At 34.2% G+C, this 72,089-nt stretch overlaps 6 protein-coding genes across 10 annotated transcripts; 4 read left to right on the top strand and 2 right to left on the bottom strand.

Annotated features, from left to right (window-relative positions):
- Positions 1–21,462: 21,462 nt before the first annotated feature.
- LOC140821333 (LEAF RUST 10 DISEASE-RESISTANCE LOCUS RECEPTOR-LIKE PROTEIN KINASE-like 2.4) lies at positions 21,463–29,970 on the bottom strand. Its single transcript, XM_073181808.1, has 3 exons — positions 29,184–29,970; positions 22,720–22,752; positions 21,463–22,634 (listed from the first exon to the last, which is right to left on the bottom strand). Exons 1-3 carry the CDS (start codon positions 29,851–29,853, stop codon positions 21,496–21,498), a joined length of 1,842 nt encoding a protein of 613 aa, XP_073037909.1. The 5' UTR covers positions 29,854–29,970; the 3' UTR covers positions 21,463–21,495.
- A 3,854-nt stretch (positions 29,971–33,824) lies between these two features.
- Positions 33,825–40,411, top strand: LOC140821330 (LEAF RUST 10 DISEASE-RESISTANCE LOCUS RECEPTOR-LIKE PROTEIN KINASE-like 1.2). 4 transcript variants are annotated; one of them, XM_073181801.1, is made up of 4 exons: positions 33,825–34,891; positions 38,864–38,899; positions 38,980–39,228; positions 39,329–40,411. In XM_073181801.1, the coding sequence occupies exons 1-4, from the start codon at positions 34,138–34,140 to the stop codon at positions 40,282–40,284; spliced, it is 1,995 nt and encodes a 664-aa protein (XP_073037902.1). In that variant the 5' UTR covers positions 33,825–34,137; the 3' UTR covers positions 40,285–40,411. The 4 variants fall into 4 exon arrangements, with proteins under 4 accessions (XP_073037902.1, XP_073037901.1, XP_073037904.1 ...); XM_073181800.1 differs by having other exon boundaries at positions 38,852–38,899; XM_073181803.1 differs by lacking the exon at positions 33,825–34,891 and adding an exon at positions 37,942–38,677.
- Positions 40,412–41,275: 864 nt separating this feature from the next.
- Positions 41,276–43,333, top strand: LOC140821341 (uncharacterized). Of its 2 annotated transcripts, none has more exons than XM_073181816.1 (4): positions 41,276–41,372; positions 42,557–42,700; positions 42,858–42,931; positions 43,013–43,333. In XM_073181816.1, exons 1-4 carry the CDS (start codon positions 41,301–41,303, stop codon positions 43,152–43,154), a joined length of 432 nt encoding a protein of 143 aa, XP_073037917.1. In that variant the 5' UTR covers positions 41,276–41,300; the 3' UTR covers positions 43,155–43,333. The 2 variants fall into 2 exon arrangements, with proteins under 2 accessions (XP_073037917.1, XP_073037918.1); XM_073181817.1 differs by having other exon boundaries at positions 41,291–41,372; positions 42,550–42,700.
- Positions 43,334–43,496: 163 nt separating this feature from the next.
- Positions 43,497–45,645, bottom strand: LOC140821340 (uncharacterized protein C24B11.05-like). The gene is made up of 8 exons (XM_073181815.1): positions 45,577–45,645; positions 45,376–45,436; positions 45,231–45,296; positions 45,019–45,116; positions 44,637–44,762; positions 44,049–44,285; positions 43,899–43,964; positions 43,497–43,805 (listed from the first exon to the last, which is right to left on the bottom strand). Exons 2-8 carry the CDS (start codon positions 45,425–45,427, stop codon positions 43,653–43,655), a joined length of 798 nt encoding a protein of 265 aa, XP_073037916.1. The 5' UTR covers positions 45,428–45,436; positions 45,577–45,645; the 3' UTR covers positions 43,497–43,652.
- Positions 45,646–53,594: 7,949 nt separating this feature from the next.
- On the top strand, positions 53,595–55,172 carry LOC140821336 (protein FAR1-RELATED SEQUENCE 5-like). Its single transcript, XM_073181811.1, has 2 exons — positions 53,595–53,745; positions 53,997–55,172. The coding sequence occupies exon 2, from the start codon at positions 54,111–54,113 to the stop codon at positions 55,170–55,172; it is 1,062 nt and encodes a 353-aa protein (XP_073037912.1). The 5' UTR covers positions 53,595–53,745; positions 53,997–54,110.
- Positions 55,173–55,286: 114 nt separating this feature from the next.
- On the top strand, positions 55,287–56,912 carry LOC140821339 (protein FAR1-RELATED SEQUENCE 5-like). Its single transcript, XM_073181813.1, has 2 exons — positions 55,287–56,270; positions 56,367–56,912. The coding sequence occupies exons 1-2, from the start codon at positions 55,300–55,302 to the stop codon at positions 56,446–56,448; spliced, it is 1,053 nt and encodes a 350-aa protein (XP_073037914.1). The 5' UTR covers positions 55,287–55,299; the 3' UTR covers positions 56,449–56,912.
- Positions 56,913–72,089: the final 15,177 nt, after the last annotated feature.

Here is a 72,089-nt window from a genome sequence, read left to right as displayed (position 1 = left end):
TGCTAGCTTCACGTCTTGACTCCTTCTTTGGCCTACCGCAGTGGTTCTCTTCCAAACTCGCCCTCCAAGTGGATGCCCATGAATCATCATACAAGCCATGCTCATCTCTCCTACCACCTCTCCTATTATTGTGATTTGGAACAAATTGTTTCCTCATCACCCTTTTCATCTCATCCCACGTAACTATAGGGTCACCCCCACATCGTCTCCTACGTGTTACTAACTTATCCCACCAAGTACTAGCATAGTCGGTAAACTCACTGCAAGCTCGTCTTACCTTCATTGCTTCGGTATAATACTCCCGGCTCTCAAATACACACTCCATTCTCTCTTCCCACTCAAGGTACACCTTTGGATCGGCTTCCCCACTGAAAAATGGAATTGTCATCTTCGTACCACTCAGTCTATACCCTTCTCGGCTTCTATACCCCTTATCCTCATCAAATCTCCTATAACGATCCATGTTCAACAACGTATCTCCTCCGACTCTACTACCTCGCCTATTCTAATCAATATGCACATCATACATCTCCTCTTCTTCACACCTCCGATATTTTTTTTGTTGAGGCTTAAACTCCATCTCCCACCTTCTATCTAACCCTCCTAACATCGTTTTAAATTGACGTCCGTCAATCATTATACCTGCAAGAAAAAGGTTAGTATAAAACAATAACGAATAAAGTTTCCTCACCACAAATTCTCACTAGTCACTCCAATGAAAATTCACTCGCACTCGTCTTTTTCCCTCACCACAAAACCTCACAATTCACTCCAATGAAAAATTCACTCCACTCAAATATTTTCACTCAAGTGAGAATTCTCAAGGGGGCGCTTAAGTCTCGTGGCTTCCACGTATCAAACTTATGAGATCAATCCTGTGACGTCTGAAATTCGACTCACTTAGACCACACAAGAACAAGCAACTTTGAAAATTGACTAGAATGCGACTAAACGATAAGGACAAACTTAACGCTGAAATATAAGCGCTAAAATTCCAACAAACACCCGATTCAGAATTTTTTTTTTTTCTCTCTTTTTTTTTTTTCGGGTGAACAGTACCGTGAACAGTAATTCCGGTATGAATAGTAACTCCGGCGTGAATAGTAACTCCGGCTTGAATAGTAAATCCGGTGATTAATAGTAACTCCCGGCGATGAACAGTGAATCGGCGATGAATAGTAATCGCGATGAACAGTAACTTCGGTATGAACAGTACGTCCGCCGCGATGAACAGTACTTCCGCCGCTATGAATAGTAACCCTCGGATGAATAGTGTCGACGATGAACAGTATTTTCCGGCAATGAACAGTAAATCGCGAATTTTTTTTTTTTTTTTTTTTTTTCCAACAAATCCGTAGAAATCGCTACACGAAAATCGGTATTGAAAATCCTACGAAGAATTGAATGGATATTCTTACTTGAATCAAAAACCTTGAGCTCTGATACCAAATGACGTGAATCTCGATACGAATAAATAGCAAACACGATTAAACAATCGCACCCTCTATTCAATTACGATAACAAGACTCGTGTGTTTTCCCGATCTTTGAAACAAGTAATGGATAGGTGTGTAATATTCACCTCTAAACTAGCAAGAGTTTAGCAACAAATAAACACGAGAGAAACAATCGCGTTTCAAGAGAACCTCCAAAGAACCCGCCCTTGGCAACCCTCGTGAAAATCGATCGACAAACGCCACAAAAGATAAATCTTTTGATAAGTTTGATTTGATACAACGCAAAAGTTATAACGAAACTTAAGCTTGTGTTGAGAGAATTCTCAATATCATAAAAGATGAATAATAATCAATTGTTGTTTTTACAATCAATAAAATTCGTCTATATATTGACTACAAATCAAAAAGATATGAAATCTAGTTACCAAAATAAATAAAACTCTTATTTAGGAAAATAACTCTCCGTCAAAACTAAAGGGCACGGACCCCGTGTAGAGGTCCGGAAGGGGGTCCGTGTAGGCACTGTAATTTTCATGGCTCGAAAGTAGTAGACACGGACCCCGTGTACAGGTCCGTGCTCGGGTCCGTGTAGGCTCGGGATTTCTCTTCCTCAAGTGTAATGGACACGGACCCCGTGTACTGGTCCGTGCTTGGGTCCGTGCAGCCTCGGTTCTTCAAAATAATGCTTGAATAATGTTCCTTCGGCTTTCCAACGTGCTCCCATGCATCACGAGCCCTTCTCCCTTGCTTATCAATAAGTTGAACACCATGCCCGGCCACGTTCACATCATTACCGTACATGAAGACTCTATAATAATGTCTGTTGCATTTGCATGTGCTTCTTTAGGACATGTCTTGTCATTCTGACAACTGTTCTGGAAGTTTTTCTCATTTCATCTTTGATGTAACGTCCATTATTGTACCTTCGTATATGAGGTAGTTTATAGCTTGTACCTTTAATATTTGGGTTTAGGTAGATTCCATTAAATAGTCTTGTCGTGACATGCGAACAGATTTCTGTACTAGTAACTGATTTCACTGTATCAATTCTTTTGTTCAGCTAGGTTCTTAATCAGTTGAGCTCTTCATCAGCTGGACATGCTTCTGAAGGTATATTGTTGAACCACATATCAGCTGGACAATCAGTTGAAATGTTCTTTGATATATCAGTTGGACTAGTTCAGTTTTGGCAATCAGTTGACATCTCTACAGCTTCAGTTTTGGCTTTGAGAACTGAACAGTTTGGGATCTGATCAGTTTCAACTTTCTGCGCACTAGATAAATTTTTGAAAAACAAAATAATAAATTTGGTTAACATCAAAATAAGATTGCGAACATGAAATATACCAACACGTTATTAGTGAGTGAATGATCATTCGACCTAAAGACATTAAATTTAAGATGTAAAGATCATGTAGTAATAATGGACTTGGTTCCGTTATGATTTTGTGGTATATACATTTGTGTTTTTTTTCAAAACATGTTCATTTATAAAATTTCTCATATTCATTTGTATAAATATTCAGTTTTTTGAGAAAAATATCGATTAAGTTGGACCTCAAATGAATCGTTGGTTTTATTTATTAAGTCGTGTATATAAATATGGTACATGTAATACATATAAGATAATATTCAGTAGAAGAAGATATATCATCATGATTCATGTTTTTTGTTTATTAACTTAGGATGATTATGTAGACCAAGTGGAAGAATGTTAGATTAATTTATTAAGTCGATAAAATAATTTATTTATGATAAACATATTTCATTAAGATAAATATGAGAGTAATCTCACATTTAAAAGAAAATAAAACAAGATTATTATATGAATTAAGATTATCCATATCTTGATATTTGATTTATCACATCCCGGATAAAAACCATCAAGATTTGTCAACTCTCGAGTATTTCTATAATGGTTAGAGAAGATCAATAAATATAAGTATACATGTGTTAGGATCGAAAATAAATTAAGAGATGGTGAATAAATTTATCTAAAAAATATTTAGGTTGGGTTAATTGAAATTTTGTTCTTGTCAGTTGGGATTTCAATAAATCAATCAGTATGAATTGTGCGGAAGTAGGCTTACTGAAACTAGTTGAACAAATGGGTTATCAACAAAATCAGTTGGGTTTGTTGAATAGTAGTAAGGTAAGTGGACTGAAAAGTAAATGAGAGCAAAATTGTTTTTGGATGTTCGGAGATTTCAATACTCCTATGTCATGTCTTCTTCCTCACAGAAGATTTGCACTAAAAGAATTTGATAATTACAAGCAATTTGAAATCACTCATCAGTATGAATTAACATTGTCTAACCGAAACTCTTAGTAAACGTCAATCTAAACACTTTGTGCAGTAAGACTTCTTACTCTCAATGATAGATTTCACACAGAAATTATAAGCAAAAATTTGATCTTCTAAATTATTAGATAATGATTTAGCAGCATGTGCTAGCTATTTCAGTTAGAAAGCTTCTTCAGATGAGATCATTTGGTTTTCAATAATTCATAGATAGATGGTGTAACTGTGTAATCTTCATAGATTTTTCAACTTATATATTTATATCTTAATCTACAATGGTAATATTTTCAAAATAATATATTTGTTTCCAAATACAAATGTAGTTTTTGCCATGTCATCGTCATTTCTGACATGTTTTGATAGTGCATCGAAACCTAACATCCAGTTAAGATTCCGTGACTCTTGGTACGGAAAGCTTTGTCCACTATTTCAGCTGGGCTCTGATTCCTAATAACTTATTATATTGATTTTTCAGGGAATATATGGATTTGGACTGACTAATAACTATATAGACTGTTAGTTGGGGTCCATCAGTCAACCTTGATTCGGTTTGGCTATAGACATCTTTCTTATGTTTTATTAGTCTGACTTTGTAATCAGTTAAACTTCTTAACAAAATTCTTCTTATGAAAATTTAGCTTTCTTCCTTGAATTCAGTTCGATTAAGCTATGTAATTATCCATTGGATCGTCAACCTTATTCAATCACCAAAACTTAAAATGTTCCAACAACATGCTTCCTATATTTGTGAAATTATTTAGAAAATACATCATCTATACAATCGCATAAAGATTTAGAAGATCCAAGTTTTCTCGGTTTGTGAGATATCGTCAATTGCACTCTAAATTCAATATCAATGGTTAGAGATAAAATTCATTTTTTTACTTTTATGTTTCCGCATTATGTTTTGCGCAGATAGATTGAATTTAGTTCATTTTTATGTTAAATTTGTAATAAAAATTTTTTTATGTCAAAACAGGATAAAACAATACAACAAAAAATAATATAATCCATATATTTCTATTTTTCAAAACTATTTTTGGAAAGTAAATAGAGATTTTACTTATTGTTTTTGTTTTATTTTTGTATTATTTTTAAAATAAAAATAATAACATTAATTTCTTTAAAATCATTTGCAAAATATAAAGAAAAACAGTTGCTTTGATTAACATAATAATAACAATATGCCATATTACGGTCCGAGTTATTAAAGATGGAAAAATCAATGGGGCCGCCTCGCCTTTCAAGAAAGAAGACTTTATGGAATTTCCAAGTTGTTAATTAATTGGAAAAAGGACGAAATTGTTGTGCAAAAGTAAAAATTTATGGTAAAAAGTAAAAATCTCAAACTCTCAAAATTTACCAAACTACACACTTTATAATATTTTTCTCTCTACTCAATTGTGAATTTCTTCATAAATGGTGAAGCTGTTTATAGAATTTTTTTTACAAATAATCCAAAAATAAATTCATCATTACCTACATCATCACACACTAATTTTCAATATTTACAACTCTTATTTTCAACATTCAAATATTCAATATTCAAATATTCAATACACACATTTTAAATATTATTTTTCAACACTCTCCCTTGTGATGATGATCATAATGATTGTCCTCATTACGTGTTTTTATACTGGCTCGTTAAAAACCTTACTAGGAAAAACCCATTGGGATAAAAACCATAGTAAGGGAAAAAGAGTGCAGTCACGTAAACTCTCCCTCATGTTGACACGAACAATTCTTCACAAATTTCGTAGATTGCGCATCCCAATATTATATATGTGCTTTTTGAATATTGTCGTAGGAAGTGCCTTTGTGAAGAGATCTGATGAGTTTTCACTTGATTGAATGTGACGAACATCAATACATTTATTCTTCTCAAACTCCTTGGTGAATGCGAAAAACTTAGGAGGAATATGTTTAGTTCTGTCGCTTTTTATGTATCCTTCTTTCATTTGAGCAACACATGCAGCATTATCTTCATATAGTATCATAAGCTTCTCGTCGAATGATAATCCGCATGAGATTTGGATATGTTGGGTCATTGATTTTAACCACACACATTCACGACTTGCTTCATGTATTGCAATAATCTCGGCATGATTTGATGAAGTTGTTACTAGTGTTTGCTACTGTGAACGCCAAGAAATTGCAGTACTTCCACGATTAAATACATATCCAATTTGGGAACGTGCCTTGTGTGGATCAGATAAGTATACAGCATCGGCATAACCAATTATACTTGGATTAGCATCTTTTGAAAACAAAAGTCACAAGTCTGTCATTCCTCGTAGATAACGGAATATATGTTTAATTCTGTTCCAGTGTCTCTTTGTTGGATATGTGATAAATCTTGCCAACAAATTTACGGCAAAAGATATATCAGGCCTTGTACAATTTGTAAGATATATAAGGGCACCGATAGCACTTAGATATGGTACTTCTGGACCAAGAATATCTTCATCATCTTCACATGGACGGAATGGATCTTTTTCTATGTTTAATGATCTAACAACCATTGGAGTACTTAAAGGATTTGATTTATCCATATTAAAACGGTTAAGGATCTTTTCTGTATACTTTTTCTGGTGAACAAACATTCCACATTCTTTTTGTTCAATTTGTAAACTCAAACAATACTTGGTTTTTCCAAAATCCTTCATTTCAAATTCTTCCTTCAAGTATGACACAGCTTCTTGAATTTCCTTATTCGTTCCAATTATGTTTAAATCATCAACATATACAGCAATAATTACAACATCCATAAGATGCATTTCTAAATTTTCAGATACCGCCAAGCTAATCAAATACCGAAACGTAATTGCATCCATAACGGGAGAATACGTTTCTTCATAATCAATTCCAGGCCTTTGAGAAAAACCTTGTGCAACAAGTCGAGCTTTATATCTTACTATTTCATTTTTCTCATTTCGCTTTCGAAAAAAACCTCATTTGTATCCAACAGGTTTTACATCTTCAGGTGTAAGGATTATAGGTCCAAAAACATTACGTTTATTTAGCGAATCTAATTCAACCTGGATGACATCTTTCCATTTTATCCAATCCTGCCGATTTTTACTTTCACCAAAAGATTTTGGTTCATGATCTTCATTATCATTTATGATGTCGATTGCCACATTATAAGAAAATATATCATCAATTTCTTCTATATCTTTTCGGTTCCATATTTTTTCAGTATTAATATAATTGATAGAGATTTCACGATTCTCGTCAGTTTGTGGTTCTGACAGAATATTTTCATCATCACGTGTTTCTTCAGGAACATCATTATCTATTTTGTGATCATAATGTGTTTATTCAGGAACATCATTCTCTATTTTGTGATCATCGTGTTTCTCAATGAATTTTCTTTTTCGAGGATTTTTATCCTTGGAACCAACTGGCCTTCCACGCTTCAGGAATTTAATGACATCATGAGTATCTTCAGTTTGTTTCTTCGTAATTTCAATTCGAGCAGGGGCATTTGCAGCATGTATATATGATTTAGTTACCTCTTTTGTGTCTGCAAATGCATCTGGTATTTGATTTGTTATTTTTTGCAAATACACAATTTGTTGTACATCTTTTTCACATTGTTTTGTTCTTGGATACAAATGTAACAATGATGATACATACCATGTAATTTCTTTTTCGGTATGTTTCTGTTCTCCCCCTAACATTGGGAAGATTTTTTCATTAAAATGACAATCAGCAAAACGTGCTGTGAACACGTCGTCTGTCAGAGGTTTTTAGATATCGAATGATTGATGGACTATCATAACCGATATAAATTCCAATCTTTTTTTGAGATCCCATTTTCTTTCGTTGTGGTGGTGCAATAGGCACCATACATCATACATCCAAAAATTCTCAGATGATAAATGTCTGGTTCTTTACCAAATATAAGCTGCAATGGGGAGTATTTATGATATGCACTTGGTCTGATGCGAATTAATGCAGCAGCATGTAAAATTACATGTCCCCATATAGAAATAGGGAGCTTTGTTTTCATAATCATTGGTCTAGCAATCATTTGCAGACATTTAATCAATGATTCAGCCAATCCATTCTATGTATGTACATGAGCAACATGATGCTCAACAATGATTCCCATATACATACAATAATCATTGAAAGTCTGGGAAGTAAATTCACCAGCATTATCAAGTCTAATTTTCTTGATTGTATAATCGGGAAATTGATTCCTCAATTTTATTATTTGATCAAGTAATCTTGCAAATGCAACATTTCGAGTTGACAATAAACATACATGTGACCATCTGCTGGAAGCATCAATCAATACCATAAAGTATTTGAGTGGTCCACATGGTAGATGTATTGGTCCACAAATATGAATACGTTCAAGAAACATTGGTAATTCAGTTTGGATTTTGGCTGGTGATGGTCTTATAATAGGTTTTCTAAGAGAACATGCTTTACATTGAAACTTATTATTCTGAAAGTTCTTCTGGTCTTTCAGCGGATGACCATGTGTATTTTCTATAATTCTCCGCATCATTGTTGAACCAAGATGTCCTAATCGATCATATCAATTGGTTAATATTGAAGAATTATCAACTACCATGTTTGATTCAATGGGACTTATATGTGTATAATGCAATCCAGTAGGGAGCATTGGTAGTTTTTCAATCACATATTTCTTTCCTGATTTATATGTGGTAAGACACATATATTTCTCATTCCCTTCATTTATTGTTTGAGTATCATAGCGATGGGAATATATATCATTAAAACTCAACAAATTTCTTTTCGATTGTAGTAAATATAAAGCATCATTGATCAAAAATTTTGTACCATTAGGTAACAAAAATTGTGCTTTACCACATCCTTTTATCAAGTCTACAGGACCTGATATTGTATTCACCATTGCTTTTGTTGGTTTTAGTTCTAAGAAATATATTTTATCTCGAAGAATAGTGTGCGTTGTACCACTATCAGGTATGCAAACTTCCATGAGATTAATTCCATGTTTAGCTTTGTTCATGGCATTTTCCATATTTGAACTTCAAAATCATGCAATGAAAAAAAAAATTACTAACAATACATATGTAAATATAACACATATCATAATTGTACAATAAAACATTATTATATGAATACATGAAAAATAAATTATTGTACATTTATATTCTACCACTATATTGTTCATTTTCATAAAAATCGTTGAGAAAATCTGCAGCATCAATATTTTTCATTTCTATCCCACCAACATATTGATCATTTCCAGAGAAATCATTCAGAAAATCAGAAGCATCAAAATGAGATGAATCACTCAAACGGTCACTGCGTTCAGTGAAGTTGGTCTCTTTTTCTTTCCCCTTTATAGATTCTTTATAGAGCTTGCAAAGGTGCTCGGGGGCTCGACAAATACAAGACCAATTTCCTGGAGTGCCGCATCTGAAACAAGAACTTTCAAATCTTTTCGAGTGATTTTCATTAACACTCATGTTCTCATGATGCCTTTTCTGTGGGTGGTTCGTGACGCCTTTTTGAGAAGAGTTATAAAAATAACTATCTCTATTGTTTTCAAAACCACGGCCTCGACCACGACCAATTCAACGTCCATGTCCACGACCACGACCTCGACCTCGACCTCGACCAAAACCTTGTCTTTGAATTTGATTTTGGTTTCCATGTTTAAATTCATTTTTACTTACAGCATTTACTTCTGGAAATGCTGTCGATCCAGTGGGTCGGGACTGATAATTTCTCATTAGCAGCTCGTTTTTCTTTTCTGCCACAAGAAGACAAGCGATGAATTCATAATATCTCGCAAATCCACGCACTCTATATTGTTGCTGTAAAGTTATATTTGATGCGTAAAACGTAAAAAATGTTTTTTCAAGCATTTCCGATTCTGTAACCTCATGTCCACAAAATTTTAGCTGCGAGATTATTTGATTCATCGCTGAATTATAATCACTGACTTTTTTAAATCTTGAAATCTTAACATATTTCATTCATCACAGGCGGTCGGAAGTGTAACTTCCCTTAGATGTTCAAATCTTTCTTTTAATCCTTTCCACATAGCCATGTGATCTTTTTCGATGATATATTCACATTTTAAACCTTCATCAAGATGTCGACGCAAAAATATTATAACTTTTGCTTTTTCTTGTGATGAAGATATACCATTTTCTTTAATGGTCTCGCTTAGACCCAATGACTCAAGATGCATTTCTACATCGAGAGTCCATGGCATATAATTCTTCCACGTAAAATCAAGAGCAATGAAATCGAGCTTTGTCAAGTTTGACATGTTAATACTAAAAAAAATTACGATGAATTTTATTAGTTAATGAATATTGCAATACAAAGTAATGGATAAACAACAAGTACAAGCATTCGTAAAAATAAAGAAAACACAAGAGGAGGATATTCTCCGATAAATGAAAGACTCGTGAGTATGAAAACCAAAATAATTAAAAATAACCTTGAGAAAGCCATCTTTTTTTTTTCCTTTGAAAATTTAATGAAGAATAATTTTTAGAGAAGAAAAGAAAGTTGGAGTGATTGAATGTGTTTGTGAGATCATATTTATAGGGCAAAAACTAGCCGTTTTGTTACCGTTTATGACCGTTGGTGTACAAAAAAAATAAATGTACATGTTTATGGTAATGATATGGTGTATATAATATTATTCATGTTTAAATAATTATGTATATTATATCACATTATTTTAATGAGGTATCATAAGTTATTTTGTTTAAAAACATTATAGGTTTTTATACTTGTTGTATCCCTTAACGGGAGTGTGGGATGTCGTCTTAACATCCTCCCATGATTTATAACAAGTTTTTGAAAAATTTATTTTATTATAACATTATATTATATATTAAATCTATACACAATAAATAAATAAACAGTAAAATAAATATTATTACTTTTTTTACCTTTTTCTTCTGTTTTGGAGCTTGGAAAAATATGGAGGACTTTTAGAGCTTCGTGCTGATAACATGTTGTGAAAAAGTAAAAATTCATGGTAAAAAGTAAAAATCTCAAACTCTCAAAATTTATCAAATTACACACTTTATAATATTTTTCTCTCTACTCAATTGTGAATTTCTTCACAAATGGTGAAGTTATTTATAGAATTTCTTTACAAACAATCCAAAAATAAATTCATCATTACCTACATCATCACACACTAATTTTCAATATTTACAACTCTTATTTTCAACATTCAAATATTCAATACACATATTTGAAATATTATTTTTCAGCAGAAATAACTTTTATGGGGGAAAAAAGAAGAAGAATTAGAGGATGGGAAGATCAATAAATTGAATAGATATGCATAGACGTGTTAAAATGAGCCCCCCAAAAAATATTAAAATGAATAAATAATTTTAATTTTAATTTTATTTTAGAGGATAGGAAATCATCTTCAGGAAACACAAATACGAAGTGCGTCTTTTCTAAGGTAAAATAAAACTTTGGTGATACATTTCAATCTTTTTATAAAAATGTTTCCACAAATTACTTTTAAATATATATTATACTGTCAGAAACTAAGAATACTATAAATATTTTATCATAGATATCATATAAGAATTTATTCATTTCATATGTATTTACCATAAACTATATGGTAGTTATACAACTTCAATCTTCATTGCTCTCAATCTTATTAAAAGCAATTATCGTACTCTACAATCGTCTTCCAAATAATTGTATTTCTTGCGAACAATGATAATCAAACACATGATCTATGCTCTTATATCAATTAATGTTAGATCAAACTATTGACGATTTACCAAAACGTATATCTAATAGTAACGATATAGCTCTAATATTTTAATCGTAAAATATCTCAAACGTCATGAATCAATCGGGTAATTTTTGTTTTACAAAATATGTATTAATACATGCTAATTATTATGAAATATTAAAAAAAATAAATCAGTTGAATAACTATATAATAATACAATTTGTTTACGAAAGGAATATCGTATTCCTTATTTATTAATTTAAGATTTTGTCAATTTAAGATTTTGACTTTCTAGATAATAAGATATTGAGATATTTCTAGATAATACAAGATTTGATTCTAATATGGTATTTATCTCTAAAATATTTTATCCTCGTTTGAAAAATTTATACATATTAAACTCTTGATTCCATGGTGACAGATTTGATTTGATGGAAAGATAATATGGGCAAGATATGGTTGCATATATATGGGTTTTTTTTTTCATCGATGAATTTTAGGTGTGTTAGGGTTTGGAGAGTACACTTGCACAGCTGCTCGAGTTTTACTTTGAAGAGACACCACGATCAGACTTGCAAAAGATTATCGTGTGGAAAGTTTGTGTGGGGACCCGGACGCTAATCATGTTCTAAATCATCATTAGGACTAATTAATCAATTAGTATAAACAGGGTCTAAATATTTTTTTAAATTGCACAGCGGAAACGTCATATAATTTATTTCAAATTACATATTAAATATAAACATACAACTCTTGTGTTATCTACACGAATTCAACCAGGTTCAACTATATATCAAAGCTGAATCCTACATTGCTTCAAAGCCCGGATCTCCACGCTATCTAGTCCAGCCTCGTTCTCTTCTTGACCATGATCCTATCCCACCTGTTGCCATGCACACATACAAACAAGACAACAGCCGGATAACTCCGGTGTGAGAATTATATTACCAGAATAAATCAACGACATGCAATCATATAGACAATATACAACATGTAACAGACATTCGTAACATACATCCACATCAGCACATAAATCTATATCAAGAATAAATCATATTCTAAACATGTACCATCATCAGGAACATAAATCAATATAAACTGTCAAATAGACTCGTGACTCCACGATTCAGACTAGACTCAATCCTAGCCTAGGGATCCCGGTTTCCAGATGTGGCATTCCTGTATCGACAAACAGTAATAGAAAAGACTTCAGTTATATCCAAGTCGATATAACCAAACATCCAGTGTCCAGACGCACCCGTCATAGACTATGGTCTATCGCCAGATCTTGTGACATCGTGCAATGTACCCGTGGTTACCTGCCACTATCAGGTACTTCTGTCACAAGATTACTCGTCTAATGCATGCTCCTATAAATCCATAGAACAAGGATTTAAATCAAATCATTAAACACAATGATAAACAAATAATAAGTATGTGATTTAGGGAAACTCAAGTACATCCTACTTGAGTCGATGTCCCAATACACATTGACTTATACCTTTATCTTCTCGCTCAGAAGAAGAAGAAGTCCCGACTCTATCTCTGTCCATTCCCAATCTGGTAATATCAATACCAAACAGATATAATATCAATAAACAACTCAATTCAGAACATATTCTGATCAATACTCAAATCAAACACGTAATCTGATCAATGTCAATTGAGATACAATCTAATCCATATCGACGATATCACGATATACTCGAAATCACTACTGAATCTGATCAATATCAATTAACTGATGTTTCGACGGTATAACAATACAGTCTCGATAACCCCGTCAGTCTGAACATCACGGATATAATACCAGAATTCGTAATCAGTTTCAATACCAGTCATAATCTCAATAACAATACAAATCTGATATGAAATCTCAGTCCAATCGACTCCGAAAATCATAACAATTCTATAAATAGTCCGTTCTTTAATCTGACTTCAATTATACGATGTCTACTATATCAAGTACAACATATATGAGTTCCATTCAATTCTGACAATAGAATAATTTCAAAGCATGTCAAAACGTAGTAAAACTTACATCCCGTTGTAGCCTACATTGCTAGGAACACGATACTGTGCACAGATTTAGAATCATACGGACGGAATTTCTCACAACCTCAATTTCACCCGAAGCTTCCCTCGGTTTCCTTCTTTCAATTCTGATTTAACGTTGCATGTATACATATATATATATATACACATCGCACCTCACAAGACAAGTGGCAAGCTTACGTTCTGCATGACTGGCGCATATGCGCGCCCAAGGTCCGCGCATATGCGCCGGATCTACTGTCCGGGCTACTGTACTACTCGCGCATATGCGCGCAAGTCGTCGCGCATATGCGCGAGACCTACTGCCTCGTGCTTTCGACCACTCGCGCATATGCGCCATCAATCCCGCGCATATGCGCCGAACCTTCTGTTTGTCACGCGCATGTGCGCCATTTCCGTCGCGCATATGCGCCGAACCCTCTGGAGTTCTCCCTCGGCATTTCACCCCCCTCGCGCATATGCGCGCCCTGTCTCGCGCATATGCGCCAGAGGTTCGGGGCATTCCGCGCATGTGCGCGCTTACACGCCGCGCATGTGCGCGAATGCACACTTTCACACATGTATTTCACGTCTGATCTCGACTTTCCCGGTCCACTCCGTTCCGTTTATAATCACTTTAATTAATCACTAAATCGTTTCCGATTAATCTCAGATTACGGTAAATATACCCAAATCATTTCAGATTACGGTAATTAAATTCTTGGGCCTTACATTTCTCCCCCTCTAAGATATGATTTCGTCCTCGAAATCACAAGCAATCCACTCGTGTAGTACAGATAATCATATCATATCTCAAATCAAATACAAGAATGAGATTTACATAAACCACGATAATCTCATATCAACGAAATCATTCGTGAAAAACTCAACTTCAGAATAATGGCTATACAACATCCGTATAAACCAATCAACAACTCATAACAAACCAAAACTATTAGTTGTTATCAAATCTATTTATCTCGGTCAAGAATATATTCATTCTTCAACCTTAAACACCAACAGTCATCATCCGGCGTTGGTTTGTTTAATATTAAATTTCGAGTTGTCTTCATTTGTTTCTGATTCCTTCGCATTTTCGATATCAGATCTCTGATCCTATCAAATCCAATCTCAGGCATCACCGCAATATCATTCCCATACGAAGGAAATCCGCAGTTCTCATTGTACAATACCCCGACTAAAGCTATTTCAATAATTGTCTAATCGCTATTATTGTACAATAATTCATAGAGTGACAAGACATCAGGTCATTAGTGCTAAAATCCAGCACGACAGTTCCTGAATATCCTCCAGTATCTAGATAGTTCACTCCGACTATCTTTCAATCTATGAACCACAACTGTAAAATCATGCTATACCTTCTGCCAAAAGTACAAAATCAATCAAAATCACGGTATGATATAATCAACTCTGGCATTCAATACAATCTGATCCCTTTTCTGACATACATTTCAGTCGTCTGATACTGTCTGTACATATTCTTGTACAAAATAATATATATCCAGTTTTTGAGCAATCTATCAATCATAATCAGATCATATCACAATCGTGAAAATATTGCGATAATTCCATCACAAAATCCATAGAAATATACTCCTATTTCTATTCAGGAATCGATAATCTGTATAACCAATCTCCTGGTTTCTATCTTCATGTCTTCATCTATCAACGATGTAGATATTTCAATACAAATTCTGACATAACTAATTTCATTTGTTTATATCAAAACTGTCCATTCGAATTATCACACATTTCCTGTTCCCAGAATAATACTGAATCTACTACTGTGTGCATCTGACAATACCTGTCATTTCACATTCGAATATCTGACACAAATAAATCAGCTAATAATATAAATTAAAGAAAAATACCTACCTGATATCCGGTTCTGACTATCGGAAGTCAAGTTCTGAACATTCTGATCGAATTTCTGAACTGTAGTAATCTTCAAAATCAGCTTGAACTGTATATAATCTCAACGGTTCATAACAATCGGTATCAAACCCGGATTCAGAATGATAATAATATCGGATCAGATTCAAACTACCAATCAGTATACTATCTTTAGATATCACAGACTCTAAATACAATCTGTTACAATCGATATTCATATCCGAATAATTATGTATACAACAATCTCCGTTCCCAGAATATTCAATACAAATTTCCACTGTTCAATTCAATCAACCATATGCTGAGAATATATCAAGATGTCATAGATAACCCGAGCATAAAATCCTCAGAACACTTCCGAGCACAGGATTTATCAACCCATAAACGGAACTGAAGTACTTTACAGAGAACATATAATCAGATGTAACTCTAACTCTTCAGGCAATAAATCTTTCAACTGATATCTCAATTCTTTCAATTCAATCAGTATCAGTCTATAAGAAATTCTAAAATGAAACCAATACCTGGTATCAAATCAAGACTGAAATCACTCTCCTTGATACAGGACAAACCTGAAATCTCATCTGCAAGACTATAGCAAACTTCCTGCTACTAGTAAATCAATCCTTGATAGGCTTCACTTTAGTCATCAACGAACATAAAGGAATAACTCCATTCCTTTCGATAATCCTCGAATCGGACCCAATACGGATATCAAGGAATTTAAAATCTAAATCCCCTACCGTATATCATTCATTCTTTGGCCATTTCAGGTCCGAATCTTACCATCTCCTGGCAAGAATCTAAAATAGCTCTGTACTCGTTCGATATATCAATATCAATCACGCAGTCATCATCAGACAATACAAGTACAATCTAGTCTAATTCAATCTCATTCTCAACTTACTGCAGTATACAATACATTACAGAATATCACCGATATCAAATTCTTTCCCCAAAAAGGTAAGGAATCAATACTACAGTAAATGCAAACTCCACAGGTACGACGTATATCAATGCAACTCAGTCAAAGATAATCGTAAAGAATGCATTAGTATATATCAATACATATGCAATATAATCATAAAAGATCAGTACCTGTCACTGGATCATCAAGTGGGTCCTGGTTCTGTTCCTCGATCCTTCCCACTAGAGGATTCTGCTCCCTGAAATCTTCGGGGACCTCTCTGTGGACAAGCTCTAGCAAAATGTCCTTGCTGTTTACAGATATTGCACCTACCGATCACTCCCTGGCATTGCTCTGTGGGATGTCTCCCTCCGCAAATCCTGCAATAAACTCCAGTATAACTCGGGCTAGAACCACTGGAGCTAGATGAACCCCACTCAGTCCGCTCCCCAACTTCTTAAACGGTTTCTTTCGAGCTTTCAGCAACTCCTGCTTCCCACTCCTACTGCCACTATCAAATCTAGAAGGGGATTGTTGTGTCTGGGGTTGCATCACACACAATCTTTTTAATTGTCTAATCAGACTCGCCTCCGCTCTTTTCGCTCTACTCAAGGCATCAGCAAAATGGTATGGTCGCTGCATATTCATCAATGCAACTATCTCCGAGTTCAATCCTCTGATGAATTGAACCGTTACAGCTTCATCATTCCCAGCTACATGCGGAGCAAAACGCATTAAAGTAGTGAATTTAGCAATATATCCTTCAATATTCAGTTGACCTTGGCTCAAATTCTCAAACTCTGCTTTCTTGTCCTCTCGGTACGAACCTGAGAAAAATCTTCGATAAAATTCAGTTCTGAATATTTCCCACGAAATCACGGTATCTCTCTGGTCTAGCATTCTTTTACTTGTAATCCACCAACTCCTAGCGGCTTCTCGTAACTGGTTAGGCACCATTTTAACTTTCTGCTCATCAGTACAATCCAATAAGTCAAATAGTATTTCTATATCCTCAAACCAGTTCTCACAATCTTCAGATGTTTCGATACCACTCAGAATCGGCGGCTGAAGTAACTGAAACTCTTTCAACTTTATCTCCATCTGAGTTTCTGATACATCTATCTGATCAGACGAAGTACTAACCCTTTCTGGAATTCTCCTGGGAGGAATATCTGATAATCACAGATGTTAGTAGTAACAGGAGACAAATCCGTCTCAATCCCAATCCTGATCAGCTTACCTCTGATCAAGAATCGGTTCTGATCCAGTTTCAAATAATACATATTACCAAATCAACTCAGATATTCAGGTAACATGTAGCTTTCTAAACAGTAAAAACATACTGCAATCTTAGCATATCCAATGTAATTTCAACATTATATTCAATGATATGCCATATAAATCCAGGTAGTAAAACATAATATCATGCTAGCATACACAATGTAATTCAACATTGAAATCAATCACATGCTAGCAATCACATGCAAGGAAAGAAAACTCATTCTACCCCGCTCACTCTTCTCTATCTCAGTGCTAAGGAACCTACAGTTCAAGGACCTACAGCTCTGATACCACCTGTTGTGGGGACCCGGACGCTAATCATGTTCTAAATCATCATTAGGACTAATTAATCAATTAGTATAAACAGGGTCTAAATTTTTTTTTTAAAATTGCACAGCGGAAACGTCATATAATTTATTTCAAATTACATATTAAATATAAACATACAACTCTTGTGTTATCTACAAGAATTCAACCAGGTTCAACTATATATCAAAGCTGAATCCTACATTGCTTCAAAGCCCGGATCTCCACGCTATCTAGTCCAGCCTCGTTCTCTTCTTGACCCTGATCCTATCCCACCTGTTGACATGCACACATACAAACAATACAACAGCCGGATAACTCCGTTGAGAATTATATTCCCATTATAAATCAACGACATGCAATCATATAGACAATATACAACATGTAACAGACATTCGTAACATACATCCACATCAGCACATAAATCCATATCAAGAATAAATCATATTTTAAACATGTTCCATCATCAGGAACATAAATCAATATAAACTGTCAAATAGACTCGTGACTCCACGATTCAGACTAGACTCAATCCTAGCCTAGGGATCCCGGTTTCCAGATGTGGCATTCCTATATCGACAAACAGTAATAGAAAAGACTCCAGTTCTATCCAAGTCGATATAACCAAACATCCAGTGTCCAGACGCATCCGTCATAGACTATGGTCTATCGCCAGATCTTGTGACATCGTGCAATGTACCCGTGGTTACCTGCCACTATCAGGTACTTCTGTCACAAGATTACTCGTCTAATGCATGCTCCTATAAATCCATAGAACAAGCATTTAAATCAAATCATTAAACACAATGATAAACAAATAATAAGTATGTGATTTAGGGAAACTCAAGTACATCCTACTTGAGTCGATGTCCCAATCATTGACTTATACCTTTATCTTCTCGCTCAGAAGAAGAAGAAGTCCCGACTCTATCTCGGTCCATTCCCAATCTGGTAATATCAATACCAAACAGATATAATATCAATAAACAACTCAATTCAGAACCTGTTCTGATCAATACTCAAATCAACACGTAATCTGATCAATGTCAATTGAGATACAATCTAATCCATATCGACGATATCACGATATACTCGAAATCACTACTGAATCTGATCAATATCAATTAACTGATGTTTCGACGGTATAACAATACAGTCTCGATAACCTTGTCAGTCTGAACATCACGGATATAATACCAGAATTCGTAATCAGTTTCAATACCAGTCATAATCTCAATAACAATACAAAACTGATATGAAATCTCAGTCCAATCGACTCCGAAAATCATAACAATTCTATAAATAGTCCGTTCTTTAATCTGACTTCAATTATACGATGTCTACTATATCAAGTACAACATATATGAGTTCCATTCAATTCTGACAATAGAATAATTTCAAAGCAGGTCAAAACGTAGCAAAACTTACGTCTCGTTGTAGCCTACGTTGCTAGGAACACGATATTGTGCTCAGATTTAGAATCAGACGGACGGAATTTCTCACAACCTCAATTTCACTCGAAGCTTCCCTCGGTTTCCTTCTTTCAATTCTGATTTAACTTTGCATGTATACATATATATATATATATATACACATCGCACCTCACAAGACAAGTGGCAAGCTTACGTTCTGTATGACTGGCGCATATGCGCGCCCAAGATCCGCGCGTATGCGCCGGATGTACTATCCGGGCTACTGGACTACTCGCGCATATGCGCGCAAGTCGTCGCGCATATGCGCGAGACCTACTGCCTCGTGCTTTCGACCACTCGCGCATATGCGCCATCAATCCCGCGCATATGCGCCGAACCTTCTGTCCGTCACGCGCATGTGCGCCATTTCCGTCGCGCATATGCGCCGAACCCTCTGGAGTTCTCCCTCGGCATTTCACCCCCCTCGCGCATATGCGCGCCCTGTCTCTCGCATATGCGCGAGAGGTTCGGGGCATTCCGCGCATTTGCGCGAATGCACACTTTCACACATGTATTTCACGTCTGATCTCGTCTTTCCCGGTCCACTCCGTTCCGTTTATAATCACTTTAATTAATCACTAAATCGTTTCCGATTAATCTCAGATTACGGTAAATATACCCAAATCATTTCAGATTACGGTAATTAAATTCTTGGGCCTTACAGTTTGTGTGACTGATTCACAGACTCACAGTGTTGTTGATTGGTGTTGACGACACTCAAGAACAACAGTACAAGAAGTGTTGGGTAAAGAGTGGTTTCATTCAGTTTTAAGCAACACGTCTTCTTGATTTTATGCATCTAGTTTTTAGTTTGGTCTATTTTGATGCATTTTAAGTCCTTGGAGTGTCAAGGAATTTAGTAGTGTTATTTTCTTAGTATTGATTTGTGTAAACGACTTACATAATTTTCTAGTGAATTTTTGTCATGAGACATCGCACAATTATTTGTACTTGTGCATAATTTAAAATTGGTGTTTATTTATTAAAATTATATTTGTGTGTTAATAATTAATTTCTGCTGCATGTTATGTGCTGGTGTTGACAATACCAGAGCACGACACTAATTTCTAATACATAAAATATATTTATTTCATGTACGTTCGTGATCAACACCCTCTCAGTTTAGAATTATTGAATTAACTAATGAAAGCATGCAATAAGTGATTTGACTTGTGAATGAATGTATTATTAGTTATTAATGCTTTACTTGATATTATTGATTTTTTTACATTTCAAGTACTCTGGATGTTTCATTAGGGTAAAATTTTAAAGCGGATATATTAAATTTTGAATAATTTTAATATTTATTTATATGACCTTTCATTTTCTGAACTCCACTCCACCACATGTATTTGAAATCGTTGAAAGGTCTTTTGTAGACTACGAATCATTCAAACTTCGAATAGGAGAGAAAATGACTACTTCAAGCGACCCTAGCTAAATTTTATTAATTAATTCATTTCCAAATTATATTAATTAATTATATCACTCTATCAAAATATTTTATTCATATTCGAATTTATCGAACTCTTATATATTCGAACTTCTTTTCGAACTGAACTCGAACTCGAATTATTTTGTTCGATAGTTCGCGATTTGCCCACGAACATTAATATTTTATTAATTTTATATTAAATATATATACATTTTCAGCTTTCGAACTTTTTGAGCTTTCGGACTTTCATTCTCGAACATTACTATCTGAATAGCTCACGAATAATTTCGAAGATTTCGAGACGAACTCGAGAAAAACATTAAAAATATTCGAGCGCCGAATCGATTTCATCTACCTGAATATTCATCACTTATCAGAATCATATTTAATGTCTTGATATTATAATTACAGATACTTACATACCGATGTGTACCGGAAGCTATGGATATAATGACATCTTCATTGAATAATACACATTACTAGTGATTATGTTGAATTACTTTGATGTTTAGGGTATATTGTATGATGTTTCGCATTTGATACATTGATCCTGATATGCCTAGTGTACTTGTGCCTAACTTTTTTACCTTTTAAAAGAATTTACGTTCATTTAAAAAAAAATATAATTCCTTGTCAAGTACAAAAGAGAATCAAGATAGGGATTTAAATTCAAAATTCGAAAACATCGACGGTGATATCGGAGAGGAAGACAAGTATGGTCTTGGTGGAAGTGGCAAAGATTCGAGTTTTCCCTCCAACATCTCGATCACTTTGCTGATCGATGGCCTGTTTTTGGGATCAGTCTGAATGCACCACAATCCTATAATTATAAGCTTTCTCTTCACTAAGTTCCATTTCCCTTCTTGCAAAAGATTTTTATTAATGGCATCCTTTTCAACTGTATTTTGTTCGAGATGTCTGTATATCCAATCCGAAAAATTCACTTCACTCGACCGTCCACCTTCAGGATTAATGTTGTTTTGCCTCCCGACCACCATTTCCAAAACCATCATGCCATAGCTATAAACATCGGATTTGTGAGAGACGTCTCCAAAGTTCCTACAAAATACTTCAGGGGCAATGTATCCAGCAGTCCCTCTTGCCCCTTGCATCGACACAATGCTTGATCTATTAGGGCACAACTTAGATAACCCGAAATCCGAAATCTTTGGCTTCAAATCCTTATCAAGAAGGATATTATGAGGCTTTATATCAAAATGCAAAATTCTTGTGTTGCAGCCTTGATGCAAATATTCTAGCCCCCGACCAATCCCCACGGCGATCTCAAACAGTTTATCCAATCCTAACGAACCTTCCGGGGCCGAAGAAGAAGAAGAATTGGGTATGAACTTTTCGAGAGAGCCATTTGGCATGAATTCATAAATCAAAGCTCTTTTCGAACCCTCGAAGCAAAATCCCAGGAGGGCGACAACATTAACATGGGAAGTTCTACTAATACTTGACACCTCATTAATGAAATCTTCTCCATTTCCTTTTGATCCACTCAAGATTTTAACAGCCACGAGACGCCCATCTTCTAGTTTCCCCTTGTAAACGCTACCGAACCCTCCTTTACCCAAATTCTCAGCAAATGAATTGGTTATTTTCTTGAGTTGTGAGTATTTGTACCTTTTGGGTGCAAGATTTCCATGATTCTTCAAGAATAGTTCAACAGCAGCTTGGTCAGCTGCATCCCCTTCTTGAGGGGAGAGTAACTTTAGCAAATTTCTCCTTGACAAAATTAAGAGAATGGAAGAAACTGCTACTACCAGCGCACCCAGGGTCACTCCTGCATGTAGTACAGAAGTTGAATTTTTTGAAGTGTATAATATATATACATATATACACGAAATTCTATGATATAAATGATTTACCAGTGACTAATATCCACAATCTTGGGCCTTTTCCTGCAACCGAAATCGACACAAAAAGTTTACTTCTGGATGTCAGCTGGTTAGGCATATATAGAGAAAGAGAAAAACATTGGAAATAGGATGCTACATTTTGTGAAATATTTCATGCATGTTTGATATCATTATTTGAGAACATATCAAACATGTTTCCATATAAAAGGCGGGGGAAATAGTTTTTATGGTTCACTGACTTTTTCAATTTTGAGATTTGATTCACTAAATTTCAAATTTTGGTCATGCTACACTAACTTTTAGTTTTCAGATACTTTGGTTCAATTATTGGTCTGAAAATGCAAACATCACATCAAAAAATACTGATGTAGCATAAAAAAATTGATGGCATGTCGGGTACTGTCACGTCAGTAATTATACCACAATAGTCGAAAAGTAAAAGTTCATCTACCAAAATCAAACTTTAAAAACTTAATGAATCAAAACATAAAATTAGACAAAATAACGGACCAAAAGTAATTTTCCCTGAAATGTATCTTCTTGTTTTTAATCTTTTACTCGATAACATACTCAACTTCTACAATTTTTAATATAATTATTATATTTTTAACTTAAATGTTTCATTAGCTTCGACGAAAGAATTATTCTATTGATATTATATTTCAATCAAATACATATAGTATAATTTTATAAAAAAAAAATTACCTGCTAATCATCGTTTATGTAATCTTATATTGCTTCATATGCACAATAAAATGGTCTTATATATCTATCATAATTTGAGTTTTGTATGTCAGTTTGTTTTATAATTTAATCCTATAAATTTGTTCTTTATTTAGTAACTTGAATTTTTTTGTTCCAGTCAATCTATCAGATATGGTTTATTTGACATAGATACTCTCCTACGTGATACATGTTACGAGAATAAAACTTATACTGCACACATTAAAATTAATTTGAGAAAATGAATGGGTGTAAATAAATCAAACTACCTTCAATATATGCTTCAAAACAAGTGGAAATTTTTTTGTCTTTTTCATTAATTATTATTGTTTACGTAAATTTTAATGTTTGTAATATAGGATTAATACTTATTTAATGAAGCACATAGGAGAACACCGATTTCAAATAAGCAGTATTCGGTGAATTTAGTGATTTCAAGCATACAAATGAAAAACCAAAAAAAACTCAAAGCAAACCCAAAAAAATGTTGAATAAACATTAAATGTTATTTTTTGTGGGTAGTTGGAAAATAAAAGGTCAAGAGATATTTTGTAGATGAAAGGCCAAGGGGTGATACATGAGATAGTGGTCTTTTAATAGGATTTATTGGTTCTTGGTTATTCCTAGGCACAGTAGTATCTATATAAAGATCTTGTTATTTTACGTTTGGAGAAGAGCAAAAAAAGTGGAATATATATTAAAAGTTGAAAGAGTTTTGAGCTCCTATCTCTCTCCACTCCACCAAAATAGCTTACAAATTATACAAATTGGTATCAGAGCCGATGGAAAATTCCGGGAGAATATCAATAGGAGGTATGCCACTGCCACGACTCACAAAATCAAACTACGACAATTGGAGTATTCAGATGCGTGCATTGCTCGGTGCGCAGGATGCATGGGAAGTAGTCGAAAAGGGCTATGACGAGCCGGATGCAACAGGCAATCAAACTGCGAATCAGTTGAAGGCGTTGAAAGAAACGCGTATGAAAGACAAGACTGCCCTCTATTTCTTGTTCCAAGCTGTGGATGAATCGGGTTTCGAGATGATTGCCGGTGCAGAAACTTCGAAGGAAGCATGGGACACTTTGGAAAAGGTGTTCAAAGGCGCCGACCGAGTAAAGCAAGTAAGACTCCAAACTCTACGTGGCGAGTTGGAAAGTATGAAGATGAAGATGTCAGAAGGGGTATCCGACTACATCTCGCGTGTGCAAACAGTGGTAAATCAACTTAAACGAAATGGAGAAACTCTAACTGATGCAAGGGTGGTGGAGAAAATTTTGCGGTCACTGACCGAAAATTTTGAGAATGTCGTTTGTGCAATTGAGGAGTCAAAAAATTTGGGAGAGATGACCATTGAAGAGCTTTCTAGTTCTCTTGAGGCGCATGAACAACGCAAGAAGAAGAAGAACGAGTCGCTTGAAGAAGCGATGCAAGCCAAGGTATCTATCAAAGACGAAAAGGTCTTATATACTCAAAATATTCGTGGTAGAGGACGTGACCGTGGAGGTTACAACAATAGTCGTGGTGGTAGAGGCCGCGGTCGAGGTGGATACTATGAAGAAAAGGGGCAGTCAAGCCAACAAAATTGGCGAGGTAGAGGACGAGGTCGTGGAAGAGGCGGACGATCAAATCATTCGAATATTGAGTGCTTCAAGTGTGGGAAGCCTGGGCACTATGCAAAAGAGTGCAAATCAAATGTCAAGTGTTATAATTGCGATAAGTATGGGCACTATTCAAAGGAGTGCTATTCCGAGAAAAAGGTAGAAGAAAATGCAAATCTAGTAGCGGAAGAGGAGACAAGAGAAGATGGTGTACTCTTGATGGCCCACAAAAATACCATTCTCGATAGCGATACGGTGTGGTATCTCGATACTGGCGCTAGCAACCACATGTGCGGACACAAGCACCAATTTAAGGAAATGCGAAAGGTTGAGGATGGACACGTGTCATTCGGAGACGCATCAAAAATACAAGTAAAAGGCCAAGGTACTGTTCACTATTTACAAAAAGATGGTACGGAAGGATCAATCGAGGATGTTTATTATGTACCTGATCTTAAGAGCAATATTTTGAGTATGGGGCAACTCATGGAGAAGGGATACTCGGTATTCATGAAAAACCAAGTACTCCAATTAAAAGATAATCGAGGGCGCTTGGTAGCACGAGTCGAAATGGCAAAAAATCGGATGTATAAATTGAATTTGAGAAGTGTGTGAGAAAAATGTTTGCGAGTCAACATAGAAGACAAGGCGTCATTGTGGCATTTCCGCTTTGGTCACCTACATCATGATGGTCTAAAAAAATTAGTAAAGAAAAACATGGTGCACGGGTTGCCGGACATTGACTATGAGGGCAAATTTTGTGAAGAATGTGTGCTTGGCAAGCAAGCGAGGAGCTCGTTTCAAAAGACGGCAGAATATCGAGCTAAACATACTCTCGAGTTGATTCATACCGACATATGTGGACCAATCACCCCCGAATCTTTTAGTGGTAAAAGATACTTCATTTCCTTTATCGATGATTTCTCACGAAAAACTTGGGTTTATTTTTTGAAAGAAAAATCCGAGGCATTCGAGGTGTTCAAAAAGTTCAAAGTAATGGTGGAGAAGGCAACTGGTAGACACATCAAAGCCATACGATCCGATAGAGGTGGAGAGTATACTTCGACGGCTTTTATGAAGTATTGCGAAGAGCAAGGTATAAGGAGATTCCTGACTGCACCATACACTCCTCAACAAAATGGTGTGGCCGAGAGGAAGAACCGGACTATTCTCGATATGGTTCGATCAATGCTCAAGAGCAAGAAAATGCCAAAGGAATTCTGGGCAGAAGCCGTGCAATGTGCTATCTATGTACAAAATCGATGTCCACATGTGAAGTTAGATGATCAAACACCACAAGAGGCATGGAGCGGACAAAAGCCGACAATTTCCCATGTCAAAGTATTTGGTAGTGTGGCTTATGCACATGTACCGGATCAACAAAGAACGAAGCTCGAAGACAAAAGCAAAAGGTATATTTTTATTGGGTATGATGAGAAGACAAAAGGGTACAAGCTACTCGACCCGATAAGTAAAAAGGTGATGGTGAGTCGTGATGTGCGAGTAAACGAAGCAAGCGAGTGGGACTGGAACAATTTGATAGAGGGTATCATCAAAGTTGGAGAATTATCGGTCATTGTACCAACAAGCACACCAACGAACTCTGAAACTACCAATAATGAAGATGAATCAAGACAACCCAAAATGCGAAGTTTGCAAGATTTGTATGATTCGACAAATGAGGTGCACATTGTGTGTCTTTTGGCAGATGCTGAAAATATCAGCTTTGAAGAGGCGGTACGAGACAAGAAGTGGCAAACTGCCATGAACGAAGAAATTAAGGCGATTGACCAAAACAACACATGGGAGTTATCAGAATTGCCGAAAGGAAATCAGCCTATTGGTGTAAAGTGGGTGTTCAAGAAAAAGATGAATGCTCATGTCGAGATAGAACGGTACAAGGCGCGACTTGTTGCAAAGGGATACAAGCAAAAGGCGGGAATTGACTATGACGAGATATTTGCTCCTGTTGCAAAAATGGAGACAATCCGATTACTCATTTCACAAGCTGCTCAATTCAAATGGCCGATATTTCAAATGGATGTCAAATCAGCATTCTTGAATGGTGTGCTCGAAGAAGATATTTACATCGAACAACCACCCGGGTACGTGAAAGTTGGAGAAGAAAAGAAGGTGCTAAAATTGAAGAAGGCTCTTTACGGGTTAAAGCAAGCACCACGAGCATGGAATACATGTATCGATTCATATTTCAAAGAGAACGGGTTCCAGCAATGTCCCTACGAGCATGCCCTTTACGCAAAGAAGAATGGAGGTAACGTGTTATTTGTTGCTCTTTATGTCGATGATCTCATTTTTATGGGTAACAATGATGAGATGATAGAAGAGTTTAAGGACACAATGACACGGGAATTTGAGATGACAGATTTGGGCTTGATGAAGTTTTTTCTTGGTTTGGAGGTTAGACAAGTAGAGACGGGTATTTTTATATCACAGGAGACATATGCAAAAGAGATTTTGAAAAAGTACAAGATGGCAGACTGCAACCCGGTATCAACACCAATGGAACCAGGTGCAAAACTCTCGAAGTTTGATGGAGGAGAACGTGTTGATGCGAGTAGATACCGAAGTTTAATATGAAGCCTTCGCTATCTCACATGCACAAGGCCGGATCTTTCTTTAAGTATCGGTATTGTAAGTCGGTTCATGGAGGAGCCAGTTTATTCACATTGGAAGGCGTTGAAGCGAATCCTACGGTACATCCAAGGAACGGTGTCATTGGGGTTGTTCTACTCAAAAGTAGAAGAGTACAAGTTAGTTGGCTACTCTGACAGTGATTGGTGCGGAGACATAGACGATCGGAAAAGTACCTCGGGATATGTATTCTTTATGGGAGATACTGCATTCACTTGGCTTTCAAAGAAACAACCGATCGTGACGCTCTCGACGTGTGAAGCTGAATATGTAGCAGCATCTTGGTGTGTATGTCATGCGATATGGCTTAGAAATTTGTTGAGCGAGATGGAGCTAAAGCAACTAGGTGCAACCGTGATTCAAGTTGACAACAAGTCAGCAATTGAGTTGGCAAAGAACCCAGTAAACCATGAGAGAAGCAAACATATCGACGTTCGTTTTCACTTTATCCAAGATCATGTGAAGGAAGGAAGTGTGGAATTGGTGCATGTGGCAAGTCAGGATCAAGCTGCGGATATCTTCACAAAACCGCTATCAAAAATACTTCTTGACAAATGCAAGAAGATGATTGGCATGACGGATGGCAGAAGCATTTAAGTTTATGGGGGGGTTTTGTTGAATAAACATTAAATGTTATTTTTTGTGGGTAGTTGGAAAATAAAAGGTCAAGAGATATTTTGTAGATGAAAGGCCAAGGGGTGATACATGAGATAGTGGTCTTTTAATAGGACTTATTGGTTCTTGGTTATTCCTAGGCAGAGTAGTATCTATATAAAGATCTTGTTATTTTATGTTTGGAGAAGAGCAAAAAAAGTGGAATATATATTAAAAGTTGAAAGAGTTTTGAGCTCCTATCTCTCTCCACTCCACCAAAATAGCTTACAAATTATACAAAAAAGGAAACAAAGTTTCAGGATAAAAATAAAATTTTGACAAGTTATCGTATTAAAACAAAAAAGAGACTAAGTTAATTATATGACTAAAATTGTAGTTTTCTATTGGGCTAAACTTGTATGAATGAGAGAAGTACTATGATTGGTGACCTTTTGGAAAGTTATCGTGCGTCAAGCTGCTGACGTTGCGTTGTTTCATCTGGTAGGCTAGGTAAGTTAAATAGAATGACGCCAGATTTTAACGAGTAATACTATCTCTACTAATGATAGGACGATGACTGAGAAATTGTTAGACTGATCTCTAATAGATATGAGACAAGACCAACATATATACACACATCTCACCAGACTCATGGATCTAAATGTATACTTTTATCTTCCAAAACTAATTTTTTCAGAATATTTTAAAAGCAAACACAATAATATAGTTTATTTTATCTTTCTGTTATTTTATTTCTTAAAATATAATCATAAACTGTCTGCGAAATATAAATGAAGCTACCCTGAATTTCTTATTATCAAACGAAACCAATTTTGAATCAAAATGAAGAAATAATTACTGTATGAAGGCCTAGAGAGTGAGTGGGAGTTGTCCAGATCGCACCTTTTACGTTTTTACCAGCAACGGGTGGCGGCTCCAGATTAACGTCTTCCGTCGTCCATTTCAGCTGGAACCCCCTTCTCAACACCTGATAAACATTTTCAACGCCGAAATCCACCGGCGCCACAATATGTGTTTCACAACTTTCTATAGCCCTTCTCAAGTCCTCAGGGGCCCAATCGTCACCTATCGCCAAATTCCAGATCTGATCATCATCTTGAGCAGCGCAAATAACTCTGTACATCCATAAACCCGTGGACGCATTTCTCCGGCAAAGCGGGAACAAATGGAGGCTAGAGGCGTTAAAGAAGCTGAAACGGGAAGTGGGAAGCGAAGTGTTTGTGATTTCTGGAAGACAGGTGGTGTTGGGATCGAAAGTTAAAAGAGCTGCGTCGTACACGCGGAGAATCTGGTCTGCGTAGGAGATATTCCGGATCACGTACCGGTGATTATCGGGTAGTTGGAGATTTAGGAAGCCAAGATCAGTACAATTTAGCTCGAATCCAGGGAGACCACAGTTGGATGGTTGCAGGGCTGGAATGTAAAATGGAAAGCTGATGTTTGGGCCGTTTCCGCAAGATATGGGCGGACATGGCTGCTGCTGATAAGCAGAAGGCACAGACGATGCGAGCATGAGAGACAACACGCTAAGTTGGAGGAGGTCCTGGATCATATTGGATATCAAGAATCTATCCGTGTTTTAATTTTGTTAAGTTCATATTTTGATTTGGTAGGGGTGTGTGCAGTTTGTAGCTGGAGTATGGAGAAATGGATTGATTCTTGTTATTGAAATATATGTTTATTTATTGAAAGAAATATTTTTTTAGATATCATGTATTACAAAAATTTATTGGTTTACTTATATGTATACTTGGTCAATATATGTGTGCACTTAAATTAGGCGATGACATATATTAATAATATATTTTTAATTGGTTCGGTTTCATCAATTTCAATAAAAAAAAATTTGTTAGTGAATATGTATATGCTTGAAAAATGATGGAACAATCAATCTAAATTCATAAAATATGACCATTCCATCTTCTTCTTTTTTAAGATACGAATCATCTTCTCAATCCACACAAGTTTGAAACCACCGACCCTATTGACAATTTGCGTCCTTTTTCTTTTTCAATATATGTTTATTTTAGTGTCCCACATATTTATAACATTTTGTCCTTTTGACAACCCAAATAGTATATGACAATTTAAAAAGAATTAAGGAAACATGGCATCGATTAATTTTTAATTTGTTTATTAATATTGTTTATGTTATAAACACACTTCAATAAATTATTTTAGTACGTTTTATTGTGGATATCGGTAAAGATGACACGTCTCACAGATAAATTTTTATAAGACCGTCTCATAAGAGACATACTCTTGTTAAAAATATGAATTCTAGTAAAAGTTTGATAAAATTACAATTATAAACTTTTAAATGGGCAATTAGAAATTAAATTATGGAAGCTTAAAGACTTTTTTACAATGGTTATATTGTTTGAGTAGGTCTCATGTGAGACCGTCTCACGGACCTAATATGTGAGACGGGTCAATCCTACTCATATTCACAATAAAAAGTAATACTTTTAGCATAAAAAATAATATTTTTTCATGGATAACCCAAATAAGAGATCCATCTCACAAATATGACCCGTGAGACCGTCCCACACAAATTTTTACCATATTGTTTTTGTCACAATTTTGTGTGGGTAGGCTATTAAGTTCTATGGACTCCATGTATACAAACTAAACAACTTCAAAAAAAAAAAAAAAAACACATTAAACAAAAAAGAGAAAAACATTTGATATCCCATACAACCAATCGATTTTCGACAAGTCTCATTAAAGAATTATCATTTTTTTCAAAATTTGAAGAACTATCGATTGTAACCACTAGTTGCGAAGTTGATAATTTGAAATTTCCGGCTCAGATCCGATCGAGTCACTATATATCCGAACCTATTTACAAAGGTAGCCATCGATTATGATCGGATGATGGTGACTGATACAAGTATACACATCTTTCTAATAGGAACGTGAGACAGTCTAATAATTCATAATCTTTTTTTTTAATAAATTTACTATTATTAGTACCATTATCATTATTAATTTATTATGCATTATTAGCCGTCTCACATTTCTATTACCCCAACGATGCCAAGATTGGGGCCAATCTGAGTTATGTATGGAGAAGATTAACGAAAACCCAATAATTAAAGTTAATTATTAAAACTAACCGCGGGAGGCCATAAAACCAAGAATTAAAGTTTAACCGTGAATATTTTAGGGTGATATTGATAAGAGTTGAATTAGGGTGATAATGTATAAGAATAGATTAAATTAAAAAAATTTCATGTTTTATCGATAAGAAGACAAGATAGGAATTTAATTTTCATTTGGTGAATATTTTAATATTTATTAAATGGATTATCAAGTTAATAAATTCGGAATAGACTAAAACCAAGATTAGTTTTTTTTATTATTTTTAAAGTAAAACAATTCATTACTTCAGAAAATCTTGATTTATAATAATGAGTAATCAGGCTGGTATATCACTAGAACAACAAACAACAAAAGAAGAAATATCATAAGCTTCACGAGCTAACCGATGTGCGGCATGGTTGGCGGATCTCGGCACGTGATTGATAGACAAGAAAGCATCCGACTTCAGCATGTTGAAAATGTCGATTTTGAGCATTCCATTCGGACCTAGATCAACTAGGGAGCTGCTAATTATGGCATGTACATCAAATATCGAATCTGAGAAAATATTAACATCGTGAAGACCAAGATTCTCCTTTTAGTTCACTTGATCAATATATTTTCATTGCATTATAATTACTTTTTGATATAATTTAATTTTTAGTTTCTTGATAGTAAATCATTTTGAAAATCCCTCATTATTTTATTGTGTTTATTTGTAGCACAATCAAATTCATACTTCCTCGTGGGAATGATATTACTCAGAGCTTGGTTAATTTGGACGTGACGCGACTAATCGTTACCAAAATCCAATCATGTCTATTTATTTTTGTTAGTCGATCAACGAATCAAATCGTTAATATTTTAACTAGAGCAATTGGTTCTATCTGATTTCAAGGACCGGCGTCTATATGTTACTTTTAGTTATTTGAATGAGTCTCACGTGAGATCGTCTCAAGAATCATAATTCGTTAGACGGGTCAACCCTACTCATATTCACAATAAAAAGTAATACTCGTAACATAAAAGTAATATTTTTTCATGGGTGACCCAAATAAGAGATCTGTCTCACAAATAGGACCCGTAAGATCGTCTCACATAAGTTTTTGTCTAGTTATTTATTATATAATTATCTATTATAATTTAGTTTAATAAAAATGTTTTTTTATTTAAAAAGAAAAGAAATAATCAAAAATTTGCTTAGAGTCACGTCATTATGTCCTCTTGCCTCGGTGAAATCATTTTACCGAAGCATAAATGAATTCACAGATTTTAGATATTTTTACTTTTATAATTATTTTATCCAAAATATAGTACCTTTTTCTATTAATTTTTTTTTATATAAAAAATAGTCAAATATGCAATATTTCACCCAAAGCCTCCTTTATTGGCATCTTCTTTTGTGGATATCGTTCACAAAAGTTATGGACTACTTTTCTCCACGAGTTGCCGACTTTAAAATAGTGGACCAAATAGAACCCCTTAAATTGGCTCCATATGTATCATTATTTTCTGTGTTGTATTCAAGTGGAGGCTATCGAATAACGAGAAATTGGTATTCAGTCTTTAGTTGTCGATTTTTTTTTGTATTCAGTTCTTGGATATTTTTTTAGTATCATATTTCCACATGAAGTGTACCATATTTTGTATGACATAGTACCACAATTTTGTGAATAAGGAATAAACCCAAAAAAATGTTTTGATTGCGGATTTTTCACCAACTTCCTCATAATTATATAACGATATTGTTATTTCAATTCAAATGAAATTTTAATAGGGGATATTTGTTTTTAAATCTCAAAACATTTAACTATGTTTTCGGTTTTTGTCCATCAAAACTTTCTCTATAATCTATGAATACAAAAAAAACAAATGCAGTCAATGTGTCTACAATTTTTTCCAGATGAAATTCAGTACAAAATATTAAAAATTTGAAATATATATGACTTTACAGAATAAATTGGTTTAGATCTGATCTGAAAGATAAAATTTTGAGCATAAAATTGAAACACATATATTAATATCAGTACTTTATACACTTGTTTGTGAGCTAAAATATCATATATTAATACATGAGCTGAAAACGTAATACTATATTTTTTTATTTTTTATACCAATTTTCATTTGAAAAAATGTGTTATTAATAACAAAAAAATTTAAACATGTTTGGTATGCATAAATCATATATTAGTATCAGATCTAAAATCTTTTTTTTTTTGCTCAACAGATCTAAAATCTTTAATACTCAATATCATATATTAATAACAGTTTTTCAAATTTTTATACCGAATTTTCGTCTGGAAAAAAACGTGTAGTTAATATCAAAATTTGTTATATAGGTTTTGATACTAAAAAATCATATATTAACGTCATATCTAAAATATTTGGTCTGAAATATAATATTATGTACTCAATTTCATCCGAAAATATAACGTGGATAGAAGGATTGTGTTAGTGAACGATGACAGAAAAACACATTGATGTCCTACAATATTTCCTTTTTGTTTTATGAAACTTTAACATTTCTATTGGTCAAATTGAAGCAACTCAACCACGCTTACGCTGCTGATCCTATTTTCTTACATTGTTGAATGCGTGGGGCTATTCTTCAGACAGGTAACCCTTGCCTACTCGTACGATTTCCCAATTGACAGTCAACTCTCTTCATACGCGAGATTACCACTACTTTTCTCAAGATTATCATGAATATTTTGAAAACCCGAGAGATTTTGATCCGGTGAACCCAAAAACCATGCATGATTTCTTCATATATTCGAGCTTCTGTATATTCTGTGTCATCATCTTATCCGAAAGATCTTCCGGCGCCGATTACCGATATGAAGCCTGCAGCGTACCGGTCCTTTGTGGTGGCCTGAACATAAGCTTTCCGTTCTATATTCAAGGCCTGCAGGAAGCCTACTGTGGATTCCCTGGATTTATGCTAAACTGCAGCGATCTTGGATCCCCAGTTCTTGAATTACCCGGAAACGAATATGTAATCGAGGGAATCTCTTATAGAAACCGGAATTTTCGTGTGATTGATTCAGCTGTTTTAAACTCAAATTCCAGCAGCTGTCTCCCAGGAATTAGAAACAGCACGCTTTATACGCGGCCCCAGTTCGATTATGTAGATGCAACACATCTCCGTCTGTTCGGAGACTGCCGGGAGACGTTAACTAATGATCTGTCTAAGTACCAGGTTGACTGTGGTAACTGGGACTTGGCATTGTATGATGATGGTAGAGATGAAAACTTGATCAGAATTGCGCTGGAAGATTGCCCAAGAAACGTTCTGGTGCCGGTGGATGGGGCCGGCCAATCGGGCGGTGGAAACGGCGGAATTGGAGATCTCCTCGAGGTTGCCAAGAAGGGATTCGAATTGAACTGGATAGCAGCCGATTGTGACGCATGTGAAATAAGTGGTGGGAGTTGTGGATTTAACGAAACTTCTTATAAATTCATGTGTTTCTGCCCTGACAGACCTCATTCCGCGACTTGCAAACCTGGTAAGTTCTTTTCCCTTTTCTTCAGTATATTTCAGATACATCTCACCTGGTGTAGCGTAAATATGGCCTTATCACATACTTTAGGCATTAATCAATTAATAGTAAATCTTAGAGACCGTATCACGGATCATAATTTGTGAGACGGGTCAACCCTATCCATATTCACTATAAAAAGTAATACATTTAGCGTAAAAAGTAATACTTTTTCATGAGCGACCCAAATAAGAGATCCGTCTCACACATATTTTTGCTATCAATTAATTATTTCTACTTAATAGAATTAGCTAAATTGAAATTTCTAAAAAAATTCTCATAGAAACTATATATATATTATTACAGCCTCATTTTCATGAGCTGATGCTGAATTGGAGAATTGCGGCGCGATTTAATCTATATTTTTTTTATATAAAATATTCAAAACTCTTAATTTTTGCAATTATATGACCATATTGATTGAGATGTGTGTGGATAAAGTCATTTTTTAAGTCACAAGGTGATCAATTTGGCTTTGTCCACTATGGGTTGTTTAATATCTTGATAAATCATATTTCATGGTTGATGATTGAATATGACTTTGATTTTTTCGTTATTTACATGGGTTTGAACTCATATTGTATCTAAATCTGTTTATAGTAGGTCTATTGTGATACGGTTTCACGGATCTTTATCCATGAGACGGATCAACCATGTTCTTATTCACAATAAGATACACGTCTCACAAAATTGACTTGTGAGTCCATCTCACAATAGTTTTTGTGATATTTTTAAGTTTAAAAATCCTTTAGGTTATGTATGGATGGAAATATTTGAAATAAAATTGGGCCTGAGTAGTTCTCCTGGTGCATGCACCATAGCCAAGGCCCATTTGTACTATCGTACAGCAAGCATCATTGGATAAATCAATAGAGATTATTTTCATCCGTACACCTTAATACTTCATGCAAGAGGAATTGCATATGTTTATTTTTATTATTATTCTTGTTTTTTCCCTGAAAAATAATGATTACCAGTGTAGATCTACTTGTTGTTAATAGATCGGGTTTCTGTCGATTTTTTTTCATTTTATTTTATTTTTTAAAATTTTGTTTCTTATTTTTGATATATTATAGTTTGACCTATGTTTTTTTTACTTTAAATATATCTTTCAATTATTATTTAAAAATTATAATAAGAGAAGCATTTAAAAAAAATATGTTTTATAAACAATTTAAAAATTTTTGTTCAAATACATACTTTTTTTTTCATTTTATAAAACGCTAAAACGTTTAAAAAATACTTGTCCAAACAGATTTTAATCTCGTACTGTGTCTCTCGTCGAAATATTTTTAAAAACGTTTGTAATAAAAAGACCAATATTTTAAGGTCAGATAACTCAATTGTTTACTAATATCGGGCTCGACTGGCTGCTCTCCTCTCATCTCTATTAAAGACTCTTGCGGTTTAGTTCTTGAATTCTCTTTGAGTGGGTCTCATGTGAGACCGTCTTACGGATCTTAATCTGTGAGATGAGTCAACCCCACCCATATTCACAATAAAAAATAATACTCTTAGGGTGTGTTTGGTTGAGTGGATTAAATAATGATAGATTAATAGTCAAATATTTTTATCGTTAAAATTTTAAGTTGTTTTAATAATCATTTTGATCCGTTTAAGATCCAATTTTATGGATAACTATTTAATTAATAAAATTGGATCTTAAACCGGATCAAAATGATTATTAAAACATCTTAAAATTTTAACGATAAATATTTTACTATTAATCTATCTTTATTTAATCAACTCAACCAAACACATCCTAAAACTGATTTCTTTATACTAATGATTGATTAGAAATCCAAAATAATATTTAGGCCAAGGGAGAAAATTGCTACTTTTCCAGTACATTTATACGTAACTCTTGAAATATTTCATGATTATATATATGTATATGTTTATATATTTTATTATTTGATGATCACCAGTCTTAGCATAAGGAATTTCTTCGCTTTTACGTAAAAATTTCGTTTAACTTGTTGGACGGAGAGGGAGTGGGCCGGAGTTGTGCTGTCATCGTCAATAAAATGGTTGAATGCATAATATGAATGGACACTTTATTTTTATTTTTAAAAAAAACAAAAAATATTACGAGACAGTCAGAGTATTTTATATATGTGAGATGTGTCGATTGGATCTATACCTAAAATAAAAAAGTAATATTTATAATATAAAAGTAATATTTTCATGGGTGTGGTCGGGTAATATATAGATAACACAAAATTAACTAATGAAACGGTCTCACAAGACTTTTAAGAATAAATATTTCAATGGAATAACATAATTATCCAATAATTATTGAATAAGTCTCTAGTGAGACGGGTTGATTCGATCTATATTTATAATTACTTTTTCATTAACCGTACCGGGTTAGATATCCGTGTCAAAAATTTGACATCTGAGATTGTACAATATCTCTTAAATTTTTTATAATCCTCAATTATTTTTACAAACTAAATGGGAAAATTAAAAGTTATCTTGATATCACCAACCTTTTTCAAAGCCTCCCAACTTTTCGTTTTTTTCTAATCTTATACGAGACTTTGATTTTCTTTTTTTCTGATCGTAATTCATCGCATGATAAAGTTTAAACATAATATTTGACACGAAAAATAATAATTCCATATAATCAAATTTTTTATATTCCAGATATTAAAAAAAAATTGATTTATATTAGAATTTATAATGCATTTTATTTGATGATCATCTAATTTGTTTTTTATATTCCAGATATTAAAAAAAAAATTGATTTATATTAGAATTTATAATGCATTTTATTTGATGATCATCTAATTTGTAGTTTTTTTTAACTCACGTCGCAGTCAATGGTCAATTATGTAAACGACCCGCAAGTCAAGTTGATAATGACAGCGAAACTTGAGTGTTCCTAACCTCAATCTGACCATTTCAAACTAATTTAAGCAAATAAATAAAAAAAAAACAATAATAATTAAAATATATATATATCATTTCAAGTTTTTTTTCCAGATTATATTATTTCTAAATTAATTTTATTGGGTTGGGTCAAGTCAACTACGGCGTTTGTAGCACAAACAACAGCTGTGTTACAAAAGTAAGACCACCGGAAGATAAAAATCTTGCCTCCATTTTCCCTTCTCTGCATGGCCTTTCCCGATTTATTCCTGTTCTTCTTCGTATTCCATGCTCTGCTTCTCAACTTTTCCGATGCCAACAACTGCCCCAAATCCTTCACTTGTTCAGAACTTGGGCTCCTGGAGTATCCCCTCACCGGGCTCGAACGCCCCGACTGCGGGTTAATCGAGGTTGCTTGTAATACTTCGGTACCAATGTTTAGGCTTGGGGATAAAGGGCCGTCCTACGATGTTTTGGATAATATTTCCGCAAATAAATATTTTGTTCGAGACCTATCCCTTCGGTATAATTTGGATCGCAGTAGTTGTTTTTCTTTCAGCAGTTTTCCTCTCTATATTTCTCCCAATATTTCATTCGTAATATCCCCAAATCTCACCCTCTTCACATGTGACAAGGCTTTCCATGATAGGAGTGTGGAAGAGCATTTCAAAGATTACAAAAATCACTCGCAATGTTTAGGCTTTGATGTATATTATAGAAACCCAGAGGATGGAAATCGTGCTAGTGGGGCTGATCTCCCTTTTGGATGTCGTTCGATTCAAATGCCTTTGTGGAATCGTTCTTTGAATTGGAGTGATGGCTTGTTCAAACTGCTTGCTTATGAATTTGATCTTGAGTGGCATGTTGAACAAACTAAAGGTCAGTGTCATATATATGTTGTTCGTTACTTGCAGAAGGAACCAAATTTTATGCTTACATATAGAGTTGTTTTCTTGGTGAAAAATTCAATGATGATGTTTATTTTTGCTTCTTCTTGAGTAACCCTCCACTGGTTCGTTTGGGATATGCAATTAATAATTATTCTTACCTTAGATTTGGTTGCAGGAAACAAAAAGAAGATGAAAATAATAATAGCCGCAGGTATTGTCAGTCTGATTACCGTGTTTCCATCTTAGTATTCTGGTTTCCAAACGTTAATGAGTCTGATTTGTGGTACTTAGCTATACCGGGAGCTGCATTTTTCATGTGCTTGTTGGCCTTTTTAATCTGGCGAAACAAGAAACGAGTCACAAATGCCTACCGCCTATGGAGAAACGTATCCTCGGATCCCTCCTCAAAATCAGATATTGAAGGCGGAAGCTTATACTTTGGAATCCCTGTATTTTCCTACACAGAACTCGTGGAGGCCACGAATAACTTCGATTCCGCCCGAGAACTCGGCGATGGAGGCTTTGGAACCGTATATTATGGTACTAAAAAAGTTTCTCCTTTCTTCTCAGTATGTGGGATAAGTCCATTTCTGCAGTTTCCAAGTATAGTTTCACTAATCTGTTTATAACTAATGACTAGGGAAACTCAGAGATGGAAGAGAAGTCGCTATAAAACGACTCTACGAGCATAACTACAGAAGGGTCGAACAATTCATGAACGAGATCAAAATTCTTACATGTTTGAAGCATCCAAATCTCGTTTCTCTCTACGGCTGCACCTCCAGAAGAAGCCGAGAATTATTACTCGTTTATGAGTACGTTGAAAATGGAACCGTAGCCGATCATCTCCATGGCAAAAGAGCTGACGAATCCCCACTAACTTGGTCCACTCGCATGAACATAGCCATAGAAACAGCAACTGCGCTAACTTACCTACACAAATCAGACATAATCCACCGCGACGTGAAGACGAACAACATATTACTCGACGGAAACTTCTGCGTCAAAGTTGCGGATTTTGGGCTGTCAAGACTCTTCCCAATCGATGCAACTCACGTCTCCACCGCTCCTCAGGGGACTCCAGGGTACGTCGATCCCGAATACCATCAATGTTACCAACTCACAGGTAAAAGCGATGTGTATAGTTTGGGGGTCGTGCTAGTCGAGCTCATATCATCCATGCCTGCAGTGGACATAAACAGACATAGACATGAAATAAACTTGGCTAGCTTCGCTTTAAACAAGATTCAGAAATGTGATTTAGAGGAACTAATCGACTCATCTCTTGGGTACGGCACCGATGCCGAGGTCACGAGAATGACCACGTCCGTGGCCGATTTGGCTTTCCGGTGTCTGCAACCGGAGAAGGAGATGAGGCCGTCGATGGACGAGGTGTTGGATTATTTGAAGGATATTCAGAATGGGGATGAGTTGATGTTTGAGAACGTGAGAGAGGAAAATGGGAATGGAAAGATGCTTCATTCTCCGGAGACAGACGAGGTCATATTGTTGAAGAACAAGAATTTGACGTCACCTGTTGCTGTTACAGATAAATGGATTAGCAGTAGCTCTACCATTGAAAGTTCCATCGAATGAGATTTTTTTTTATACTTCATATATGTATATCTCTATATGTAGAATGTAATATTCGAAGAACACCTTTTTGAATAAGCATGTGAAACGATTTTACGGATTTATTTTCGTATTTATACATTAGTTTGATGAGTGAGTTTCATATGAGACTGTCTCACGGATCATAATCTGTGAGACGGGTCAACCCTACTCATATTCACAATAAAAAGTAATACTCTTAGCATAAAAAGTGATATTTTTTCATGGGTGATCCAAATAAGAGATCCGTCTCATAAATACGATCCGTGAGACCGTCTCACATAAGTTTTTGTCTAGTTTGATATATGTATATCGATATATATCATTTTATATGGATAAATCACCATGTCATTTTGATTATAATATTATAATTAGCTTAGAATCTCTCAATTGATATGTTATTTTTATTTTATTTTTTACTTCTTTGACATCAGATCCAATTTTTCTTGGGACTTCTACATGTTGATTCGTCTTTGTTGACTATCATGAGAATAACCTTTCATATCAAGATTTAATAATGATTCGATTTGCTAGAATAAAAAATAAGACGTGTTTTCTTGGTTTTGATTCACCGATGAATTTATTTATTTTTTATTTTGTATATTGTTAAAGTTGATCCGTCTCACAGATAAATATACGTAAAATCGTCTCACAAGAGACCTACTCCATAAATATATAGTTTAAGTTTCATATGTAAATATATGAAAAGATTAATTTAAAATTTTTGGTTTTTTTAAAATGTGAATAATATGGTTTAAACATGATTTATGTAAAAAAAAAATCATAAGGTTATGTTACTCAATATTTAAATTTCTAAATCTTTTTTCTCCAAACAAAAAATAATTTCTAAATAATTATAATTTCAAATCATAATAACCAAACACATGGTTAATTGTCGCGTAATTATTTAAAATACTAATAATAATCGTAAACACGTTTACTCGACTGTGGTACAATTGGCGCCAATGAGGTCCAACACTCGCCATTCCTCGCAGACTCCCATGTACTCACTGCATTCGCTCTCGGTCACAACTCACATAGACGCACGAAACTTGGCTGCCGATTTGAATCTGGTAATTTCTGGTTGCGTTTTCTTCTAATTCCAAATTCCAATTCCAAATATGTACTATAATAGACTTTGTTTTATGAACGTAGGAGGAGATAGAAGCTGGATTTTGTTTATTTTTCGCCGGTTTTTTTTTCTGGACTTTGAATTTTCTGAATTCTAGAGACAGATAGCGAATAGATGTAATTCGATTTTATTTGTTAACTTTTTTATTGCTGGAATGCATCGGAATTAGCTGGATAACAGATGCTTATGAGTTTGTTGCATTTTTACCATTGATTTGCTGATATATATGTCCATAAAATTTGTTATTTACAGGTTCTCAGTTGTAAAAACTATTCAATGGCTGCTTAAATCCTCTTCACTGTTCGCGTTGTTGTGAATTGTGTTATATCTTCTTGTAATTTGTTAGAGGTTAAAAATGATACGCGGAAATTAGCATTTGAGCATTATATCTCTCATTCTCTTCTCTTACTTTTAATATGCTAAATAAGGATAATCATTTTCGATTTCTTACCATGTTTGCGAGTCTGATAGAAAATGTCGGGTACAGCTTCTTTTCTATGTTGGTACGGACAGCCTAGGGTTCTATTTTACAGTTTTAACTTCAATTGTGGCTAAAATTTAGCTATCTAGTTTTATAATTCCTTTGATGATTGATTTAGGAGAGAATTTTAGTTTTCATTGTCAAATCTTGAAGAAATTCTGTTCTCTTGTTTGAAAATTTACCTACAACCCTCGGCTGTCATGGCTACACAAAGTTTGTTAACCATATATAAAATCAGTATAAATTCCATTTTTATATAGAACTCTACATGCATTTTTTTTATCTTCTTTGACCGCAGTCCTTGTTTTTTTTTTCATGTAGCTATTTCTGAGAAAGTACTTAAAATTGAATTCTACATTATCCAAGTTTTGTTTCCTTCAATCATGAAGTACCAAATAAATGAATTAATGGTGAAGTGATTGGGGCATTCCAATACTAGTGAATTTTTGTGCATACTTTTTGTGCATACAAATTTCATTTCAAAGTACTGGTGTCATGGAAAAGCGGGTGAAACTTTCTGTATGAGTAATCTGTACTTTTTTGCTCTTCCCAATCATTAAGATGGCAAAATATTATGATAGTAAAAGGGGGGAAAAGAAGAAACCAATTACTATTTTCCTAATTACTACTATGGAAGTTCATAGATGGAGGATACGGAGGCAATGGTGGAAGGAGGACCTCTTGAACAGGTTCCAGGAGAAGAAAATGAGTCAAGAACTTTGAATTCTGAGCAAATCGAGATGGAGATTGCTCAGATTCTTGACAAGATCAATAACTTTACTCAAATGGTAAAATTCCATGTTAAACAAGAGAGTATGCATGAGCTTTTCAAGAGAATTATTTGCTTCAATTTTTTTATTTTTATTTTTTATGTTTTTAAAGCTTGGAAGTGTCAACTTCTTAAAGAGCTTTTTAGAAAAAGTTTCCCCTTGTGATTTTTTGAAGGTATCTGAGTTGCTAGATTCGGGGAAGTCGATGCTGAAGGAATTGAGTAATGAATTTGAAGAACGGGTTGTTTTGTAAGGGATTTAAAGTAAATTAGGTTTTTTAAATGACCAAAACTAGATTTTGATTGGTATTCTGAATTAAGTCTTTGGCAGAATTCACAAGGAGCAAATGGAAAAGTGGCAAGAGGAGATCAAGGAACTGCGTTTGCTGGATGCTGCAAATGAGGAGACTGATGCACTTTTGCACAATGCCAAATTTCTACTTCAGAGCATTCCAGGTGGAACCTCACAGTAATGAATGCCATGAGTTGAAAACAAAATTATTACAGATTTATATATCAGCAGTGAGATTTTGGTACAACCCAAGAACCTGTATTAGCATTATATGTTAGCACATCATAGTAACAAAATTTAGATTGGTTCTTGATACTTGTTTGTATTCCTTATATGCATTAGTGACTTCGATCTTGCTTTATTCCTGAGTAAATGAAAGAGAAAAAGCAAATAGTGTTAAACATGGAAGAATATGATTTTGGTAGGATATGCGCATTAATCATTATATACTTCTGGCAATATATGCTAATGATTGAGGCATATCAATGTAGAATTAAGCTAGGCATTGCACTGATTAATCTCATCATAATCCAATTCATCTTTTGTGGAATTTTATTTATCACAAGTAACATTACATTTTACTTTTAAGGTAGCCGACTATAACACATTAAAGTTGTCAAACTATTTTTTTGAAGCATCTTTTCAGTAGTGACTTTAAAATGTCAAAAGATTTAGTAGTCTATGCTAGTACAACAGTTTCTACTGCAGAAGGCTGGATTACTTGCTCCAAATGCTCCCCTTCATCTTCCCATATTTCAGGTATTGCTTCTCTTAGATTGTGTATGCTGTTTAAGGCATAATCTGCACCTGGTACTAACGTTGATCTCCCCACCTGCATTTTTGTATTTTATTAGAAATTGACTGTATTTTCTCATAAAGATAGGAAGTTTGGTTAATTAGATTCTTGGTAAATTTTCGAGCTTACTATTACTGTGTGAAGCCCTGCTGCTTTTCCACTGGCAATGTTCCTAATGCTATCATCGAAGAATATCTGTAAATAAAAAAGTGAGTTATCACACGTCCTCAATTTATCACACGCAAAACAACATTTCACGAGCTATATTTGGATACTGACTGTTTTGCATGGATCAACATTTGCAATGCGAATTGCTTCTTCAGTTCCTTGTAGAGAAGGTTTGCATAGAATTCGAGGCTTCAAACTGAAATTTTGATTCTCGATTTGAATTGCATCTTTTCCCTCTTGGGCAGAAGGGTTGAGAGTCTCAAAACATATGACCCCTTGGAAACAGTCTTCCAATCCCAACCTGCTAAGAACTCGGGCTGCATGCGCTTGGTCCGCATTTGTGAATATCTGCATCCAAACCCAAAAATTTGAACAATTAGTGGTAGTTGGTCGGGCCTATGAAACCAAGTTACCCTGTCTGTGCCCCAAGACTATGGCGCAGGATATAGTGAGTGATTGACCTGAGCCAATCTATGGGGTGGGATTCTTTAGGTTTCGAGTCGAACCAGGGTGCCACCTTTTTAAAAAAAATGGGAGTGATATTTGAATGTGTTGTAGACACTGAAGGTTTTCGTAACATATAATGATAAACCTGTTCTGAGGTTTCATCTCAAAATTGAGTGATATAATTGTTTCCATTATTTGATTTTTCTAAAAATATATATAAAATGTTCCACTTTGTAGTAGGATTTGACATACTATTTTTCTTTGGGGCATGGAAAGAAGTAGATTCCTGAGAAGTGGATCAGGTTTCAGCAGATGATAGGGTAATCTTCCATGGACATAAGCATGAAACTCATCGTTGTCGAATTCATATCCAATCATCTGCAACAACAACAAAAAAAAAAATCAGAAAAAGCACCCCTTAGTTTCCTACAATTTAATATCTCACATCAATTTTAATATTTCTCTAATTTTTTTTTTTTTTGATTTAGTAATTTTTCGAAATATATTAACGAATTCATTGCTGAATAACATGTCAGATAAATTGTTTATGTCATTTTCATGTGTAACTATACAATGTCATGGAATAATTCGTCCAACCAATACAAACAAGCATGATATCACAATTTTATCCTACCTTGAGCCCAGCCATTGTTGTACCATGCTCTTTGTACAACTCCAAGCACATACTTGCAACCTGACTTTCTTCAATATGCAGGTGGTGCAACATGTATTCTGCAAAATTGAATCACAAATTCATAATCACTGGGTAATCACATCTTCCCATAATCTCTGTTTTCGTTAACAAAATCGCCATTAATTTGTGATGATCTACAGTAAATTTCATACCTTCTATATTTCTCCTACAAGCCAAGTTGATTCCCAAGCTCAAGGGGTACAAAGTGTCATCCATATCTAACAAAGACAGTGAAATTACATTATTTTTGTAATAAAAAAAATTCAAGAAAAATATTAGGGTATGATAATTACTCACCAAATAGGGCAAAATCGTATTTAGCAACGCTGGACTTTCTATTATCTTCCATTTTCAGTTCCTAGAAAATCAAATTTCATATTTCTTATCATAGAAATTAATTATCACCAATGTATATAAGAACTCAGTGAAATTAATAATTCTTGCATAGAATGAAGAAAGTGAAATATTAATTAATTGAAATAAAAATAGTATACATACCTAATTTGAAGCTTGATTTCATTACGAGGCTTGAGGGGTTTATTTATAGTAATGGGGGATTAGATGTAAAGGGAACTCCCATGCCGACATCAAATTAGAATATTTTAAAGGTGACAAGTACCATGTAAATGCCGAGGCCATTGGCATATCTTGTCCATACGACAATTCTTTTACTTGTCAGTTTCTCAATAAAAGAAATTGGTTTTTTTTAAAAAACCAATTCTTCCACAATTTTGTTAATCAATTGATCATATATAGATTATAAGGTAAAAAATTATGTGAGACGGTCTCACAGATCGTATTTTGTTAGACAAATCTCTTATTTGGGTTATCAACGAAAAAGTATTACTTTTTTTATGCTAAGAATATTACTTTTTATTGTGAATATCGATATGGTTGATTCGTCTCACAGATAAAGATTCGTGAGACCGTCTCACAAAAGACGTGACGTGATTAATTTCATTATTTTCGTTTTCATTCTCGGTACTTCAAATTTTCACTAGGGCAGGGGGAAAGTGATCAACTTTACTTTTGTCAAATATCAATATAATGGTTTCATCTGTTTCACGTCGTGCACCTAATGGGATATATAGGTGATATCGTCGATCATGGAATATACAAATATTCTCGATTTTTCTTGAAAATCGAGAACTCATAATTCCAAGCTGCGTAAAACTAACCACATAATAAACATGTTTACTTTGGCAAAAACTTGTGTGAGACGGTCTCACGGACCATATTTTATGAGACTGATATCTTATTTGGGTCATCCATTAAAAAATATTTCTTATCATTCGTGAGAACGTATCACAAGATACCTACTCATTTATTTTTATGATTTTGTTACAAAATTATTACCGAATTACTGAATCGAATTCGAACTAAACCAATATGTCTCAATATACACAATTCTGATCTTTTTTTCAAAAACAAAAAAATTAGGTGAGCAACAAACAATTGAACACAAATCCCAAAAATTAAATTCATACGATTTATTACTATTAACATGCCTAGTCGATGCTCCGATTCACGTTGGCTATTTTTTTAAAAAATATCAATCAACGTTGGCTCCAATAAATATTTGTAAAATGGACCATTAAATAATAAATTAAGTGTTGACTGCACGGTTAAAAGAAATCAGTGGATTTAGCAATAAAAGATTAAATGGAGGACACCTGTGAGGACATGTTTGTTTCCACTTGTGATTTGATTCTTCAGATGGCTAAAGAAATAGGAATAGAGGATTTTAGATAAGAATATGTATGGATTGGTATATATTCTTTGATACGTGCAATTTGGGGTATATTATTAAAATATAATAACTAATTATTCTATTCCATTGTTCATTGTTTGGCTTTAATCAACATCTCTCTTTTTTTTTTAAAAAAGAAAGTTAAAAAAAAATAATCTCCTTTTTTCCTTCCATTTGAAAGGGAATGTACAAAGACAATCTATAGTTTTATAGATATATAGTTTGGCAAAAACTTGTGTGAGACGGTCTCACGGGTCGTATTTGTGAGACAGATCTTTTATTTGGGTCACCCATGAAAAAATATTACTTTTCATGCTAAGAGTATTACTTTTTATTGTGAATATGGGTAGGATTGACCCGTTTCACAGATTATGATCCGTGAGACGGTCTCACATGAGAATCACTCATATAGTTTTTTCTCCATTTTGAGATAATGAAGAAATTTTTTCTCTATCTTTTCCAATTTAAATTTTCTAGGGTGGATTTTAATGTATGTTACATAGGTTTTTTTCCCGTCACACGAGTCACGTAAGAGAATAAACGTACCAAATGAATATTGGTTTAGTGGCTTCCATAAAAAAAAAAAGACAAAAACAAATTAAAATATTAAGTCACCGACCCATGCAAAGTCTAAAAAACGTAAAACCCCAAAATAATAATAATAATTTAATATATCTTCCGTTTTTAAAAAATAAAAAATATTCAATTCATTTTTAAAAAAAAAATGTAAGCCTATTTACTCCGTTTGTAAATGGTTTGAAGTCTTATTTAAAAAAAAACACAAGGTTTTAAGTTCGATTTATTTTGCATATAAGGTTTTTCATTTTTTTTTGTTTTGAATTTTTAAGGGAAGTCCTAATGTAATTTGCCGCTTTATGAAGGCCAAACTTTACATGACAAAAAAAAAAAAAAAGACAAATTTATATGACTTAATTCAATTTCCCCAATATATTAGAATTAAGCAAAAACTTGTATGAAACAGTCTCACGAGTCGTATTTTGTTATATGGATCTCTTATTTGGGTCATCCATGAAAAAATAGTACTTTTTATTGTGAATATCGGTAGTATTGACCCGTCTCACAGATAAAGATTCGTGAAACCATCTCACAAAACCTACTCTTAAAATTATTCATGTGTTTTTTTATTAACTTAAGCAACCAAACTTAAAAACACTCTTTTAATAAAAAAAAAATTATTATTTAAAAAATTAATATCTAGACAAATAAACTCTTATAAAAATGTTTAAAACAACTTTTTGTCAGACCTTCAAGCAACACTTTCTGTTCCTATTAATGGATAAAAGGGAAATTGGCCTTCAGTCCCAGTCGTCGATTTTTTTTGTGTTCGGTCCCTGGGTACTTTTTTAGTACCACATTTCCACATGAAGTGTATCACATTTCCACATGAAGTGTATCACATTTTGTATGACATAGTACCACAATTTTGTGGGTAGAGAGTGAACCCAAAAAAATGTTTTGATTGAGTATTTTTCACCAACTTCCCCGTGGATAAAACAACAATTTTTCGGTAGCTATAAAATATAGTTTATGTGATTGTATTTTGTTAGTTGTCTCATGTTTATTAGATAAAATTCATGAAAGTTGCATACATGAACTTGAACAATCCTATCTCTTGAACTTAGTCCAAATTTCAATCTTAACATATTTTAACTTTTTTTTTTCAAAAAGTATTTTTCATTACTATATCTAAATAATAAAATCACTTCTATTTATAAATTGTTGAATAAAAGAGTTGTAAATATTAAAAATTAGTGTGTGATGATGTAGGTAATGATGTATTTTATTTTTGGATTATTTGTAAAGATTTCCTATAAATAGATCTCTCATTTGTGGAGAAAATCACAATTGAGTAGAGAAAAAAATATTATAAATGAGAAAGGATTGAGATCATAAAAGAAAATGGCATATCGACGTCACAAGAAAAGGCAAAAGCCATTATATTTTTGCGTCGGCATCTCGACGAGGGATTGAAATGTGAATATTTAATTGAAAAAGATCCCATGGCTTTGTGGAAAGGATTGAAAAAAAGATTTGAACATATAAGGGAAGTTATACTTCCGACCGCCCGTGATGAATGGAATATGTTAAGATTCCAAGATTTTAAGAAAGGCAGTGATCACAATTCAGCGATGTAACGTATAATCTCGCAGCTAAAATTTTGTGGACATGAGGTCACAGAATCGGAAATGCTTGATTGATAACTTATGTTGAACACCACTAATTCCCTTTTGTATTTATTTCACCCACAAAAATTTCCGTACTAACAAATATTTCATACATTTTAAATTCAACTTACGCAATCCAAATAGTTTTAGATAACATAATTCCAACACACATATTTACTTATTCCCAATTTTCTTAATAACTTACAAAAAAAAATTTCTCAAGACCAGATGTCTACTTAAATCTTTTCATACATCTATCGAGTAACCTAACCATCGATCATACTCAACTTTCTAGAAAATAAAATTCCAACAAAAGTATAGTCCTAGCTGTTAAGATCATTGATAAAAACTTATAACACATAAATCTTAAGTTCCCAAAAATTTTGCTAACTCATTGTCTACTCTTATAACTTAGTTAATTGAACAACTTTTACCTCAAATCGTTATCATTCTAAATTCTTAATTTGCCGCAACATTAATTCACTAGCGCCTAACTTTCGAGCCAAATATCAATTCATCTTACAACTCCTTTGATTACCATTTCTTATAATATTATAACCCAAATACTTCAATGTTCTAATGATCTCTTCGAGCTTAAATCCCCGAGATTTCTATTATTTAAACCATTCAATTCTCATTTACCGCTAAACTAGTTTTCCCAATTTCTTAAAATTGTAGTATAAATTCTTAATTTCCTAAAAAAAATTACCCAATTGTCCTAAATTTCAAAAATTCCACAATTACCCATAAGTTGTTGGCATTCTTAATTCCATCTTATAAGTTTCTCGTAACATAAAGTTCGACAATCTTAAGCTTATTAAACCCAAAATCAATTTCCATAACATGTCTTACATTTTTATTAATATTTAAAATCCCAAGTGTTCCTCAAAAGTTCGTATTTAATCCTCAAAAATTTCGGACTTTGCAATTTGGCCCTTAAAGTTCCCAAAATTTATATTTTTGGCCCTACAACTCTTTGAAATTTGCATCTTCATACTCATAAATTTTTCGACTTAACCCCATTAACCTTAAAATTCTTGAACTAAAAATTTAATCCCAAAATTTGGTAAATTCGAAAATAATCCCTTAGAATATTGCTTTGCACTTAGGTCTTTAAAATTTTCAATTCGTGCAATTCAATCCTTAAATCCAACTGGGAAGACATGCATCCTAAATAAATTCTACGTCTTTATATTTCTAAAGATCGTCGTAGTCCCGAACCATTAATCCTTTAATGGAGTTCTAAAAGAATCAACTCAGCTAACAACCATGAATCATCAGAAATTTCTTATAAAATCTACAAGTCCCAAAAGCATTCATCATTATCAAGTTTAACTTATGATCCACAAGTATAACATCAGTACTACTAACCAAAAATTAATATAGACAAATCATTTTCAACTTTTCCAAACGTCCAAAAGTAAAATTCTTACTCATGTTCAAGTCCACCACACCAACATGCAAGAAATTAATTACTTTCTCATTTCATGTCATAACATGCATAAAAATTTTAAAGATCCAATCTCAATTCATAACGACAAGTCAGCCTGTACTCTGAAACGTATGTCATGTAAACATACAGGTAATAGAATTTAAAGCATACACATAATGAAATCATGACTTGATGTTCATTATTTAAAAGACTTTAAAACTTTAAAACTTACAGACTTGAGGTGTGACTTCGTGAGCTTCTTGCGACTGGCAGTAGGCATAACCCTTTACAAGAACACCGCTCTGATACCAACTGTATTGTACCGTACTTTTACTACTTCAAAATTTGCGGAAAAATTAAAAATTTTCTTAAACATAAAATTTCATACGGTCGTCACTTGTCATTTAACTTAATAATATTAAAATCAACATTCCCAACTAATATTTTCCAACAAAGTACTTATTTCAAATCATCTCACATCCAACATAAAAACATAATATTTTAAAGTTTTCATAAAACATAAACATAGTGGTCATCGGGTTTAGCCTTCCGCTCAGTCCAAGCCTGCCCCTTGATCGCCACCTCCTGTCTCCTCCTCAACATACTCACCTGCATCGATCAAGTCTAGTGAGTCTAAAGACTCAACACGTATAAACTGGAATAGCGAGTACTACATAATAAAATCGCATGCAACTTAAAAATAGAACATACATAACTTGAAACTTGAACTTGCATAATAAACTTGAAACTTGCATAATAAATTTAAAACTTTCATAATAACCTTAAAACTTGAACATACATACTTTGAAACTTGAACTTGAATAATAGCTTGAACTTTGCATAATAACTTTGAACTTTGCATAATGACTTTGAACATACGTACATACATACTCTGACGTGCCATCATCATAAACTTTCATAAACATACTGCATACTTGAACATACGTAACTTCATCATTTTCGTAGAGGATGTTTCAAAGCAAGTGACCCTTAACATAATAAATATCTGATCAGATAAACCACAGTACTGGGCTGACAGGGACGTATCCACTGCCACATACATGAGATCCCTGTTCATAATTTAACAGGCCAGTTGATCCACGTTCATAATTTAACGCTTTACAACCACGATCTAACCCGTTCATAATTTAACGGGCGGATTGGTCCCCGTTCATAATTTAACGCTTTTCAATCCTAACTTCAAACACGTTCATAATTTAACGGGGTGGAGAGGTCCTCGGCCACGTTCACCGACTTCAAACCCATTCACTTTTGGTCACAAGACATTTAGCATACCTCAAAAACTTCAAATATTTTCTTTGCACGTCATACATACTTACTTGGCGCTGAGGGATTCGTTGGATGTCAATCGTGTCGTTGCTGCAACATACTAACATGAATTCATAAGCTTAACGTGTACAACTTAAACGTAAAAGTCATGCTTAATCTCAAGCTAAATAAATTCTTAGAACATTCTATAATTTCTCACCACTTGACCTTGTAAAACATCAATGTTAAATCATAGCATAAAACCTCAAACCAAACCTTAAGTGATAAAATATTTATCCCAAAAACTGAAGCTACACGGACCCCGTACCCAGGTCAGGCCCCGGGTCCGTGTAGGTACTGCCTCATATGTGTCATGTAAAAGAAGGGGCACGGACCCCGTCCCTAGGTCCGTGTAGGGGTCCGTGTCTGTGCGTTTAAATATGTGTCGAAGAAATGAGAAGGCACGAACCCCGTGCTAACCTCCGTCTCCGGGTCCGTGTCCGTCTGCCCAACGAATTATTTGATGAAAATTTTATGACATGTCTATTCTCCCAATTAACACATAATGCATCAAGATTCAACACTATGAGACCATTCTAGGACACCATAACAATGAACTAAACTTTTATAATCACCCTACAATTTATACGATCCAAAAATACTGTCATTTATATTAAAGTTTATTTCTTACGACTTCTTAATAATTCAAGCCCTTAACGACATGAATCGAAACCTCAAAAATACTCTAAACATCATTACTAGCTTTCTTATATGCAGCAACGATCACCCATCGATCCCCAACAAAGCCTGCAACATAAAAACTTCAAGAACACATTAAAATTCATAACTTTCTTGAAACACGATTTGAGCAGTCATACGAAAAACATCATAACTGACTCGTTTTTTATCCAAATAACTCAATTTTATATCAAATCGAACGTATCAAAAAGATTTACGTTTTTTTAGTTGAAAGTTTTCTCAAAATATGTACCGAAAAATTGAAGTTTTCGAAAGAACATCAAAACAGAAATTTTCGGATCTAATTTGAGCAGTCATACTAAAAACACCATAACTCACTCGTTTTTAATCTAAATAACTCGAATTTTATATCAAATCGAACGTATCAAAAAGATCTACGTTTTTGTAGTCGAAAGTTTTCTCCAAAATTTATACCGAAAAATTGCAGTTTTCGAAAGAACATCAAAACATGAGTTTTCGGATCTAAAATTTGTTCAAAACATATTCAATACATTTCTTGCTCAAAATTCTACATCATATATACATTTTATGCTTAAAAACAACTCAACACATAATATGACATGATCGATGCAGCAAGAACAGATTATACGTGCCTTTTGATATTTAAAAATACCGTAACGACGATACCGAAGCGGAGACGGAGCGATAGACGATCCGGGACGAACGTGACTCGATTTTCTTTGAATAAAACTTACTAAATTGCTGCTGGAATTTCCGGAGAAAAGCTACGTGATGGAGGGAAATGAGAGAGGAAGAAATGGAGAAAAGATTGATGCAAAAGAGTTCTTTCAAAGCTTCCCATCTATTTAGTCAAAAAGTTGAATAGAAAATAACGTGTTGTGTTTTTGTTTTGTGTGCATATGTGTACGTGTATATGTGTGTGTAAATATGTGAGTGTGTGTGTGTGAGTCAAAGTGTGTGTGCTTTCATGATTTGATATATATATATATATATATATATATATATATATATATACGAAATTGATACACTGGGCGCCCTTTGGTGAGGGGCCCGTGAACGACAGCCCATGTGGCTGTACAACTGGATTATTTTATTTTTTTTTTGTTTATTAACTTTTTGTGGACATTATTAATATTAATGTTCTTGTATCCCTTCTCAGCAAAAGCCTTTCCCAACCGAAACACATCACCGCCTTAATCTTTGTGGCCGATTCACCAAACCTGTTCGGGTCACTCCACCGAAAATCCGAGGCCAACGCCGAACGTGAGAGCGCCACCATCCGAAGATATTTCCAATTTATGATTTTGAAGGTAAATCTTGTGTTTGGGAAATCAAACACTCAAGCTGTTGGATATAAAATTCGGTTTCGGTTGGTGTCCTATAAATCTTGAACAACCTACAGAAACCTTTTTTATACAATTGTGCCACTGTTTGAAGTTCAAACAAAAATATGAAAGATGAATAAAAAACACCGATAGAAAATTAATATTGATATTAATACAATTGTGCCACTGTTTTAAGGTTTCCGGTATATTGATATTATTTTTGTTTATCTTTGCAGGTTATTTTGAAGCGCATGGTCTTGTTTGCAAAGCTGCTGTTGAGATAGTATTGTATATTTGATACGCCCTGTTTAGGCTTTAGAGTTGGAAAATTTAACTAAGTCCTTTTGGAAATGGATCAATATAGTGGAGATGAACAATCGTACATCCCCCAAGTCGGTGATGATCAGAAACCCCAGATTGGTATGAGATTCGATTCGTTAGAGGATGCATTCTCATTCTACAACCAATATGCCCGAGAATCCGGTTTTAGCGCGAGAATGAGTAATAGCAAGAAAAGTAAGAAAACAAACGAAATTATATGGAAGAAATTTGTATGCTTTAAAGAAGGGCATACAGATGATATTCGATGGAGCAAACAGACAAAAAATGATCAACCAAGAAAAGAAAGAGCCCGTGGTGAGACTAGAACCGGATGTTTGTCCAAGATTTCAGTTGTCAAGGAACAAACAGGTCCAGGTTGGGTTGTCAGTACCTTCATTGAAAGTCATAATCATCCATTATCGACTCCGTCGAAGGTGCATTTGTTACGCTCGCATCGTGGTATTTCTGCATCAAAAAAAATGTTGAGTCAACAATTTGCAGAAGCCAATGTGCCAACTTGTCAACAAATGAGATTATTTGAGATAGAGTCTGGAGGGCCTGAAAATGTAGGTTTCATAGAAAGAGATATGAGAAACTACGAGAAAAGTGTTAGGGATGAGCATAAGGGTATTGATGCAGAAACATTGGTCGATTTCTTCGAATCTGAGAAAGCGAAGAGTTCATTGTTCTTTTTTGATTATGAGACTGACTCGGACAACAGATTTACCAGGTGTTTTTGGACTGATCATGTGTCAAGAAGGGCATACACTGCTTTTGGTGACGTAGTTGTGTTTGATACTACATACAACACCAACAAATATGGGATGATTTTCGCACCATTTGTTGGAGTTAATCATCATCATCAGACCATTCTTTTTGGTTGTGGATTGTTGAGTGACGAAAAAACAGATTCTTTTGTTTGGTTGCTTAATAAATTCCTAGAAGCCATGTGTCAAGGTGCCCCAAACTTGATTATCACTGACCAAGATCCTGCTCTGACGAAAGCCATATCACAAGTTTTTCCTCAAACAACACACCGATATTGTTTGTGGCATATACTGAACAAATTCTCTGAGAAATTAAACCAATGACTTTACGTGATCACTAGGAAAGCATAAGGAATGTCATTCTACATTCCTCCACAGATGAGGAATTTGAGAGTTCCTAGGAAGCTGCTATGTATAATGCTAACTTGGAAAACATGATTGGCTGTCGTTGATGTTTGAGTTGCGACATAAATGGGTACCAGCATATTTTAATCATATATTTTCTGCGGGTATGTCAAGTAGCCAGCGGTCCGAAAGTTCACATGCTTTTTTCAAGAGATATATATCTAGCAAGAACTCATTGATGGATTTTATCATTCGTTTCAATAAGGCACTTCGGCACCAAAGACACAATGAGTTAGTTGCAGATCATGTCGATATGAATGAGCGTCCCAAGCTACAGTCCAAATGGCCAATGGAATCTCAGATGGTGACGGTTTACACGAAAAAGAAATGGTTGGAGTTTCAAGAAGAAATGAGTCAGAGTCATGGTTATTACGTGCAAACAGAATCTGTGGGAAATGAGTTTGGGATTTACAAGGTGATGAATTTTCAAGCTTCTTCGTCTTCGAAACCAAGAGTGCTTACACATGTCATACAAGGGGATGATATATTGTGCAGTTGTATGAAATTTCAGTTTGAGGGCATTCCATGCAGGCATATGTTAGCATTTTTTCGTATAAACCAAGTCTTTCATTTGCCGGATAAATATATACTGAAATGTTGGACGCAAGCTGCAAAGATTGTAGAATTTTTTCCTACAGATGAGCAAAATGTGGTTGAAGCTCCAGAAAGATGTTTGATGTCAAGACATTTGAGGTTATCCTATAAAGCTTCTGCATTAGTTGATATTGCATCATTGACTGTTGAGGGAACAAATTTCTTGAATGCACAGTTTGATTATATTGGCAACAAAATGAAAGACTTGAATATGACTACAACAGTAAGCGGTGGAAGTCAATGTAGAAGAGCCACAGATAGGGCTATTGATATCGTTGATCCTCAAAAAATTAGAACAAAGGGATGTGGGAAGAGATTAAAGTCATCAAAGGAGAAGGCAACCACACAGGGAAGAAAATGTCGTGGGTGTGGACGCCGAGGTGTGCAGCATGACAAGCGTAACTGTCCAAATTTGCAAGACGGGTATGTGTTTATCACCAATGTATATTTTTAGTATTTTTGTATATATTTGGTTAATCATCAAAATTAATATATGGTGGCATACTCAACGTTCTTCAGGTCAACTATTAATAATAAAAACGAAGAAGAAAGCTCAGATGACGAAGATTTTGGATCGATAGATGATAATTTAAATCTCTAAATATATGTTGTTAATCATCAATATTTTTTTTTATTAATAATTGTTTTGAATTTTACAGGTTCTAACAACTGGATTTGATAAAGGTTATTATTTTATCAAGTTGAATATGTGCGATGGGGTAACCATTTTATAGTGCTTTATCAAACCTCTGTCGTGGATGAAACATCGAGCTTTGAGGTTTCTGTCACCATGAGAAGGATCCTCTGCTTAATTCAAGAATTAGCATTGTAGAATTTTCAAATTCAATATGATAACCATTCTCTGTCAAGAAATCTTGGTGTTTTAATTTTCCAACTGCCATATTGTTGTATCGTTCTCTTTGATATGACATATGGAACATGTATAAAAACCCGCTGTTGTCGACGTAAAACATCATGTTTGTGTCGCGTAGTAAATTATTTCTAATTTCCACCTGTCTAATGGATTTGTGGGCTGTTGGTTTAATGTGAATCAGCAGAAGCATTGCCTGATTTCATTGTGTTTTGTTTTTAAAAATGGTTTTCCCTTGTGTATATTGAACTGTTTTTTCATGAAACAGACACAGTAGGGCCGTCTTTTAAAAAACTGCCCTTAAATTCATTACACGACAGCATTAACAAAGAGAGGATATATCTGAAAAGAGTAAATTGCAATGCCTATTAAAGTGATGAGAAGTCTCATAAAGCTTGACACAATGATTTGCTTCCAATTTTCGGAATACCAAAAGATTTCATCCCTATTACTTGACATCTTCCCTGTATATGTAATATAAAACAAGAGAATGTGAAATTTCAAATAATTCTGACTACATGGAAAATATTTTCACCAAAACATTACAACGGTTTGGTGCTTTCAAATTTTCTTGTAAACATTACAATAGTTCATGTGCAATACAATCATCTGTCAAATAATATCTTCACCAAAACATTACAACGGTTGCAACTACTGACAACAAATTACAATTATTTATCTAATCATCTTTATTCAATTTTAGTGCTTTCAAATTTTCTTGTATCACCTCCAAGCACTTCAATATTTCATCTAATTTTTCAGTCTGGGATACTTCGCCTCTTGAACTTGAAGCTGCACTTGAACTTTCGTTTATTGTATTTTGGGAGGACATCGACGTAGATTGTTTCATCGACGCGGCATTGTAAGCTTTCTCGGCCTCCTCTCTGGTTCTGAATGATTGGTGGACAACACCCTTATACCCGATAACATTAGAGCTTGCTTCTGCCCACATGTCATAAATGCCAGATTTACGCCCAACAAATACGACTTATGTTTTGCCCTACATTGTAACGCAAATTGTTTCAAAAACGGAGAATGTGAATACAAATAAACTAACCAAAAATTATATTATTCAAATCTTGACCAAGAATGAAAGTAGCCAATGACAATAAAGACTAGTTGGATTTTTCATGGTCCTCCACCACTGGGGGTTGCTCATTCTGAACAACTAAAAAACTACACAGTATGGAACAAGCAAAATTGGGTGCCCAACAGTGGAAAAATGCTCAAGAATCCCTGCATAGTCTCGAGAAGAGCAATGTTGCTTCAATGAATGAAATAGTTAGGTTAGTACAAATCCCAATATTCAAGCTTTAAAGTTTCACCTGCACATTATTCTCGATTTTACAAAGTCATAAGAGAAATCTATTTTACAAAGTCATAAGAGAAATATCAATTACAAACTAACAAACTCATTTTACAAACTCATAAGAGAAATATCAAATCACAGAATTACATTCAAATTGTTGTCATCCGAACATCAATTACAAACTAACAAACTCATTTTAAAACAATAGTTGTATAAAGTATGAAAAAAAAATTCGAAAAAAAAATTCGAGAAAATGCAGAATACCATTGGCGGCGCTCTCACGTTCGGCGTTGGCCTCGGATGGTGGCGCTCTCACGTTCGGCGTTGGCCTCTGATTTTCGGTGGAGTGACCCGAACAGGGTTGGTGAATCGGCCACAAAGATTAAGGCGGCGATGTGTTTCGGTTGGGAAAGGCTTTTTCTGAGAAGGGATACAAGAACATTAATATTAATAATGTCCACAAAAAGTTAAAAAACAAAAAAAAAATAAAATAATCCAGTTGTACAGCCACATGGGCTATCGCTCACGGGCCGCTCACCAAAGGGCGCCCAGTGTATCAATTCTCTCTCTCTCTATATATATATATATATATATATATATATATATATATATATATATATAAAAGAATTTGTAACATGTGTGTATATGAGTGGAACATGATTAAAATATATTTAAAAAAATATTTAACATACTACTTTAAAATAAAACCCATATTAACCCCACTATAAATTTTAAATTTAAATAAGATGCACAAATGCTACAACTCTAAAAATTTAAAATCAATTAATCATTTAAATAATTTAATTAGGCTCTTAAATTACTAAAATTAATTAAATTATTTAAAATACTCCATCTTTTTCTTAAATAAAATAAATACCATATTTTAAAATTGCCAGAATCGTTGCCGATCTTTTCCTCGATCCCGCATCGAATATTCGCCTGTAACATAAACTCAAGAAAACCTTTTTAACGCATATCCACTAGACATAACTATTAAAATAATGCAAATTCTTAAATTATGAATTAAAACACAATCTAATGAAATAAACATGCATTAAAATCATTTAATAAAATACATAAGAAATTTAATAACTTGCACTCACGTGGTTCATGTGGACTTCTAATTTTCGAGACATCACAATCTATCCCCCTTAATTTGAATTTCGTCCCCGAAATTCGCTTATCCTCGGTAATTCAAAAGTTTAGATTCTTAATTCTAGTATCCCAACAATCCATGTTACCGTTGCGCTACTCTGATAAATTAAGTCTTATGTTATCCTTACGTCTCTTCAATCCGAATTAAATTTCCTACCAAAAACCTCATTTGCGATTCACAACTTATGGTAACTTAGTTTACTTTACTAAAATCCCGAATTCTGACTTTTCTTGTCGTTCTCAATATTAGAAATGGAGGTTCAACCTTATCGTATCTTACCTTCTTTATACTATACTTGTAATGTCAACGACCTATTACATTAGCATTTATGCAGTCCATCTTAAGAATTATTTGCACCCAAAAAAATTTACTGATCAACTCCTATCCTCGGCAATACACTTATAAGTTGAACATTTTTCTTACCTCATAATAATATTGGCCTACAACTCTTGAATCAATTCTTTACCTTACAATACCACCGTATGTAACTTAGTTATTTACAAATACGTCCCAAATATAAAATTGTTGCAAACCTTTAATTTCGAGTAAGGGATACGATAAGTATAAAAGTCTATAAGATTTTAAACAAAATAAATTATGACATCTCATTATAATAATGAGATATGATATACATAATTATTTAAACATATCTAATATTATATACACCATATTTTTACCATAAAACTATACAAATACATACATATACCAACGGTCATAAAAGGGTAACTAACGACTAGTTTTTTTTTCCGAAGAAAAAGAAGATGGCTTTTGCAAAGTTATTTTCAATTATTTTAGTTATTATATTTACGATTCTTGTATTTATCGGAGAATATTTTTCTTTATTTTTACGATTACTTGTAATTGTTGTTTATCCATTACTTTGTATTGCAATATTCATTAATTAATAAAATGCATCGTGATTTGTCGTACCACCATGGCAAACTTTTAGATTTCTTACTCAATAAAAATCTTAATATTCATTGATTGATAACTTATGTTGAACACCACTAATTCCCTTTTGTATTTATTTCACCCACAAAAATTTCCGTACTAACAAATATTTCATACATTTTAAATTCAACTTACGCAATCCAAATAATTTTAGATAACATAATTCCAACACACATATTTACTTATTCCCAATTTTCTTAATAACTTACAAAAAAAAATTTCTCAAGACCAGATGTCTACTTAAATCTTTTCGTACATCTATCGAGTAACCTAACCTTCGATCATACTCAACTTTCTAGAAAATAAAATTCCAACAAAAGTATAGTCCTAGCTGTTAAGATCATTGATAAAAACTTATAACACATAAATCTTAAGTTCCCAAAAATTTTGCTAACCCATTGTCTACTCTTATAACTTAGTTAATTGAACAACTTTTACCTCAAATCGTTATCATTCTAAATTCTTAATTTGCCGCAACATTAATTCACTAGCGCATAACTTTCGAGCCAAATATCAATTCATCTTACAACTCCCTTGATTACCATTTCTTATAATATTATAACCCAAATACTTCAATGTTCTAATGATCTCTTCGAGCTTAAATCCCCGAGATTTTTATTATTTAAACCATTCAATTCTCATTTACCGCTAAACTAGTTCTCCCAATTTCTTAAAATTGTAGCATAAATTCTTAATTTCCTAAAAAAAATACCCAATTGTCCTAAATTTCAAAAATTCCACAATTACCCATAAGTTGTTGGCATTCTTAATTTCATCTTATAAGTTTCTCGTAACATAAAGTTCGACAATCTTAAGCTTATTAAACCCAAAATCAATTTCCATAACATGTCTTACATTTCTATTAATATTTAAAATCCCAAGTGTTCCTCAAAAGTTCGTATTTAATCCTCAAAAATTTCGGACTTTGCAATTTGGCCCTTAAAGTTCCCAAAATTTATATTTTTGGCCCTACAACTCTTTGAAATTTGCATCTTCATACCCATAAATTTTTCGACTTAACCCCATTAACCTTAAAATTCTTGAACTAAAAATTTAATCCCAAAATTTGGTAAATTCGAAAATAATCCCTTAGAATATTGCTTTGCACTTAGGTCTTTAAAATTTTCAATTCGTGCAATTCAATCCTTAAATCCAACTGGGAAGACATGCATCCTAAATAAATTCTACGTCTTTATATTTCTAAAGATCGTCGTAGTCTCGAACCATTAATCCTTTAATGGAGTTCTAAAAGAATCAACTCAGCTAACAACCATGAATCATCAGAAATTTCTTATAAAATCTACAAGTCCCAAAAGCATTCATCATTATCAAGTTTAACTTATGACCCACAAGTATAACATCAGTACTACTAACCAAAAATTAATATAGACAAATCATTTTCAACTTTTCCAAACGTTCAAAAGTAAAATTCTTATTCATGTTCAAGTCCACCACACCAACATGCAAGAAATTAATTACTTTCTCATTTCATGTCATAACATGCATAAAAATTTTAAAGATCCAATCTCAATTCATAACGACAAGTCAGCCTGTACTCTGAAACGTATGTCATGTAAACATACAGGTAATAGAATTTAAAGCATACACATAATGAAATCATGACTTGATGTTCATTGCTTAAAAGACTTTAAAACTTTAAAACTTACAGACTTGAGGTGTGACTTCGTGAGCTTCTTGCGACTGGCAGTAGGCATAACCCTTTACAAGAACACCGCTCTGATACCAATTGTATTGTACCGTACTTTTACTACTTCAAAATTTGCGAAAAAATTAAAAATTTTCTTAAACATAAAATTTCATACGGTCGTCACTTGTCATTTAACTTAATAATATTAAAATCAACATTCCCAACTAATATTTTCCAACAAAGTACTTATTTCAAATCATCTCACATCCAACATAAAAACATAATATTTTAAAGTTTTCATAAAACATAAACATAGTGGTCATCGGGTTTAGCCTTCCGCTCAGTCCAAGCCTGCCCCTTGATCGCCACCTCCTGTCTCCTCCTCAACATACTCACCTGCATCGATCAAGTCTAGTGAGTCTAAAGACTCAACACGTATAAACTGGAATAACGAGTACTACATAATAAAATCGCATGCAACTTAAAAATAGAACATACATAACTTGAAACTTGAACTTGCATAATAAACTTGAAACTTGCATAATAAATTTAAAACTTTCATAATAACCTTAAAACTTGAACATACATACTTTGAAACTTGAACTTGAATAATAGCTTGAACTTTGCATAATAACTTTGAACTTTGCATAATGACTTTGAACATACGTACATACATACTCTGACGTGCCATCATCATAAACTTTCATAAACATACTGCATACTTGAACATACTTGAACATACGTAACTTCATCATTTTCGTAGAGGATGTTTCAAAGCAAGTGACCCTTAACATAATAAATATCTGATCAGACAAACCACAGTACTGGGCTGACAGGGACGTATCCACTGCCACATACATGAGATCCCTGTTCATAATTTAACAGGCCAGTTGATCCACGTTCATAATTTAACGCTTCACAACCACGATCTAACCCGTTCATAATTTAACGGGGTGGAGAGGTCCTCGGCCACGTTCACTGACTTCCAAACCCATTCACTTTTGGTCACAAGACATTTAGCATACCTCAAAAACTTCAAATATTTTCTTTGCACGTCATACATACTTACTTGGCGCTGAGGGATTCGTTGGATGTCAATCGTGTCGTTGCTACAACATACTAACATGAATTCATAAGCTTAACGTGTACAACTTAAACGTAAAAGTCATGCTTAATCTCAAGCTAAATAAATTCTTAGAACATTCTATAATTTCTCACCACTTGACCTTGTAAAACATCAATGTTAAATCATAGCATGAAACTTCAAACCAAACCTTAAGTGATAAAATATTTATCCCAAAAACTGAAGCTACACGGACCCCGTACCCAGGTCAGGCCCCGGGTCCGTGTAGGTACTGCCTCATATGTGTCATGTAAAAGAAGGGGCACGGACCCCGTCACTAGGTCCGTGCGTTTAATATGTGTCGAAGAAATGAGAAGGCACGAACCCCGTGCTAACCTCCGTCTCCGGGTCCGTGTCCGTCTGCCCAACGAATTATTTGATGAAAATTTTATGACATGTCTATTCTCCCAATTAACACATAATTCATCAAGATTCAACACTATGAGACCATTCTAGGACACCATAACAATGAACTAAACTTTTATAATCACCCTACAATTTATACGATCCAAAAATACTGTCATTTATATTAAAGTTTATTTCTTACGACTTCTTAATAATTCAAGCTCTTAACGACATGAATCGAAACCTCAAAAATACTCTAAACATCATTACTAACTTTCTTATATGCAGCAACGATCACCCATCGATCCCCAACAAAGCCTGCAACATAAAAACTTCAAGAACACATTAAAATTCATAACTTTCTTGAAACACGATTTGAGCAGTCATACGAAAAACATCATAACTGACTCGTTTTTTATCCAAATAACTCGAATTTTATATCAAATCGAACGTATCGAAAAGATCTACGTTTTTGTAGAGTGTTCTCAAAATATGTACCGAAAAATTGAAGTTTTCGAAAGAACATCAAAACAGAAATTTTCGGATCTAATTTGAGCAGTCATACTAAAAACACCATAACTCACTCGTTTTTAATCTAAATAACTCAAATTTTATATCAAATCGAACGTATCGAAAAGATCTACGTTTTTGTAGTCGAAAGTTTTCTCCAAAATTTACACCGAAAAATTGCAGTTTTCGAAAGAACATCAAAACATGAGTTTTCGGATCTAAAATTTGTTCAAAACATATTCAATACATTTCTTGCTCAAACTTCTACATCATATATACATTTTATGCTTAAAAACAACTCAACACATAATATGACATGATCGATGCAGCAAGAACAGATTATATGTGCCTTTTGATATTTAAAAATACCGTAACGACGATACCAAAGCGGAGACGGAGCGATAGACGATCCGGGACGAACGTGGCTCGATTTTCTTTGAATAAAACTTACTAAATTGCTGCTGGAATTTCCAGAGAAAAGCTACGTGATGGAGGGAAATGAGAGAGGAAGAAATGGAGAAAAGATTGATGCAAAAGAGTTCTTTCAAAGCTTCCCATCTATTTAGTCAAAAAGTTGAATAGAAAATAATGTGTTGTGTTTTTGTTTTGTGTGCATATGTGTACGTGTATATGTGTGTGTAAATATGTGAGTGTGTGTGTGTGTGAGTCAAAGTGTGTGTGCTTGCATGATTTGATATATATATATATATATATATATATATATATATATATATATATATAAAAGAATTTGTAACATGTGTGTATATGAGTGGAACATGATTAAAATATATTTAAAAAAATATTTAACATACTACTTTAAAATAAAACCCATATTAACCTCACTATAAATTTTAAATTTAAATAAGATGCACAAATGCTACAACTCTAAAAATTTAAAATCAATTAATCATTTAAATAATTTAATTAGGCTCTTAAATTACTAAAATTAATTAAATTATTTAAAATACTCCATCCTTTTCTTAAATAAAATAAATACCATATTTTAAAATTGCCAGAATCGTTGCCGATCTTTTCCTCGATCCCGCATCGAATATTCGCCTGTAACATAAACTTAAGAAAACCTTTTTAACGTATATCCACTAGACATAACTATTAAAATAATGCAAATTCTTAAATTATGAATTAAAACACAATCTAATGAAATAAACATGCATTAAAATCATTTAATAAAATACATAAGAAACTTAATAACTTGCACTCACGTGGTTCATGTGGACTTCTAATTTTCGAGACATCACAATCATGTGAGGCCCGGGGCCGAAGAGGGCGGGGGGTGATCGCCGGTGCCATCAGTTGCACGGACAATGAGCGGCTCCTGGCAGGCTTCTAGGTGGAGGGAACATGAATGAACCGACCCACACAGAATGAGAGGGATTCCGAGACTGTGCAATGTAATGGACTGAACAGTTGAAGAGGGCTTAAAAGATTTGATTGGTACTACTCATATCACGAAGGTGCATCTTCTTTTCGGTAGCTCATCACATAAGAACTCCAAAGTTAAGCGTGCTTGACTTGGGGAAATTTTGGGATGGGTGACCTCCTGGGAAGTTTCCCAGGGTGCGTGTGAGTGAGGACATAAGCACGCTGGAAAGATCCGTCTTGATACAGTGAGGACAGTCGTCAAATCTGGGGCGTTACAAGTGGTATCAGAGCCGACCTCTCTTAGTACGGTGTGGTTCGGGGACGAACCAAGCGGAAGCTGGTGGGCATGTGAGGCCCGGGGCCGAAGAGGGCGGGGGGTGATCGTCGGTGCCATCAGTTGCACGGACAATGAGCGGCTCCTGGCAGGCTTCTAGGTGGAGGGAACATGAATGAACCGACCCACACGGGAATGAGAGGGATTCCGAGACTGTGCAATGCAATGGACTGAACAGTTGAAGAGGGCTTAAAAGATTTGATTGGTACTACTCATATCACGAAGGTGCATCTTCTTTTCGGTAGCTCATCACATAAGAACTCCAAAGTTAAGCGTGCTTGACTTGGCGAAATTTTGGGATGGGTGACCTCTTGGGAAGTTTCCCAGGGTGCGTGTGAGTGAGGACATAAGCACGCTGGAAAGAACCGTCTTGATACAGTGAGGACAGTCGTCAAATCTGGGGCGTTACAATAATTCTTCAATACTGATCAATTGGCATGATCGATTAGGACATCATGGTTCAACAATGATGCGAAGAATTATAAAAAATACACATGGTCATCTGCTGAAAGACCAGAAGATTTTTCAGAATAATAAGTTTCAATGTAAATCATTATAAGACCATCACCAGTCAAAATCCAAACTGAATCACCAATATTTCTTGAACGTATTCAGGGTGATATTTGTGGACCAATTCATCCACCATGTGGACCATTCAGATACTTTATGGTATTGATTGATGCCTCCAGCAGATGGTCACATGTATTTTTATTGTCAACTCGAAATGTTGCATTTGCAAGATTACTTGCTCAAATAATAAAATTGAGGAATCAATTTCCCGATTATACAATCAAGAAAATTAGACTTGATAATGCTGGTGAATTTACTTCCCAGACTTTCAATGATTATTGTATGTCTATGGGAATCATTGTTGAGCATCATGTTGCTCATGTACAGACACAGAATGGATTGACTGAATCATTGATTAAACGTCTGCAAATGATTTCTAGACCAATGATTATGAAAACAAAGCTCCCTATTTCTATATGGGGACATGCAATTTTACATGTTGCTTCATTACTTCGCATCAGACCAAGTGCATATCATAAATACTCCCCGTTGCAGCTTCCATTTGGTAAAGAACCAGACATTTCTCATCTGAGAATTTTTGGATGTATGGTGTATGTGCCTATTGCACCACCGCAACAAAAGAAAATGGGACCTCAAAGAAAGGTTGGAATTTATATCGGTTATGATAGTCCATCAATCATTCGATATCTTGAACCTCAGACAGGCGACGTGTTCACAGCACGTTTTGCTGATTGTCATTTTAATGAGGAAATCTTCCTAATGTTAGGGGGAGAACAGAATCATACCGAAAAAGAAATTACATGGTATGTATCATCATTGTTACATCTGGATCCAAGAACAAAACAATGTGAAAAAGATGTACAACAAATTGTACACTTGCAAAGAATAGCAAATCAAATACCAGATGCATTTGCAGACACAAAAGGGGTAACTAAATCATATATACATGCTGCAAATGCCCCTGCGAGAATTGAAATTCCGAAGAAACAAATTGAAGATACTCATTATGTCATTAAACGCCTGAAGCGTGGAATGCCAGTCAGTTCCAAGGATAAAAATCTTCGAAAAAGAAAATTCATTGAGAAACACGATGATCACAAAATAGAGAATGATGTTCCTGAATAAACATATGCTGATCACAAAATAAAGAATGATGTTCCTGAAGAAACACATGATGATGAAAATGTTCTGTCAGAATCACAAGCTGACGAGAATCATGAAATCTCTATCAATTATATTAATACTGGAAAAATATGGAACCGAAAAGATATAAAAGAAATTGATGATATATTTTCTTATAATGTGGCAATCGACATCATAAATGATAATGAAGATCATGAACCAAAATCTTTTGGTGAATGTAAAAATCGGCAGGATTGGATAAAATGGAAAGAAGCCATCCAGGTTGAATTGGATTCGCTAAATAAACGTAATGTTTTTGGACCTATAGTCTTTACACCTAAAGGTGTAAAACCTGTTGGATACAAATGGGTTTTTATTCAAAAGCGAAATGGGAAAAATGAAATAGTAAGATATAAAGCTCGACTTGTTGCACAAGGTTTTTCTCAAAAGCCTGGAATTGATTATGAAGAAACATATTCTCCCGTGATGGATGCAATTACGTTTCGGTATTTGATTAGCTTGGCAGTATCTGAAAATTTAGAAATGCGTCTTATGGATGTTGTTACAGCTTACTTATAAAAAAGAGATATGTAAATAATTCAATATGCCCTTGTGTTTTCATTAAGAAAACAACATCCGGATGCGTAATTATTGTTTTATATGTTGATGATTTAAACATCATTGGAACGAATAAGGAAATTCAAGAAGTTGTGTCATACTTGAAGGAAGAATTTGAGATGAAGGATCTTGGAAAAACCAAGTATTGTCTGGGTTTACAAATTGAACAAAAAGAATGTGGAATGTTTGTTCACCAGACAAATTATACAGAAAATATCCTTAAACGTTTTAATATGGATAAATCAAATCCTTTAAGTACTCCAATGGTTGTTAGATCATTAAACATAGAAAAGGATCCATTCCGTCCATGTGAAGATGAAGAAGATATTCTTGGTTCAGAAGTACCATATCTAAGTGCTATCGGTGCCCTTGTGTATCTTACAAATTGTACAAGGCCTGATATATCTTTTGCCGTAAATTTGTTGGCAAGATTTAGCACATATCCAACAAAGAGACACTGGAACGGAATTAAACATATATTTCGTTATCTACGAGGAACGACAGACTTGGGACTTTTATATTCAAAAGATGCTAATCCAAGTATAATTGGTTATGCCGATGTTGGATACTTATCTGATCCACACAAGGCACATTCCCAAACTGGATATGTATTTACTCGTGGATGCACTGCAATTTCTTGGCGTTCACAGAAACAAACGCTCGTAACAAGTTCATCAAATCATGCCGAGATTATTGCCCTGCATGAATCAAGCCGTGAATATGTGTGGTTAAAATCAATGACCCAACATATCCAAATCTCATGCAGATTATCATTCGACGAGAAGCCTGTGATACTATATGAAGATAATGCTGCATGTGTTGCTCAAATGAAAGAGGGATACATAAAAAACAACAGAACTAAACATATTCCTCCTAAGTTCTTCGCATTCACCAAGGAGCTAGAGAAGAATAAATGTATTGATGTTCGCCACATTCAATCAAGTGAAAACTCATCAAATCTCTTCACAAAGACACTTCCTACGTCAATATTCAGAAAGCACATATATAATATTGGGATGCGCATTCTTCAAAATTTGTGAAGAATTGTTCGTGTCAACATGAGGGGGAGTTTACGTGACTGCACTCTTTTTCCCTTGCTATGGTTTTTATCCCAATGGGTTTTTTCTAGTAAGGTTTTTAACGAGGCAGTATAAAAACACGTAATGAAGACAATCATTATGATCATCATCACAAGAGGGAGTGTTGAAAAATAATATTTAAAATGTGTGTATTGAATATTTGAATGTTGAATATAAGAGTTGTAAATATTGAAAATTAGTGTGTGATGATGTAGGTAATGATGTATTTTATTTTTGGATTATTTGTAAAGATTTCCTATAAATAGATCTCTCATTTGTGGAGAAAATCACAATTGAGTAGAGAGAAAAATATTATAAAGTGTGTAGTTTGGTAAATTTTGAATGTTTGAGATTTATACTTTTTACCATAAATTTTTACTTTTTGACAGCATAAACAACATTTTATATAGATAGATTATGTTTTAAAAAATTATTGCCTTCGTATCCAAGTTGACTATGTAATTCTAAAATGGATTGTCTCCGTTTAAAAATTGAGTTCTCATTTCTGGCAAAAACTTGTGTGAGACGGTCTCACGGGTCGTATTTGTGAGACGGATATCTTATTTGAGTCACCCATGAAAAAGTATTACTTTTTATGCTAAGAGTATTGCTTTTTATTTTGAATATGGGTAGGGTTGACCCGTCTCACGGATTATGATCCGTGAAACGGTCTCACATGAGACTCACTCTTCACCTCTTATTAAATGTGAAACTGGAACTGAATCGTTTTTAAACGATTTCGCTTCCAACTTTTATGCTCCATTTATGGTCTAAACCGATTTTATCTTAAGTTTGCATATTTAAATTTTGATGATTAACAGAAATAAACTAGTTTATTTATTTAAAATATTACTATTTTTAAATTAAAGAAAAATATAAAGGACTTTCTAAATAAATCAAAACCCAACCCACTTATGTTCGGATTATCTTTGCAACCTGTTTGTGCAGACATGAAAACTTGTCATAGATGTGAAATCCAACTTCTAAAGAAACAAGCAATGTGAATATCGGATCCGTCGTTAGTTTTAACCAGGGACGTAGCCAAAAATTATTTTGATCATAGGCTGAAAAAAGGTCCTTGTGAGACGGCTATGAAATACCCTCAAAAAAATGAGCTAAAAAATGGGATCAAAAAATTTACTAAGTTAAAAAGACAAGGCTAAAATTTAATTAAAAAAAAAGTTAATCCATCCTACTACTTTGACCCAAAAATATATTCTGGACTGGAGCATACTCCAGCTTTTGGGATGGTTCTAACTCTCTCGGTGAGCATAAAACTAGAAAATTAACTCAAGAAATAGAAGAAAATTCAATAACGACAACAAAATTAGCTTTGCTATTATAAATTGGTGTAATTTGTGTTGATTGATGAGTTGTCCAGATTTGAACTTCATTCTGCCATTTGTTGGTTCCTTCACTTCCCCAAGATTATAATTATACATCATCGTGTCATAACTTGTTCGACCATGGTTTGGCTCAATTTCTCAAAATTGCCGAACATTCCCTTCGACCTAGTGTGTCTTTGATGTATGGGCTTTTGGTTTTGGGGTTGCAATTTATTTGATTCAAATAATATTTTCAAATCAAACACTTTATATTTGTTGGAAACATCTATGTCCTGAATTAGGGATGACAATTTCCTCCGAACCCGTTGAAGGATCTGATACCCGACCCGAATAGAAGAGGGTATGGAGGGATTTTTGGACCCGATTTAATAATTGGGTAATTGGGTATGTAGATTTTCGGGTTCGGGTATGGAGGCGGGTTTGATATAATCCGACTCACGTCCGACCCGAATACCCGTTTAAATTAATATATATATATATATATATATATATATATATATATATATATATATATGTATATATGTATATATATAGTAATTATAATTATTTATATTAAAGATTCATTTTCTCAAATATAAGTCTTCCCTTTCACTTTCGCTTTTACGTTCCAAGGTTTCACCTCTCTTTTATTTTTCATTCAATTTCTTATCTTTTTCATTGATAAATTTATTCCATGTTTAACTTTAAAAATTGAAAAATAATTTATTTTTGTTAAATTGCGTACTTTTGTTCAACTAATATAAACTGATTTTAATATTTTGTTATTTTTTCTATAGAGTTTACTTTGCAAATTTTTATCAAAATAATTTTTTTTATTGTTCATTTAAATAATTTTTTAAATATTCATAACTTCATTGAAGCAATTTAAATTTTAAAAAATTCAATTGTATATGATAATAGGGTATTTGGGTAGGGTATGGGTATCCGATAATCCGATGGGTATGGGGATGAGGATGAAATTCAATACCCGATGGGTATGGGGAGGGGTATGGGGATGAGGATGAAATTCAATACCCGATGGGTATGGGGAGGGGTATGGGGATGAATTTAATAAATGGGTATGAGGATGGATGTATCAAATCCGACCCATACCCTACCCATTGTCATCCCTATCCTGAATAGTAAATACAACAAATGCATCTCTGGAAGCTTCGAGTATTTCGACTTTTTGACATTGATAAGCTAGGACTAATTGAATTATGTGGATTTGCATAATAAGTTGGATTTAAAGAAAGAAATTATTTGAAATATTGGTACAAATTTGGAGGTCGGAAAAGTTTAATATATGGAAACTGTTGAAGATGTTCTAAATATTAGAAATCATATTTCGGAAAATTACGAGATTGAGATATATTTGGAACACCTTGAAGCTTCGAGTCGTGAACTTAGAGAAAATTATAAGGTTGTGATTATTTCTCGTTATACGAGTTAAAAGCTCTTATTGCCTCGTCCCTGCTTTATGATACTTGATTCGGTAAAGACTACGAACCATCACAAGAAGCACAGTCGGACGTAGGACATGCATGGCCAAACAAATCTGAGGTCGAAGATAATATGTGCAAATACCCAAAAGGACTGCCAAAAAGATAACAGCAAATAATAAGTATCCGCAGGAGAAAGATAACTGAGGAAGGTTTATGTATTCCCATCATAAGAACAATCTACCTATGAATTTCAAGACTCTATTCAATCTGAAAGGTTCTTAAGACTTTCAAAAAGCAGCGTTCCTCGTATAATTTAATTCATTCCAACACAACAAATAGCAACCACAGGTCAAGAGACAATTACTTGGCATCCAAGAGGTAGAAAATGGGAGAAAAATGTCTATAAATTGACTCACATAGCCAGGTTATGTCAACTAACAACTTCCCCGTGTTTTAAATCTGTGTTTTTATCATTTCCGGCACCATCTCCAG

Source organism: Primulina eburnea, unplaced genomic scaffold (genome assembly GCF_022965805.1).
Source record: "Primulina eburnea isolate SZY01 unplaced genomic scaffold, ASM2296580v1 ctg524_ERROPOS1344499, whole genome shotgun sequence".
NCBI lineage: Eukaryota > Viridiplantae > Streptophyta > Magnoliopsida > Lamiales > Gesneriaceae > Primulina > Primulina eburnea.
Note: the sequence above shows the minus strand (reverse complement) of the source record. Positions and strands in the feature narration are given on the sequence as shown.

Excerpts from the sequence above, each read along its gene's own strand:
- LOC140821333 (XM_073181808.1), bottom strand. The coding sequence starts at position 29,853 with ATGATCCAGGACCTCCTCCAACTTAGCGTGTTGTCTCTCATGCTCGCA. Across the intron at positions 22,753-29,183 it reads TGCTGGTAAAAACGTAAAAG|GAAAAGGCCCAAGATTGTGG; the intron begins GTGCGATCTGGA and ends TTTCGGTTGCAG. Across the intron at positions 22,635-22,719 it reads ATTGTGGATATTAGTCACTG|GAGTGACCCTGGGTGCGCTG; the intron begins GTAAATCATTTA and ends TACTACATGCAG.
- LOC140821330 (XM_073181800.1), top strand. The coding sequence starts at position 34,138 with ATGCATGATTTCTTCATATATTCGAGCTTCTGTATATTCTGTGTCATC. Across the intron at positions 38,900-38,979 it reads GAAAATAATAATAGCCGCAG|CTATACCGGGAGCTGCATTT; the intron begins GTATTGTCAGTC and ends TGTGGTACTTAG. Across the intron at positions 39,229-39,328 it reads CTTTGGAACCGTATATTATG|GGAAACTCAGAGATGGAAGA; the intron begins GTACTAAAAAAG and ends ACTAATGACTAG.
- LOC140821341 (XM_073181816.1), top strand. The coding sequence starts at position 41,301 with ATGTACTCACTGCATTCGCTCTCGGTCACAACTCACATAGACGCACGA. Across the intron at positions 42,701-42,857 it reads TCAATAACTTTACTCAAATG|GTATCTGAGTTGCTAGATTC; the intron begins GTAAAATTCCAT and ends GATTTTTTGAAG. Across the intron at positions 42,932-43,012 it reads TTTGAAGAACGGGTTGTTTT|AATTCACAAGGAGCAAATGG; the intron begins GTAAGGGATTTA and ends AGTCTTTGGCAG.
- LOC140821340 (XM_073181815.1), bottom strand. The coding sequence starts at position 45,427 with ATGGAAGATAATAGAAAGTCCAGCGTTGCTAAATACGATTTTGCCCTA. Across the intron at positions 45,117-45,230 it reads TTGTAGGAGAAATATAGAAG|AATACATGTTGCACCACCTG; the intron begins GTATGAAATTTA and ends TCAATTTTGCAG. Across the intron at positions 43,806-43,898 it reads CAGGGCTTCACACAGTAATA|GTGGGGAGATCAACGTTAGT; the intron begins GTAAGCTCGAAA and ends ACAAAAATGCAG.
- LOC140821336 (XM_073181811.1), top strand. The coding sequence starts at position 54,111 with ATGGATCAATATAGTGGAGATGAACAATCGTACATCCCCCAAGTCGGT.
- LOC140821339 (XM_073181813.1), top strand. The coding sequence starts at position 55,300 with ATGTTTGAGTTGCGACATAAATGGGTACCAGCATATTTTAATCATATA. Across the intron at positions 56,271-56,366 it reads TGTCCAAATTTGCAAGACGG|GTCAACTATTAATAATAAAA; the intron begins GTATGTGTTTAT and ends AACGTTCTTCAG.